The 55,586-nt window shown below is 31.6% G+C and overlaps 1 protein-coding gene and 1 long non-coding RNA gene across 2 annotated transcripts; one reads left to right on the top strand and one right to left on the bottom strand.

The window, feature by feature from the left end:
• Window positions 1–29,685: 29,685 nt before the first annotated feature.
• LOC134237135 (sialate:O-sulfotransferase 2-like) lies at window positions 29,686–51,881 on the top strand. The gene is made up of 8 exons (XM_062719230.1): window positions 29,686–29,715; window positions 33,330–33,480; window positions 42,620–42,739; window positions 43,744–43,871; window positions 46,293–46,443; window positions 49,867–50,046; window positions 51,027–51,142; window positions 51,410–51,881. Exons 1-8 carry the CDS (start codon window positions 29,686–29,688, stop codon window positions 51,545–51,547), a joined length of 1,014 nt encoding a protein of 337 aa, XP_062575214.1. The 3' UTR covers window positions 51,548–51,881.
• On the bottom strand, window positions 38,581–39,455 carry LOC134237137 (uncharacterized). The gene is made up of 2 exons (XR_009985764.1): window positions 39,368–39,455; window positions 38,581–38,805 (listed from the first exon to the last, which is right to left on the bottom strand). It is a non-coding gene; the product is annotated as an uncharacterized LOC134237137 (long non-coding RNA).
• Window positions 51,882–55,586: the final 3,705 nt, after the last annotated feature.

The following is a 55,586-nucleotide window of genomic DNA, read 5'->3' as shown; positions in this document are numbered from 1 at the left end:
CAGCGAGTCATTCAGTTGTATTGTGATAACCCGCATGCTGACCACGCTAACATGAGGCACGTCTACTTTGGAGACCCTCCTCCACCCCTGCATTCCTACCCCTTTAAATGGGTGTTAATGTGTCGTGTAAAATAATATAGTTGATTAGTTCTGACTCGATTTGTTTATACTGTTTTTATGTATTTGCTTCACTACTATCCTTGGCCTTTTTTGTTTTGATGTGCCATCTTTTTGCTAACTTTCGTATATGATGTTTTGATTGTTTTGTCTTACAGATACTTTTTTCTAGTCATTTTTGGGGGATCAGACATTGTCATATTTTACGTAACTGATAATCAAAGCTTGTGAATCTGATCCCCTTCTTGTTTGTTAAATTGTTCACATTTATACCGTCATTTTAATAGATGACATTATTCATCTCTATGAAAGTGTTTTATTTGACTTAAACAAAATTAGCAAAAAAAAGCTGCGGTGAGCTTGCCTTTAAGCATAAGAATACATGAAGTCAATTGAGTGAAATTGAAGACCCAACTCAAGCTAATTGCAACAGAAAATATTCTTTGAAAAATAAAATTTTAATTGTTAAAAAATGAAGTTAAACTTGAATGACTTCTGACACGACTGTCTTCCTTGAATTGCAGAGTTTCAATAACTGAAGGACCTATGTGCGACTCTGATTTTGCTGTGATCTCTATAATTATACCTAAAGTAGGAGAATGTAATTAAGGAATGATTTTAAGTTTTGTGTGAATTATTGGTGTGTGAATCACACAGACTTACCCGTAGAATCTAGGTATATTTTTCATGACGCGCTAGCGCGCTACTGTTTGCAAGTCTGTGTGATTCACACACCAATAATTCAAACTTAACTTAAAAACATTCCTTATACATGTATTTACATTTAACATGTTTGTAAGCACCATAAATATGCTCAATATTTGAATTTCTCGCTGCCTGATATTGTTATTCTGTCACTAACGTCGCTGTAGCCTTAATATATTATATTAATACACTACAAGCTCGCGACTTTTCCCAAGTATTAAGAATAAAAGTAAAGTTTGTGAGACTACAAGGATGCGTCAATCGAAACCATCCAAAAATTTGATGTTTCAATATCTGTAAGATGAAATAAAATTTTTAATATATTTTTGTGTGAAATGCTATTACAATACATAAGTCTGATATTATACAGAAAATATTATGTTCAAATCTGTGTCCATGCACCTTTAAGAATTTTAGCAAAATGTTATTCTTTATCAAAACTGAAATTATTACATAACACCTTATCAATAAAATTTAATCAAAAAGTAACTGCTTGTAAAACTAGTATTGTGTTAAAAAAAATAGTATATTAAAATTACACGAGGCCCATGGGTGACGTCGCTCACCTTGTTGTAAACCAGATTTCCCCCTTGTAAAACCTATTGTGATTCCAAATTATAGCCCAGCCCTACTACCGGGGGTCATGAATTGAACAATTTAGAATCTAGCTTCCACATAAGTTTCAACTTTTCTGGTACAGTGGTTCTTGAGAAGAAGTTTTTTAAAGATTTTTTCTATATATTTCTATGTAAAACTTTGATTCCCTATTGTGGCCGAACCCTACCCCAGGGGTCATGATTTGAACAATTTGAAATCTACACTACTCCAGGATGCTTACACATAAGTTTCAGCTTTATTGGCCCAGTGGTTCTTGAGAAGAAGATTTTTTTAAGACCCTGCGCCACCTTATTTTGTCTTTTCTTCATATCTCCCGTTTGGAGGAGATTCGATCCTTCATTTTAACAATTTCAACTCACCTTTACCAAAGAATGCTTTGTACAAAGTTTGGTTGAAATTGGGCAGTGGTTCTTGAGAAGAAGTCAAAAATGTGAAAAGTTTACAGACGGAAGGACAGATAGCTGGACAGACAGACGGACAGAATGTGATCAGAAAAGCCCTCGGCTCAGATGAGTTAAATACCCACTGCGTTGTTTCGTTCTCTTTATGTTCAGGATATGCACAGGATATACTTTTTTTTATTTCTTTTTGTAATAATAAGGCACTGTTCAGGTTGTTTGGACTATTTCAATAGCGTGCTATTGACTGTGTATTTGTGTATTCAGAACAAGAAGATGCATGCAAGATATGCAATGAACGTTTCAAGTCCAGAACGATCATTCTGCACTCAATGTATTCTATGCATTTTCAGTTTATTCAAAATTTTGATATATCCAGCTTGAGATTTTTTTTTTTTGAGTTTCAGATTAAATATGTAAAATGTCACAAGTTTCCGATAGTTCTCTTTTCATACAGTCTATTCGGTTCAGAAAACTTAAGAATTTTCAAATTTATTGAACGTTTTAATTTATCTTAAATTCAGAAAAAAATTATTAGGATTTCTGTTTTGTTCTTGCAGTAATTATGAGTGCAGCCGTGGCCATTACCGCCAATGCAATGAACCATTATAAAACTTAATATATGTGTCAGTTTCCTTCTTAAGTTGAATTTGATATTGCACCCTGGTAAGCAAGTTTTGTCTTTGATAAAATTACATGTATAGATATCTGTGATTGTGAAAATTTTGTAAAAAATTCGCAGGGGTAATCAAGAAGCATACCTAGTTGTTGAACAAAAAGTGTTTAAAATCCTGAGAGCTTTAAGGTAAAATCAGGAAAAAGGGGCGGGGCACTTAAATTAAGGGCCGAGGGGCCAACATGTTTTAATCGATAACTTTTAAACAGCCAATATTTCACTATACATTACTGAATCAAACATGTTCACCTCAGCGATCTACAAATGTATATTATGATTTTTATACCATATGTTACATGTACATAAATAGAGGCCACGAGGGCCAGAACACTAAATCTTTGACGCTTTAGATCTCGCAAGAAGGAAATATTTTGAAAAATAATTTTGAATAAAATATCTTCACAATAATATTATTAACAATATGCAACCTTTCATATTTTTTTTTTTTATTTGCAAAACATTCCCTTTAAGGAGTTAAAGGGTTTACCCCTAAATATTTCTTTTGCAGCTATCTCAGAAACGAACAACAATGTCTGAATAGTTGTTGAACAAAAAAGTGTTCAAAGTCCTGAAAGCTTTAAGATGATATGAAGAAAAAATGGTTGAACCATCATATAAGGACCACGAGGGGCCAAAAGACGAATTTATAAGTCTTTTAATGTTCAATATATTTTTACATATTATGAAAATAAACTCGTTCTTCTTAACAATCTTTATCATAATTTCTGAATGAAAACCTCAATTTAAATTCTTATCTAATCTCATCAGGAATCAGACGGAAGACCCACTCGTTGCTCGCAACGAGATTGTATCTTGTTATTCTTATTTTACTTAGGAAAAAAATAATATTCACAAGTTAAAAATCAAGCTGCTATGGAAACCAATGTAGTTTTTGACATCTTCCTTATAAAGTTTGCGATCAGAAGTACATAAAGTGACACCTATATGGAGAAAACGAACTGTATTTAAGATCAAAAGTCCATAAAACAATACAAGATAGGAGCAGGGGAAACACAGTACTCCAAAACATAAGAGGTGCCATGGAGGAGTGAGCATCCCCTGCCAACCGGTCGCTCCCGCCGTGTGCTCCTTGTCATGATTGGGAAAATCCGTCGTCAATTTAGCTTTCATTTTATATATATTTATTTATACAGGGAAATGACAACAAAATGTTTGTTTTAACCTTTATTTTGGCGAACATTGGCCGTTGCATAGTAATTTGTGGGATGCCAATTAATACACACAACTTTTGGGCAAACCCACACAAATTCAACAAAATTCATCAACACAAACAAATCGTATGTGCAAAAATGACCACCCAGGGTAAACCGCGGTGGTACTTATTTCAGGTTACTTATTAAAGTGTTATTAGTTATATGCACAATTCAAGCACAAAACAAATTATATCAACATATCAGCAAATATTTTACATATAAAATGGTTCAACACTTCAACCCCCTTCACAGTTCAATGGTGAAAACTTCACAACAATACAAAGTTTATGTAGGCCTCAGTTGCTTTGGTGTGCGCAAACGCCACTCTTCTACAGGTTATGCCACGACATTTCATTAAGACGACTTCCAGTGCAACAGATTCTGTAAAATACAAAGGAAAAGCCAGCACCAAGAACCAAATATGCAATCATTTAAACTCCAAATTATGGGAATGGGTGGGTGGGATATTAAGACAGATGCAAAAAATTTCTTACAAATATTATGAAAAAACTTGACAAAGAAATAATTATTCAACCTACTCTGTATCCAGCAAGTTGATGAAAAGAATGTTGATCCCGAGCTTTCCGACTTATATATACCCAAGGCCGCAGGCCGATCCCGACCAAAAAATTAATACCTTTTCCCGTAAAATAAAGTCATCTGATTATACATGCATAAAATAGATATTATTTATACAGGGAAATGACAACAAAATGTTTGTTTTAACCATTATTTTGGCGAACATTGGCCGTTGCATAGTAATTTGTGGGATGCCAATTAATACGCACAACTTTTGGGCAAACCCACACAAATTCAACAAAATTCATCAACACAAACAAGTCATATGTGCAAAAATGACTACCCAGGGTAAATCGCGGGTGGTTACTTATTTCAGGTTACTTATTTAAGTGTAATTAGTTATATGCACAATTCAAGCACAAAACAAATTATATCAACATATCAGCAAATATTTTACATATAAAATGGTTCAACACTTCAACCCCCTTCACAGTTCAATGGTGAAAAGTTCACAACAATACAAAGTTTATGTAGGCCTCAGATGCTTTGGTGTGCGCAAACGCCACATGACAGCTAACAACCGAAGGAGAGTTTGCAGTCATCCCACACATGGGGGAGCACCCAAGCAACTGACAAAAAAGCCCCCACGGTCCAATGTTCTTTATGTTTTGTTTAAGGATACACATTGCCTTGCTTTTACAGGAAAAATTCTAACCCCCCTTGGATATTATTTAGAAAGAGTTTATTTCCTAGGTCATTGAGGTGTACGCCATCTGGCAACAGAAATTGTGATATGTTTTTCAATAAATCAGGGTACTTTATGTAACAACCCCCCAACTCTAACAATAATGAAGCAGCTACCCTTTTGGCCTTAAGACGGGATCGCGCCATTGCTTTATTGTCCCCCGAGTACCTCCATTTATTTTGTGGCAGCACCTGTGACCAAACAAGTGTAGAATGTGGAAAGCGAGTCTTACCGTATATACTCAATTTCTAATACATTCTCTGATGTTTTACCCTGATTTCAATTAATATTTTAAGAAATGAAGTCGATATTCAACTTTAATTCATAAAAATATACTGCCCTCTAAATATTAAAAATAAAATAAAATTATTAAATATATGTATATAAAATACATTTAATATATGTATAATCTTATAATATATAACTTGTATAATGTATCCATACTTTGTTCAACGATATCTGTTGAAAATGTTTATAGAATACTGACTTGAACTTCGCCATCAAGAAAAATACCTGTCTTTAACGACCCGCCTATAAGTCGGACATAGACTTTTGGACTAAAATTTCACTCCCAAAATACCGACTTAAAAGGCGAAAATATATACGGTAATTTTTTTTTTCTTTCAAATCTCTTATCTTTAGCTTTTTTTTGCCTGAAAATAATTTAATGAGAGCAATTTCATTTTTTAAAAAATAATAAACATGTAAAACGTCTACCTTATAATCATGATTAAGTAAATTAAACTTTAAAAAATGTTGTTTTGTCAAGTATATTCTTGTTGCACAAAGACACTTCAATTCAGAGAAATTAAACCAACAAAATCATCCGAATAAAAATAATGTTCTTAATGTTCTAACTTAATAGAGCTTTCAAGTAAACCGGATGAGAGAGAGAGAGAGGGGGATGGAGGTTAAAATATTTATATTGAATCTATTTATCTAATATTGAGAAATGTGAAACTATTGAAAAAAAGCAAGTTTTCAAAACAAGAAATAATAAATGATTTTTATACATCATTAAACTATATATACGTGTATAGCTATTTATTTTCAAGTCTCCAAATTTAACATAAATGTGACTCTTTGTGTTATGTGTTGTTGTTTTGTTTCATACGGAGTTCAAATGTTTTAAGCATTATCTGCAAATTAATTCCAAAGCCATGGTGAACTAAAAATTGTCTTTCATAAAAGCTCGATCAGCATTGAATGTCTCCAGATCAATTATCATGCTAAAAAATCAATCATCACTGAACCTGTAAGTCATCCCAGTTATCAGTGTGGAATAATATATTGATTAACCTGCCATCAAATTCTGGATAAATATTATTAAATATGCTAAAATATGATTTTATTTGTTTTGGTTGATAAAAAAATCCTTATAAGTGCAGGGTCAGGTTTTATGGGTATGTAAATGCCCACAGAACCCAAAATTCAACTTAATACAACATAAAACTGCAAAATATGCTTTACATTTTTTTTATTTTGGCCGCAGTGCAGGGGATAGGGGTGGGGGTGTCCTTATATATTTCGGTAACATGTAGGCTAAAGTCCGAGGCTTAGCATATCCAAGCTTCTGGCACCAGGCACGTAGCATCGTTTTTGAAAGGGGCGTGGGGGGGCAGCTTAAGAATTTTTTTTTTACTTCCCTGAAAAAGTTGACAAGCAAAAAAAAAAACGTTAATGTTGCACAAAGTCGAAAATCCTATTTCGTGGGGAGGGGGGTAGAGGCCACCTTTTTTAAAATGTCTACATTTAGTACCAATTTTATACTACGTTTTCCGTACATCCCTAATAGTGGGGGGGACCAGACTTTCAATTATCAATTCCTATAGTATAAGTAAGGTTGGGGAAAAAAGTGAAGGACCAGGCCCCCCTGCCCCCACCCTTCCCTGTTGATACGTCCCTGGGCAGGGGACCAGAATGGAATTCATACTCTTTAAAACTAACTCTATAGAATAAAATTAGAAAACAACATTAGAAAAGGGGATTTTTATGTAAAATTAAGTCATAAATAATATGACGATTTTCTAAGATGTTTACATCCCTACAAAAATCTGTTTCAAGGAAATAGATTATACAAAACAGTCATATTCAACTGTGCTGTATATTTAGGCATAAACAATTACATGTTATTAATCTTTACCCCACCCCTTCCCCAACAAAAGCTATACATATGTCACGGGTCTCCCAATCTCAGGGAATAATAATGCAACACAGTTCCTCAATAAAGGTTCATAATTCATTGGATGACAATTTAGGATCGATGATAAAAAGTAATGAATACAAACGAACGTACGAATGAAGGTGACCTGCAATGAAAATTACACACTCGTACAAATTACACACACTTAGTATTTATTTAATTAGAATATATTTAAAATAAGAAAAAAATATTAATTTACTTATACCAGTTACAAAATTACAATTAATTCAAGACGTAAGGAATTTCTTAGTTAAACTGCTACTGGATTTCTCACAGGAGAACATCCAAATCATCGTCAATGTATCGTCAAGACTAAAAAGGAATAGTCCGTGCATAAGTATATATTCCAGGACTCACACATGCGTACAAAACTACCACACCCCATACATACTGGTTCTACCACTCACACCCAGGATAATAATAGACCACAACACAATCACGTGACAACCAAACACTCACATGACACGGAACACCGGACAAACCAGAATACAATACAAACACGATGACAATGAATGACCAGGTATGAATGAATGAACGAAAGGAATTTACTACAGCTATCTTATTTACTACTTTAACTTACTATGCCAGCTGTACTAAATAATTATACTAAATAAAATAAAAACAAGTAATTGTCACCCTGTGACACATATAAACCGTAAATGGCACCTTTGATTTAATTCTATGGGTGTGCTTCTAAAACCATCCATTTCATAAAATAAACAAGATTTTTTAATTATAGGGTATCATTGTATACATGATTAACACGACTGAATTCAAAGCAATTCAGTTCCAGACTCATAGTGCTCATATGATCGCTGTTAAGATTTTGAAAATAGCAATGCTCAGAATTAAAGGTACAAATATAAATGAAGAATAATGGCAGCATTATTTCAAACCTAAATAAAAAAGTGAATCTGCAAGTTGTAGGGTTAATGGTACTGGGTGCACCTAAAATTTCTGAATAAAAAAAAAATAATTTATTTTAAAATCGTGTTCACAAGAATTGTGTCATTTAGATTTTCACCCCCCCCCCCTCTCACCAACATACACAATATCCTACAAATGTTAATCCTGGGTTTATCTATTGTGTAAAACTGATTGCGGATTATAACTCATTCATTTGTTTGTAAAATTTCCACCTTTTGATTGGTTAATATTAAAATATTTTTAATGCTAGAAATTACAAAAGAGATTTATGTATTCTTCATATTTTTTGAAAAAGCAGTGTATTATTGACCCAATGCAGACACAACCTTATAGATTCAGTGAATCAAAATTTCTTTTTTATTTACTGTCTATTGTGTATCGTAATTACATGTTACATGTACCACACTTCACAATTTTTCTGTTTTATATAAAATTTAGAAAGGAAGAACAATCAAATAAATTTTCACTTTCGCATGTAGCATTTAGGTAGCGTATTGTTGTTCCAGATATAATTTTTAAAAAAATTAATTTTCACATATATGGTAACTAAAGATATATCGTTTATGCTGAAATCTTGACCTATCGAGAGCAATGTTTAAATTAGAATAATTTTCAGATGAATTCTACAGGCTTATATCAAATGACTCTTGCATAGATTACCAGTAAATATTTTGTTTGAGAAAATAATTGTTTCAAAAAAAAAAAAAATGTTCAGGTCTCACCCCTGGTGTCATAGAAAAGTGAATGTAAAACAAACACTAACTCATAATACTATACACCGCTGATGAATCCATAATATATATAACTATAAAATAATTATTTATAATTAAAAGCTGACAATGAGATAAAAAATAATGTACATTAAATTCAATTTAATATGATACAACTATTAATCACCGTAGTAAAATTACGGAAGAAAATCATTTAACGTTGACTCTGAAAACGTTTGACGTTGTTGAAAAACATGACGTCATTAATAACCTGTTAAAGTATATATTTGATAAAAATGAAATTTTTTTTTAAAAAAACCTACTTAGAGTAGACATAGGACCATAAAAAGTATAATATTTGACAACTTCTAATCTTAGTCAATCAGAAAATCTGTGAAAAACTCAAAATGCATAAAAATTGCCATAAGGACCTTTTTCACATGGGCGCAATCATTTATTGTTTGCTATCAATTATGAATGGTGTAAAAATTTTGGATTTAATTTTTAAATTGAAAATGAAAAAAAAAGTTATAACTTAATCAATAAAGAGGTTTAGTAAAGCATGGAGTTTGTTTTTCATGAGATTCAGTTGTTAATTCCGCTGCATTTCATTTCCGGAAATATGCAAAGCATTTCCGACATTTTTTGTTTTCATTTCCGACATTTTTTCTTTTCATTTCCTACATAATTTCTTTTTCATTTCCGGAATTTACCTGTGTGGCAATTTAATATTTTCCAAGTAAAAGAAAATGGAATTTTAAAAGTATTTATGCCAAAATGTTATACATATATGCATACATGTAGCACTAAGTCTAGGTAAAAGAGTTTAATGAGCATAAAACTTTTTCACCATATTTAATGTGCACAAAATTAAATGTCAGTGACAGCACCATACTTATGTCCAAGTCACTGATAGATTTACAAAATAGGATTTCAATGATTTATTTATGATTTATTCCTTTAAATTTTTCATAAGTAAAGTTATCAAATTTGTTACTATAGGTACTACTTATGTATTTGAAAAAAAAATGTCGGAAATGAAAACTTAAAAATGTCGGAAATGAAAAGTTGATAATTACCAAAAATTCCGGAAATGAAATGCAGCCGTTAATTCGACTCTCTGAGTGTTAATATCCCCTGTGTATGTTTTGTTAGTTCCAAGCAAATTGTGACGGTTTTGCTACCTGGGGAAAACAAAAGACTCTTAATTGCCTCTAGGTATATACATACATGTATCATACCCTATCGAGATCTGGGGTAAAGATATTTGACTCTTGGAAGTTAGCAAGGGGAGGGGGGGGGGTAGGTTTAACAGCAGACTTAAATTGCTTTATTAGTATTCAAACATTTACTGCAAAATTAAGAAAAACAGGTTATACTACAGAAGTTGATAATTTTTTCTGTGAAATAAAACTCAGATGACAAATATCAAAAAAAAAAAATCACATTGAGGTTAAATTAGGATCGACACCCCCGTCCAAAAATATAGTCCCGTCCAAAGCTAAAGCATTTAGAAGTCAACAGAGTCAATACCTCGAAGTGGGGTCTTGTGACGCGTTTATGAATATGTCTTATTTTTGTTTTTATCGATAATATAAAAATATCATTTATAAAATTTTATAACTTGAACTTTAGCTAAAAGAATATATATGTCCGATCTGGGACACTAATCATAATACGACACTCTCTACAGAGTTATGTCCCTTTCTAGTACGTAAGTTATAGATTTAAAATACTTATGGTCTTTATGTTTACCTGATTTGTTTTTTCATCTAAACAATAATAGCCAATGTAACTTTTAATTTAAGAAACTTTGGACGAAAAAGATTTTTTATGCAAGTTTTATAGAGAAAAATGACAATTTATAGATCATTGATTTAAATTATAGTAAATAATCAAAGAGATCTCCTTAGAACTGTTGGTATATAAAGAAAATACTGTAAGAGTCAGATTATACATCAACAGGGAACATGTTTTAATGTTATCCTAGAAATCAAAATCTCACATATAAATCGTTCCGTGGATGAGCAAATTGAAGAAATAAATGGAATGAAAAAAAATAAGAAAACTGAAAGTTAAAGATATACCAAATGTAAATTCTGTGTGAAAAGTATACACATCTAATTGATTGGCTCCTACCAAAGAATCTTGTATTCAAAGTGTACAAACAATACATTTCAGATGGAGAACTTGTGAAATAACTAAAAAAAGGGATACTTGCTCTGTTGTTTAATATCAAGCATCTCAGGTTTTCTTTCCCTTTTTTTTTTTTTTTTAATATAAATATGTATTGAAATCTTACGAGATTGTACAAACTTAGCTTTGCACATCAACATAAAATACAGAATAAGAGCAATAGCATGTACTTTCTAAATGTAAAATGATAAATTGTAAGAGGACTGAAATTTTCATAGGGAGAATCAATCATCATGTTAATTACTCTGTCAATCGGACTGATGTGTTCTCTTGAATGAGCATAACACTTTTATTTCTCAATGAAATTTTGCCAGTTTGGTATTATTTTGTTTGCAATAGCATGTACTTTCTAAATGTAAAATGATAAATTGTAAGAGGACTAAAATTTTCATAGGGAGAATCCATCACCATATTATACTCTGTCAATCGGACTGGTGTGTTCTCTTGAATGAGCATTACTTTTTTATTTCTCAATGAAATTTTGCCAGTTTGGTATTATTTTGCTTGCAATAGCATGTACTTTCTAACTGTAAAATGATCAATTGTAAGAGGACTAAAATTTTCATAGGGAGAATCCATCATCATGTCATATTACTCCGATAATCATACTTAAGTCTGGTGTGTCTCTTGAATGAGCATAACTTTTTTATTTCACAATGACATTTTGCCAATTTGGTATTATTTTGCTTGAAATAGCATGTATTTTAAATGTAAAATGATAAATTGTAAGAGGACTGATATTTTCATAGGGAGAATCCATCATCATTTTAAACTCTGTCAATTGGACTGGTGTGTTCTCTTGAATGAGCATAACTTTTTTATTCCTCAATGAAATTTTGCCAGTTTGGTATTATTTTGCTTGAAATAGCATGTATTTTCTAAATGTAAAATGATAAATTGTAAGAGGACTGAAATTTTCATAGGGAAAATCCATCATCATGTTATACTACTCAGATAATTGTACTTTAAGTCTGGTGTGTTCTCTTGGATGAGCATAACTTTTTTATTTCACAATGAAATTTTGCCAATTTGGTATTATTTTGCTTGCAATAGCATGTATTTTCTAAAATGTAAAATGATAAATTGAAAGAGTACTGAAATTTTCCTAGGGAGAATCCATCATAATGTTATACTCTGTCAATCGGACTGGTGTGTTCTCTTGAATGAGCATAACTTTTTTATTTCTCAATGAAATTTTGCCAGTTTGGTATTATTTTGCTTGCAGTGGCATGTACTTTTTAAATGTAAAATAATAAATTGTAAGAGGACTGAAATTTTCATAGGGAGAATCAATCATCATGTCATATTACTCCGATAATTGTATTTATGTGTGGTGTGTTCTCTTGATTGAGCATAACTTTTTTATTTCACAATGACATTTTGCCAATTTGGTATTATTTTGCTTGAAATAGCATGTATTTTCTAAATGTAAAATGATAAATTGTAAGAGGACTGATATTTTCATAGGGAGAATCCATCATCATTTTAAACTCTGTCAATTGGACTGGTGTGTTCTCTTGAATGAGCATAACTTTTTTATTCCTCAATGAAATTTTGCCAGTTTGGTATTATTTTGCTTGCAATAGCATGTACTTTGTAATTGTAAAATGATAAATTGTACATGTAAGAGGACTAAAATTTTCATAGGGAGAATCCATCATAATGTAATACCCTGTCAATCGGACTGGTGTGTTTTCTTGAATGAGCATATTAACTTTTTTATTCCTCAATGTAATTTTGCCAGTTTGGTATTTATTTTGCTTGCAATAGCATGTACTTTGTAATTGTAAAATGATAAATTGTAAGAGGACTAAAATTTTCATAGGGAGAATCCATCATAATGTAATACCCTGTCAATCGGACTGTGTGTTCTCTTGAATCAGCATATTAACTTTTTTATTTCTCAATGAAATTTTGCCAGTTTGGTATTATTTTGCTTGCAATGGCATGTACTTTTTAAATGTAAAATGATAAATTGTAAGAGGACTGAAATTTTCATAGGGAGAATCCATCATCATGTTATATTACTCATATAATTGTACTTTAAGTCTGGTGTGTCCTCTTGGATGAGCATAACTTTTTTATTTCACAATGAAATTTTGCCAATTTGGTATTATTTTGCTTGCAATAGCATGTATTTTCTAAATGTAAAATGATAAATTGAAAGAGTACTGAAATTTTCCTAGGGAGAATCCATTATAATGTTATACTCTCTCAATTGGGACTGTGTGTTCTCTTGAATGAGCATAACTTTTTTATTTCTCAATGAAATTTTGCCAGTTTGGTATTATTTTGCTTGCAGTGGCATGTACTTTTTAAATGTAAAATAATAAATTGTAAGAGGACTGAAATTTTCATAGGGAGAATCAATCATCATGTCATATTACTCCGATAATTGTATTTATGTCTGTGTGTTCTCTTGATTGAGCATAATTTTTTTATTCCTCAATGAAATTTTGCCAGTTTGGTACTATTTTGCTTGCAATAGCATGTACTTTCTAACTGTAAAATGATAAATTGTAAGAGGACTTAAATTTTCATAGGGAGAATCAATCATCATGTAATACTCTGTCAATCGGACTGTGTGTTCTCTTGAATGAGCATATTAACTTTTTTATTTCTCAATGAAATTTTGCCAATTTGGTATTATTTTGCTTGCAATGGCATGTACTTTTTATATGTAAATGATAAATTGTAAGAGGACTGAAATTTTCATAGGGAGAATCCATCATCATGTCATATTACTCAGAGAATTGTACTTTAAGTCTGGTGTGTTCTCTTGAATGAGCATAATTTTTTTATTTCACAATGAAATTTTGCCAATTTGGTATTATTTTGCTTGCAATAGCATGTATTTTCTAAATGTAAAGTGATAAATTGAAAGAGTACTGAAATTTTCCTAGGGAGAATCCATCATAATGTTATACTCTGTCAATTCGGACTGGTGTGTTCTCTTGAATGAGCATAACTTTTTTATTCCTCAATGAAATTTTGCCAGTTTGGTATTATTTTGCGTGCAATAGCATATACTTTCTACATGTAAATGTAAAATGATAAATTGTAAGAGGACTAAAATTTTCATAGGGAGAATCCATCATCATGTAATACTCTGTTAATCGGTCTTGTGTGTTCTCTTGAATGAGCATAACTTTTTTATTTCTCAATGAAATTTTGCCAGTTTGGTATTATTTTGCTTGCAGTGGCATGTACTTTTTAAATGTAAAATGATAAATTGTAAGAGGACTGAATTTTTTATAGGGAGAATCCATCATCATGTCATATTACTCCATAATTGTGCTAAAGTCTGGTGTGTTCTCTTGAATGAGCATAACTTTTTTATTCCTCAATGAAATTTTGCCAATTTGGTATTATTTTGCTTGCAATAGCATGTAATTTCTAAATGTAAATTTATAAATTGAAAGAGTACTGAAATTTTCATACGGAGAATCCATCATCATGTTATACTCTGTCAATCGGACTGGTGTGTTCTCTTGAATGAGCATTACTTTTTTATTCCTCAATGAAATTTTGCCAGTTTGGTATTATTTTGCTTGCAATAGCATGTACTTTCTAACTGTAAAATGATAAATTGTAAGAGGACTGAATTTTTCATAGGGAGAATCCATCATCATGTAATACTCTGTCAATCGGACTGGTGTGTTCTCTTGAATGAGCATAACTTTTTTATTTCTCAATGAAATTTTGCCAGTTTGGTATTATTTTGCTTGCAATGGCATGTACTTTTTAAATGAAATGATAAATTGTAAGAGGACTGAAATTTTCATAGGGAGAATCCATCATCATGGTATACTCTGTCAGTCGGACTTGTGTGTTCTCTTGAATGAGCATAACTTTTTTATTTTTCAATTAAATTTTGCCAATTTGGTATTATTTTGCTTGCAATAGCATGTACTTTCTAAATGTAAAATTATAAATTGTAAGAGGACTGAAATTTTCATAGGGAGAATCCATCATCATGCCAAATTTTTCTGTTAATCGTACTGCTGTGTTCTCTTAAATGGCCATAACTTTTTTATTTCTCAATGAAATTTTGCCAATTTGGTATAATTTGCTTGCAATAACATGTACTTTCTAAATGTAAAATGATAAATGGAAAGAGTTAGGACTGAAATTTTCAAAGGGAAAAATTAAAGAGATAAAACAGTTTCCACTCTCCTATAGGATAATATATTCTATAAAACATTACTATAGAGAACTTTTAATCCTATTTGTGACAATTATGGAACTTCTTGTCCCATTTCACAACTTATGGGATAAAAAATCCCATGTAAGGTTAAAAATGGGAATTTTCATTCTATAGGAGAAAAAATCCCACAGAACTCATTTTTCTCCCACAGAATAATGGTGGGATATTGGTTAGGAGAAAAAATCCCACCATAATCCCATGGGATTTCTTGATTCCAGGTGTAATGTCTTTTAAACTGGAAGATATTCAGGTGTAAAGGTTAATCCATGTTGTGCGATTAAAAAAATCCCACTGGATGACATAAATTTTTTCTATGTATCTTTGGAAAAGTGGTTGGCGAAAGTCCGGATAAATGTCGTGTCCGGAGTTAAATGTCGCACTGTTTCAATCTATTCTGTATCCAGCAAGTTGATGAAAAGAATGTTGATCCCGAGCTTTCCGACTTATATACCCAAGGCCGCAGGCAGATCCCGACCAAAAAATTAATACCTTTTCCCGTAAAATAAAGTCATATGATTTTATATGCATAAAATAGATGATAACATTTGTTATTGCCTTGCCATTTACATGTACCTGAGACAACATGCAATTTTAAGTCCAAACAAAACCAATATTACAATAAAAATCCCCATTTATAAAGGCATCTCTCGTCTTTGGATTTAAAATTATGTTGAATTCATTACCGAACTTCCAATATTATCTCATATTCTTTGTTTGTTCGCTCACTCTGTCAATGGAGTTTAAAATGTGTAATCTCAGTATATTGCGCAGAATTAAATCTTGGTCAGGTTTTTGTGGAGCAGAGTGAATCAAAAAACTCTTGAGGTGGGTAGATGTAATTAGTATCATTACATGGAACGTGGAAATCATTTTTTTATTACGACAGGAAGATAAAATCTCAAACAGATTCATATATCTATGCTACCATTTTTCTCAGTATAGTTAAACGATAACTGCAGGCAACATAGATGTATAATGCAGGCGAACTAAAATGCAAAGTTGAGATCTTTTTAATAACAACAGGAAGATTAAAACTCCAAACAGATTCATATATATCTATGCTACTATTTCGTCCGGGATAATTAAACAGTCAATTATATATTTTCTTTTGTTGATGCACTAACAATGCCGATTAATCAGAGCATATCTTAGGAATTAGAAAGACTGTTTTCAATCAATAATTCCCGAGATACTAAACACAGTGATTGCTGTCTATATTTCAAAGTTGATTGCAATCTCAAAAGCCTTTTGTATTGATTGCCGTATTACTTCTTGATAAGAATAAGCAAAAATATTGATTCTTAAATGTTAACTTATATAATGATTTATGTCAGAAGTAAAAATTAATTATTTTGATGTGAAATCCATGAAAAAGTTTCTATAATTTTTCCATTAACCATCTCTTCATTATTTCTAAAGATATATATTTTAATTTTTAAGAGTTCATATTTTTGACCATGTAATCCAAAGTTCGAGGGCATATGGTGTCTGTCCTGTCTGTATGTTTGTCTGTTAATCTGTTTGTATGTTTGTCCGCAAAATGTTGCCCGTTATGTATGATAGATTGGTACTACATGTATGACTTTCATTTTTTCACATATGTATTCCTTTAGACAAGAACCCACTTCGGAAACCACCATATTTGACCTATTGACCTTAGAGTTTGGGAAATTTTTATCAAACTTCAACCTAGGCAATAACTTTTGAACAGTTAGTTCTAAGGCTTTCATTACTCACAGGCGTAGTTCTTGTGACATGTCCTTCCACTTTTTAGAAAGAAGAAAAACCACAGTTATAACTTTTGAATGGTTGATGAAAGGGCTTTCATGCCTCATAGGTGTATTTCGTGTTATAAAACTTCCCATCGGATACCATTATGACTTTATGACCTTGACTATTACCATCCTTTGAAAAACATTCACCTTGTTCATTACTTCTAAAAGGTTGGTGATATGGATTTCATATTTCACAAGTGTATTTCTTGATATAAAACCTTATCTTTGGGCACCATTAATTTTGACCATTGGTATTGACCTTCATATTAAAACTACGTTTTTAAAACTTGAATCTTCGCTATAACATATAAATGTTTAGAGCTAGGATTTTCACATTTCTCAGTAATTCTCCCTGTGACATGACTTTTCTTTCGTTTTAAGCTTTTTTTTATCTTTTGACCTTAGGGTTTAAATTGCAAGTTAGAAACTTTAACCTTTGTCATGAGCTGACAAACGGGGGTATCAGTATTTCATAAACACATCTTGTTCATATATCAAAGACAAAATGTAATGTGCATCATAGCACATCACTAGAATTTTAGAAGCATATTACATCCTAAATAACGGAAAATTGTTCACAACATTCATGCATAATAGTCTAATTTTTTATCTTAAAGTGCATATTTTTTCGACTTCCTGGTTTAAACATGTATTAATAATGTACTTTCTATACAAGTCAGTTTAACTTGTGTTTATTCTAGAGAAAAATAAGTAAATGAAGATACGGGATAAAAAGTCCGTTCTTGTGTGCCTTTACTTAGTGATATTTAATGGTTGGTAAGCCTTTTTATTTATTTTTTATCTAATTTTAAAAAAATCATTTTGAGATAAGAATTCTTAATTTAGCACTCGTTATATATATTGTATTTTTTATACATTTACATGTATGTAGCAAAAAATAAAAAAAATCAAAGTAAAGTCTTTAAATTAGAAAAAGATGTACATTGTAGCTTTAAAAAAATAAAATGCACATCAATGATAAGAAAATGCAAGTCATATTTATTAAAAAGGTATTTCGAATAATTTATTCTAGGGTATATATTATACGTACTTATTCACAGTGGAATCATATAGACCTTCACTGAATGATATGTACAATGTGACAAAATCATATTGAAGACCCGTAAAGAAGTAAAGGTAAAAAATGCCTACAGTAAAACTCGTTTAGTACGAACACGGATATTGCGAATTTACGGATATAGCGAAGTCATCTAGGATCCCCAGCTATATAAATTTAATGATTTTCTTATACGGTTATAACGAATTGCGGATATAGAGAAGTAATTTCTTAGGTCCCAGCGACTTCGTTATAACCGAGTTTTGCTGTATTTAAACTCAATTGTCAAACAAGGGTCAATACATGTTTCTTATAAAATGGTCTTTGAATTCCATGTTAACAACTGTCTACAGTATGGATAACGAATTAATAAAGATCAAAATTCCTGCGATATTGAGTTAAATAGAATTTAAAAAGATTACGTTTGAATTCTTTAACAACAAATGTTAATTATGTTGCTTTAATTGATAGCAGTCACGTGATTTGTATGAACCAGAAGTTGTTGAAAATTGAAGCATTCAAGGAATGTAGTGTTTAAATTGAGACCTGTTACATCTGACATTCCAGCTCAAGAGGTGTAGACAAGGGTCGTTTTCATGGAATTCAATCCCAAGAACGTCTTATAAATGACTGAACTCTAGAAAACGATTTAGAGGCTCATTGTTCAATTAAATGGAGGACAACCTCGTAAAAACATCCTTAATCAATCATAAATTCAAAAATCAACAATAATATAAGTATGTATTAGAAGCATTGTTTTCGTTGTAATATAAAATTTTTGATGTCTAAATAAAACTTTTAATTAAGAATAACTGAAAAAGAACATTAATAATCTATTATTCTTATAACCTGACAAGTGATTTAATATTCCTACATATCCCACTATGTTAGTCTAAGTATTTATTTGATAAATACACATATCTAAAGACATGCACATTATGGTGGCAAATTTCTGCCCCCTACAGGCAAGATAAATTGCAAAGTATTTCAACATGCAATTCAATTATGTCTACATGCATAATACTTATGCTGATATTTAGGTTACCAATCTTTTTAGAGAATCTAATTTTTATTAGTAGTAAACTTACTTACCAAATCTAGTATATCACATCTTATAAACCAGATGCAACATAATTATGCTAACATGCAAGCTCATTATTAATGTGAACATTCAAGATATATATGTCAACTTGCACCCTATTTAATTATGATAACATGCAAAATAAATATGTAGGCATGAAACTTATTTCTGTCAATATGCAAAAACTTTTTATCCACATGTGATTTACGATTTTACATGTAAATACTTTATGTCAACATGATAATTTACTTGTCCTTGTCAACATACATATATATCTCTTAAATTGATCAATGACATGATTATCTCGCATGATATCATAAGATTGCATGTCAACATAATCATTTAGCTTCTAGCTTGTATTATGTTATATTGCGGTGTTATGTGTAACTTTATCAACATCAAAATTGGATTCTCTAAATAGATCGGTAACTTGCATGTCAACATCATTATATAAAATAATAAATCTTGATATAAAAATAAATCGCATGTCTACATAGTTATGCTGTATGTTTAAATTATTTATCTTGCATGTAGGGGACAGAAATTTGCCACCATAAAACATAAAATTAGAACAATACATTTGTCTACATTCCCAGCCTTTGTCAACACGAAATACGAAAGGTTCCAATTTGGCTGTAAACAAACTAACTATATATGAAAATGTTAATTTTGAATCTTTTTTTATGTTTCTCTTCACAAGTTCTACAATATAATCAAACCCTGCTTCATATACATACCTACTAAAATTACACTGATTGATTATTATTTATTTACGACTTTTCTTTATCTATAAAACTCTCAACATTTGTGTACAATATACCAAATTAAAGGTTGTTTCAGATTCCCTATTAATCAAACAAACAAAATGGATGCTGTTTTGCATGTTTTATGTGTCGCTTCTGGCCGCGGTGATCAATTTGCTGAGGCTACCACAGGGCTGCCCCACAATCAGCAACCAATACAACAAATTTGATGACCCAAATCAGGCGGATAATGCACTGGCCTGGGTATGTCACAAGTGCATGAACGTCACCAAAGCAATAGCCAATCAAATTCAATCAATCAATTATTAATCAACCAGACAATCAATCAATTTAAATATAAATCAAGTCAATTACTTGTCAATCAATCAATTAATTCAAATATCAATCAAGTCAATAAACAATGCAATGAGCGTAAGAATATGTGTTGCATTCGTCCAATTGCGTTGAGGTGCGACGGAATACGCCACTTGCAAGGGCCATGACTACTCGTGTATACTACGAGTAATCATGGAACTGCAACCGCAATTAATGGGGTGCCAAGAACCATGGTGACGGCGGCAGTACCTCAACGCAAATGGTCACCGTCGACCAGTGCCTGCTCATTCGCCAATAATAATTTACAGAATAAGTGATTACCAAGTTTGACAAACGGAGTCAAGGACTTGTACGTATAAAACAACTTCTATTTACACTAAACATTGTTGATACTTACCGACACAGTATTTTTCCATTGGTTACTTGTATAAATTACCTAAAAGGCTGTCACTCTTTTTATGGCTTTGAATTGATTAAAACACCTCTTACCAAGTTTCCTTGTGTGACAAAGTAATATAAAACTTAGAAAAAATATAACTATTTTTGCAAGTGTTGCTTGTAGTTGTCTTAAAGGGTTTTGTACTAAAACCCAAATGGCATACCGAAATTGGAAAAGGAAACGATACTTTCGCCTCTTAGCTTAGGGTATTAAGCTACTTTTAACAACTTTTAACATTAACAATTTGTGTCCTAATGCACCCCCCCCCCTTCCCGAACCGATCCCTTTAAATACCTATCAATATAAATTAAGACCCTACTTAGTACTTCACAATTTATGAACCAACTATCCAATAGTAATAGAATACCAGTAAAGAACGTAAAAATATGTGAAGACATGGTAATAAATTTATTATTGTATAAACGATATGCTTTTGAAAGTCAGCGATTCTCAAAATTATAATTACCTAGTGCTCCCCTGTTGCATTCTGATGGGAAATGTATACCGGTAGTAGTTGCTTCCGTAATAGAAGTGAGTGAGATTTGATATTTTATCCTACAAAATTGATGATATATTTTATAAACAATCCAATACTGTATAAACCTGCCCGCAATTTCTGTTAAAATGGGGTTGAATCAAACGTCCCATTCAACCTATAATACAAATCTTAGATTTAAGGTACTGTATATGTATATTGCATATTGTCAAAAGGGCAATTTAGATCAGTTAAAACAAAAGCAAGAATTATTAGTATTTTTAAAAAATTGCCTCGAAGAGAATAGTTTTATATTAGAAAATTGGTACTAGTAGTTTATATCAAGCTTAGACCCTTAACATGAAACCTACTAGTATATTTAGTAATTAAAGAAGATCTTAACTTTAACGAATATGGCCTAAATTGATACATGCCTTTGTTATGTTCACTTGAGATTGTTAAACATATGGAATTTGATATACTGTTATATTAATGCGGAAATTAATGTTTTGCCATCTGCAGGTTTGATTAACTCAAGCTAGGTCATTGTATGCTGACTCACAGTGTGATACACACAATTCTTAGTTTCCTTTATGCTAAAAGGAATCGTATTTATTTTTATAAAAAATTACTTGTGATGTATAATTCATTTCAAGAAAGCATGATTTCTTGTTATTGAATATTTTTATTTTTAAAATTTTTGCCACGAATTTGATAAAACTTGATACAGTTTAGATACAGTTTATTACTAAAATTGAGGTCTGTCCAAAGGCTGCTTTAAAAAACTTATCTGATCAATCATGATACAACATGTACCTTATCAATTTTGTGCTTTAGATATAATCCTATCCAATACAAAATGGCATAATATTATCATTTGAGAGTTTTTATGATTATGAAAAATTAAGAGATTTTGTAATGCAGACTCAACATTAATCTGCTGATTTTTGTGTTTTAGTAAATAACTAAAATATAAACTACTATACATTAAATTTTGACAGTTGAATTTTAATAGTTATGTTTTCTGAAACAGGTTGTAATGTATGACAATAAGCAAGCAAAGGCGTGTCTTTTATGGGCTTTTTAGTTGGTTTATGTTACTTGAGAACTTCCTTAAACAATGCTTCTTATACGATCAGTCCCACATGCAACTAGTTCAGATAAGTTGGTGGGCAATGGACATACTTGAGTGTAACTGACAATGGATTGGTCAATGTACAACAACTTTGAATGATGAAATTAGTTACATATCTGAGAAGATAAATTCTGGAGTAATGTATTCGTAGGTTTGTGAAATTGAATACATTAAAAAAAGTGTTACTGTTGAATACTTAATTTATTTCAGCATAACTCTCATTTATTACTATTAGCATGAAAGGGTGGAATGTGTCCTGATTTATGACCTTAAATTTTTGTAAGAAATAATACACTTTATTTTTAAAAAAAATGCTTAAAAAGTTGTTTTAATTGTCATTCTATTACTAATATTTTCATACATCTTTCCACCACGGTATTTTATTATGACATTCTATTATTTTAATTTTTATTTAATTAAAATCGCTTTCCCCAAATGCAATATTTGTTAATTAAGATCTGTTTAGTTAATGAATTTTCTTTCTCCTGGGCAATCCTTTTTGAGTATAAAATGCTTTAATATAATGTCAGAGTATTATGTACTTGATGGACATTTAAGGGTAGAGAATTTAGTCCTATTAGAGATTGAAATTATTAATATTTCTATTTAAATGCTTATTTACAAGCTTTTAATTAATTTGCGGCCCAGTCACTCCTATGAAAAGTTATCGAAAACTCAATCTGAGCAGGTTGATTTTTTTCTTATCAATTTGTGAATTTTAATTTCATTTTTATAGGACCAGTATGAAGATCGAGACATATGTATCGTGAGATAGTAGTTACAACTTCTTACCCTAATACTTGTACTCATATAATTTGTTCCTTGCTTGTAGCTGAACCCAGCATATCTAGTCTAAGGCATGTGAATGATTGATTATTAATGTTTTACTCTAAGGTTTATGAAGCCAAATTCTACGGCTTTCTTGTGCTAGAGCCTTTGTCATCTCACCCTGAGACAAAATGCTCTTAAAAAAATTAATCAGAAATTTCTTACTCTAAAGTTGTATTCTTTATACAGTCATTGACCAGGTGGACAACAACAACCCATGGTTTCACCATTGAGTATTCTCATTTTGAAACCCCTCTCCCCCCTTTTGTTACGGGAAAAATCAGTTCATATACACCTAAGACCTTTTTTGGTAAAATATTCTCCGTGTATGTCTTTATGCATTTTATTAAAATGTTTCCATAGACTAGCAAACAAATGAAACGATACCGAACTGCAAATGATTCATAACAATGATGATATTAACCAACATCCTTTCAGTACTTTCAGTACTTTGATTACTGCAGAAGTGAAAGTGTTTACGCCGCACTATTTTTGGTCGCTAGGTGGCGCGCGGGAACTAAGGGGTATAGGCGACATCCGCTTTACGTTTGTAAAGAAACACTATCATCATGCTGAAGTACTGCATGTGTCCGGTTGCTGTGAGTTTGGGGGGCACAAACAGATAAACATATGCTTAAAAAATGGAGAATCTCCGTAAAACGTATGGATCCCTTCACCAAACTACTATTGAAACCTGGACCAAACGATGTCGTTTGTCCTCTCATTACAAGTGCACACTATTAGGTCAGTATGCGAAATTTTACAGAAAAAATGTTTATAACACATAATGTTATGTTAAGTCAAAGCCCAATGGCAATTTTAGTGTGAAAAATTGTTACGAAAAATTCCGAGATTCCTCTGACACATATTCGTGTAAACACTCATATTAGAGATCGATGTGTCATAGAAATTTCTAATCGTTTTTTTTTTTAATTAACATGTTGGTGTCATTCATTTTTATAGAGTTTAGAATTAGTGCATGCACAGTCATCATCAAATGTCACTAAGTCCCTGCATAAATTAACTTTGTAACATATATAAGGCATTACTCCAACCCCAGGGGTATTTTATATCTGTATGACAAGTACATGCACTAGTATTATTTTGTTCTTTTATTGGTTTGTCTTTACTTTATGATGCTTTGTGGTTGTGTTTTGTTTTTGTTTCAGATGCCATCAAGAAGACATGCAGCCCATTATGGCATAAACATTTCTGCATGGATAAGTCAAAATTTGTTATTTTTTACTTGTATACATTTTCTTTCAAAGCCTTCCAATTTATTCAATGTATCAAATGCTATTATTTACTATGATAATGAAAGAATTTAATTAAAGTACAAACTTAATATCTCTTAAAATATATATGTATTTTTAAAAGTATAAATATGTAAATTTATCTATATTTGTGTGTCAGTTCTTATTCCTAATAAATATTATATATATATTTAAGATTTCATTATAAATATAATTGAACATCACAAAAAATGGTCAGATTAATCCTTTCAATGATTTTTTTTTTATGATGTTGACATAATCACATTGAAAATATATTTTTGTTTTCAAAGTTACAGATAAACGAGCACACCTTAAGGAGAATGCTGTTCCATCAGCTTTCAAATTTAGGTCTTCATCTAAAGAGCGACGACGTGGAACCTCAGTCTCAAAAAATAAAGCAAGTGTGTCCACTATGACTACACTTACTGAGCACTGTCATGGTGTTCAGCAGGAGGTCACAATTGAGTCTCCCATTAGTAGTGAGGAAAGTGAAAATCGAGTAGAAATGAATTCAGCCCGTGTTGAGAAATGTCGAGAGTATATAATGCAGTCTTCCACATGGTTGCTATTCAATTGAAAAGTTTAGGACAAACTCTAAGGCAATTAACTTTTACACGTGATTTACAGATTTGAGCATTTTGAATTTTTTTTTTTCATTGTCTTGGCCCAGCAGCTTCAGATCTTAAAAATCAACAAACTATAATTTCACCCATTGATCAGCTTTTCTTAACTTTGATCAAACTTCGCCACGCTAGGAAGGGTTTTGAATTAAGTCTTATGTTCGAAATTAGTGAAAAAACTTTATCAAAAGATAGTTATAATGTGAATAAACTTCATGTACTTTCAGCTGAAAGAACTTGATATATGGCCATCTCGAGATATCATTGATAAACATATGCCAGAGGATTTCTCGAAGAAGTTTCCTCCCTCTACCAGAGTGATTCTTGATGCAACCGAAATACCAATTCAAAAGCTGTCAGATTTCATTGCCCAGTCAGTGACATGGTCTGGATACAAGCATCGCAATACTTTAAAAACAATGATTGGTTGTACACCACGAGGTGCAGTTTCCTTTATTAGTGATTCTTTTGGGGGTTCTGCTTCCGACAGACAAATCATTGAGTGTTCTGATATAACAAAGCCAGAATCAAAGGTTTTTACCAAAATATAGTATAATGGCAGACAGAGGCATTATGGTGCAAGATTTGTTTGCACCGATGAATGTGTTTGTTAATACTCCTACAATGCTTTGTTGAGTGAAAATCTCATCTTGAACCAAAAGATGTTCTAAAGGACAGGAGAATTGCATCCAAACAAATACACTTAGAGAGGGTCATTGGCCTTAGTAAAAGATACAAAATTCTAAGTTCTCCACTTCCATCTAGCAAATGTGTTTTCTATCATCAAGAATAGTGTTTGTTTGCTTTTCTCTGTCAAATTTTAGGAAAACAATTGTGGATGGGTATGCCTGATTGATTAAATACTAGTAAATTGAAAAGAATTTTTCCATAATTTATTATTGTAATAATGGTAAGTTTCCTGGTACAAATCAAAAAGTTTTCTGTAGAGTAAAAATTGCAAAATTTACAACCTTGGGACATCATTAAAATTTTTTGTGTTTGATGTACTCCAACCCACATTTTAAAGGTGGGTAGATAGTAAGGTTTTGTTTGGGTTTTTTTTCTCTACAGTATTGGACAAATGATAACTGTCATAAAAATCACAGACTCTGATATATATTGATGTTTTTATTAGATAATGGATGGCTATACATTTTTAGGTCACCTGAGTCACTCAGGTGACCTTTTGCTATCCGTTTACGTCCGTCGTCCGTCGTGTGTCGTGTGTTAACATTTGAACATTTTCAGCTTCTTCTCTGAAACTACTAAACCAATTTCAACCAAATTTGGTATACAGCATCTATGGGTGAAGGGGAACAAAAATTGTGAATTTCATGGTCCCCGCCCCCCTGGGGCCTGAAAGGTGGGGCCAAAACCTCTAAAATTAATGCAATCTTTAAAAATCTTCTCCTTTACTGCTGGACATCAAGCAGGCAAACTGTTGGCATGAATGTAATGAGCATTGAGTCTTCTACCAAAATTGTGAAGTTCATGGCCCCAGAGTCAGGGGTTCTAGTGCTAGGGCGGGGCTATATAGATTATATAGTGAAAATACATTATTTCTTTATAAATCTTCTTCTCTACTTCTGGGTATTAAATAAACTAACTAAGTACATAGTTATGATGAGCAAGAGTGCCTCCTCCAAAATTATGAATTTTATGACCCCAGGGTCAGGGGTTCTGGTGTTTTGGCAGGGCTCTATTATCATATAATGAAAATGCATTAATTCTTTGAAAATCTCTGCTTCTGAGTATTAAGTAAACTAACTAAGCACATCGTTTTGATGAGCAAGAGTGCCTCTTGTAAAATTGTGAATTTTATGGCCCCAGGGTCAGGGGTTCTGGTGTTAGGGCGGGGGTCTATTGATTACATAGTGGAAATGCATTAATTCATTGAAAATCTTCTTCTCTGCTTCTGGGTATTAAGTGAACTAACTAAGCACATCGTTTTGATGAGCAAGAGTGCCTCTTCTAAAATTGTGAATTTTATGGCCCCAGGGTCAGGGGTTCTGGTGTTAGGGCGGGGCCTCTATTGATTATAGTATAAATACATTAATTCTTTGAAAATATTTTCCTTTGCTTCTGAGTTTTATGCCAATGATCCAAGTATATATATTTATGATGCAGAAAGTGCACCTAACAAAGTGTTTTTTTTATTCCCCCTGGGTGGGGGGGGGGGGGTTAACACAGTCTGAAAATAAATTAATGCTTTGAAATCTGCTCTTTGGTATTAATTAACCATTTTATGATAAAATTTGCAAAAGTGGTTCCTTTGGGGTGAGGTGCACAAATGGGTATAAAGTGGAAGTGCATTTGCTCTTTGTTACTCTGATCTACTTCTGGGTATTAAGTAATTAGAGTAAACATGCTAAGTTAATAATTATGATAAGCAATGCTGCCTCTTTCAAAATTGCGAATAAAGTGTGAATTTCATGGCCTATGGTTTAAAGCACGAACCAAATTTAATTGAAAGTTTGAAAGGTGACCTATAAGGCCCGTGGGCCTCTTGTTATTATTTATTGCTATGAAAATTACAATCATAAATCATCCTAAAGAAATTTTACTACAGAGACTGAATAAAAAATCAAAGTGCTGGTAAAAAAAGAAAGATTGGGTAAGGGTGATTGTGAAGGGTTGGTTGAAATACATCAAACAAATTTTTTACTGCTAGCCTTGACATACAAAAAGTTTTATGTAAATTTTCCTTTTCAAGAATCATTTGAAAGTGGGAGCTAGCATTTTCTACATTTTGCCATCTCTTGAAACATGTACATTTTATTCTGATGTCAACATCTTATTTAGTGAAATTACAAACAAGAAGCAACATAAGGTCTAAAGTGTTTCTTGTAAAACATTTCTAACTTTGGCAGCAAACTGAACCTGAAGTAATCATCATCATACTGAATTTTCAAAATCAATATATCACAGAAAGTAAACACAACAAAATGACACATTTTTCTTTTGGAAAGAAAAAGCTGGCCTTGCACTTGATCATAGTATTTATGAGAGTTTTTAAGTGTAACAGTGCCATCAGATAACTCAACAAGGAATGGGAATTTCTTCCCAGGTTTGATTTCCTCATTTCTACCAGTATGAGGACATTTTACTTCAATAATGGCATCATTGTCTATTAACCCATCTGGTGTTGCACCAAGAAATGGAAAATCCATAGATACAAATAGTCCACATCTTTTAACTTTGAGAACAGAAATTTCCTCAAATCTACATATAGCTTTGTTTTCATATTGTCTACCATGCATGATAGGTGAAGTAGAAATTAAATTTCTTTGATATAAACTCGAACAAAGTTTCCGTGTGTCTCTACCGCAAGTCATTTTTGCAATGTCTCCGAACATGGATGCTGTTATCCTCCACTTTCTCTCATCAAACCATTGTTTACTTTTAGCTTGTAGCCTTGTAGTTTTCTCTATAGTCTCTGCTTTTTCTCGAGTTACCTTAAAAGATATGTAAACATTAATTTTATTCAAGATCAATAAGCAATATTGAAATAAAGGTCATCAATTAAAAAAATGCTTACTCACAGTGCTCTGTCTACAATATATTCTGTGAAGGGGAGTTGACGGAAGTCTACTTGCAACCTGAAATAAATAATTATTTATTTATGATAATTCCTAATATAGGCAAGGGATTTTGTATGCAATAAGAGGCTTACCTGAATGTAAAAAAAAATAATTTAATAGTTCTAAATAAATTAAAAATGTGAGAGTCTTTTGGAAATTCTGAAATTTTTAACCCTGAAATCTATAAACAGAAATACATTTTAAAAAATAAATGCTCAGTTATCTCTTTCGTCTTTTGTTTTGATAGAATGTTTTCAGTATTATACAAACCTTCATACATTTTTTTCGGCACATGGAAATTCTGTAAATTTTCTGTGCAGCCGTTCATCACAGAAATCTCCCCCTTTTCGATGAATGTTGCCACCATCAACAAAACTGCTCCAATATGCTTGCATGTCCCATGTGGACCTTTCCCAGCTGGGCACTCGCAGTGTGAATTTAAGGGTTCCCCATGGGTTCTTCCAAGCCTTATTTTAAAATTATATGAAACCTGGAAGACAAAATAGAAGTGTTGAAAAAAATTAAAAATAAAACACTATTTTAAGACTATAGGTATAGGTAACATTCAGAGATTTTTTAAAAATGTTATTGCATGTATAAAACTTAAATTGTATATTATTTATGAGGTTTACATTAGCATAACTAAGTATGAATTGTTAAAACTATTTTCACTCTTTCTATACTGAGAAAGTGAATAAATCATTGTAATACAAATTTAATACTGATCATATTTGAGGTAGCCAATTAATGAAAAAATAAAAACCTGTTGTTTCATAGCTGCACCAACTATCCCAGACAGGTACACATCACCGAAAACACACACACTGCAGGCTAAAATTCTGTTACCCTTCAGAAGATTTTTTCCTTTCTCCTGGCCAGGACCTTGATATCGGATGTCATTTGTTTATCTTCTAATGATCGAGTAAAAAAGATCATATACGTTTTTTTAACACTGGTAATAAAATAACCTTAACTTTGTTTCACCTACAATAATGTTATTAAATTTTCCACTGACCTGCCATTCTGTACAAAAAATAAACTTGATCTGGGTAGTTGATAACTTGGGTAGCAATTGTCTTGTTCTTGTCTTAACTGCTGGAAGCCGCATGTTGGCCAAAACACATCTACTGGTTCGGGTATTACTATAGGGTCTTGCCTAAAATTCTTGTTGCGGTCGTATGCTTCAAGCCTGCATAATTGAGTCAGAAAATATCATTTAAAAGAGTGTAAGCTCAACTAAATCATCTTCATTATTACTAAGAAAACAAAAACAGGGTAAAATGTCTATGATTTTGCGCACGTGCAATATTTGCACATGTCGACTAACTGGCATGCGACGACATTGTTTACATAAGGAGAAGGTTTATTTCGACCTGTAATATTGTTTGTGAGTTATAAGTACGTCAAATTACAAAAAAAATGTTTTTACTTTTCGATTAAATCAATCTTTCTCCCAGTAGTCACAGCACCTCTTTGTGAAAGTTCGCATTTTATACGCGGCACCGTCCACTGTTTGTATTTATCCGCCATGTTAGTTTTTCTATACCCCTTAGAACTCGCGCGCCGCCTGGCGAGTAATGACGACGGCGTAAATCATTCTTATGAATGTTCAATAGTCAATGCCATTTAAAGACTATTAAATTTTGGCAAAATATGTTAAGTACCTTCTTCAGGCTTCATAACATTGGAAAACAAAACTTAAAACGGATTAGTATGCCTGACTTAATATTTCTGCACTTGAACCCCCCCCCCCCCCAACTTAAAGCGAATCGGGGATTGTATACGTTTTACTCCTTAAAATAGTTACTTAAGTTAAACCATCCCTTGACCCCCATATATTTATTATTTCTGTTATCTATAATTCAAATTATACCATATTGTGTAAATTCGACCAATTAGTCGACGTTTGATCTTAACACAAAATCTCTGGCCAAATCCAAAGTAAAATTACACCATCGGCAGGTCTAATTTGGCTTGAAATTACAAACCTTGATAGTTACCCATGAAATCAAACTTATTTTATTTCAAAAATTAAAACATTGCAACAATTCAACTTCACAAAATTTTCCATGACCTTACCGTTTTATCGATTTTTCGAGAAAGGAAGGGAAGGAAACAACTAAATATTATACTAGTATATATAAATTGACCTAGATTATCCGGATTGATAGGTTGGGACTAAGGGTTAATATAATTATCTATCTGAAAGGACTTAAGATATCCGGAATGGAAGGACATAGGGTTACTGAAATAAACTCATTTATCCGAGACCAGGCTCGTATAAGTGGTAATATAAATGTATATTTCTCCTTTTCTTTTTTCAATGTAATACATAGTATTACAATCAGAAAATGATAGTTAAGGTCCTCTTCATTGGCCTCCAATTGTGGACTGATTAAGACACAAACGAAGTGACGATTACTTTGTTTTGCGCTTAAGTCTCATAAGCTTCATTTAGCTACATTTAATTATTATCACCCAAGAAATTTTTTCTGAAGAGGTTTTATTGCAGTCGTGAAATCTGATATTTTTCTTTTAAATGACAAATTTCTTCACTTTATTAAGGAAAAGGAACGAATATAATTTTTTTTCAATACTTGATTTAATTTCTAGAAAAAAAGTATATATCAATTTATTTTACATCATAAAGAAGAAGGTATGGTTTCCATACAAATTTTGCCCTGTGATTTCCTAAAACATGAAACTTGTGTAAAAGTTGAAAACTCATGCTTTTTAAATAATTGAAATTCAATGCAGAAAAATCATACAAGTCATTTTTCTCACATGTGTTTTTAAATGCTTATTATGACGTCATAAACATATGCATTTTCCCGTATTTTCTTAAAAAGTTGCAGAAGACACCAATTTTCAATGGAATTTTCTTTCAGATAACATTGTCCACAGGCATCGCCCACAAAGATCTTGAGATATGTGATTTGTTGTTAAATTTTGCACAAAATATCAAAAAAATAACGTGGGCGACGGCTGTGGACACTTTTTTCTAAAGGAAAATCACCCTTCATATGTGCCATTTTGAGGCTTTTTCTGTTTGAATAGAGAAATGCTTTACATTAATGATGTCAAATTTGCAGAATGGTAAACCTTTATGCCATATTCTTTCCTGATTTATCAGAGTCATTTATTTAACTAATATTTAAGCCAGTTTCAAAACTTTTTGATGTTATTACATTTTTAGGGCGCATCAAAGCTAAAACCATACCTTCTTCTTTTTTATTATCTAGTTAATATTACCAACTGCATACAAAACTCATGGAACTGGTTTGAAGCTCAACAACATTGCATCAATTCTAATGATACCCTGAAAACTGGTGGTGCAATTCTGAACTCTGTCCAGCACTGGACAGGTGTTTACAGGCGATATTCGCAATGGATAAAACTTTTAGGTACTATTTTTGTTACCTTTGAAGCTCAATCTTTTTTAATAATACTTTTTTCCTACAAAAAAAAAAAACATGCAGAGTGACACATGCCACTGTCATTACAATGATGTCGTTTTCCTTGTTTAGGGTGTTATGATTCTAACGTCGTCAATGAACATAAGAAGTAAAACTTTTATTTCAACGTTACATCGGCAGGTTTTTGTCAAGAGATATGTGCATCTGTACATTCAACTAATTTTGGAATTCAGGTATCTTTTACATATGTTATATCATGGACACAGTCAAGATGTTCAATCAAACTACCTGTGTCCCTTTGTAAGGTAGATTTTTTTGTCCGGGTTAAAAAAAATGACCAGAGGATGTCATTTTTCAGTTTTGAACATGGAGACCAAAGGCGTTAAATTTAGACCCTGATCTTTTATAAACAGGGCAGCGTCTTGGAAATTTGATCATAAAACCCGTTCTAAATTCAGCAACACATAGTAATGAGTTTATATTCACAACTATGATTTATTAAATTTACACTAAACATTTATATTTATTTCAATATCAGTCTTTAGATTAACCGGTTATTATCTTCAATTTCGAATTAACAGTCTGTAAAAAGCATGAACCACTTTTAAAAAGGACTCCAATAATATGCAGCCGTGAATTTTGCAATTGGGCAAAATCAATCAATACAGAACTGTCCTAGTTTTACATCACGAAAGCTATAAATCACAATAGACGTACAAATGTAAGAAGAAGTATAAAGGGGTCCTTTAAATCACCATTCTTTTACTTGAACTTTGATATGTATTGTTTTTATACAAATATTTGTAAAGCACTAAATCTAATATAAGAGTTGCTTAAAAATGCTGTGAAATTAAGAAAGTGATGCGGCATAAAACAAAAGAATAGTCAAATTGCATACCGATCAATAACGTTCACACACATGTTAATTCAAAATGATGTCAGTCATATATATTTTTTATTTGATTCTGGTAAAAAAAACTTTGAAATTTAAACGCATAAGTGGATACAGATAAATCATGTAAAACAGCTTCCCTTTCAAAAACAGTTAAAAATCATAATCACCAAGCTGTTGAAAAATGACCTCATGTAAAATTTTCACAACTTTTGGTCTTAAATATTTGCAAATGAAAAATGCAACCAGACTCAGTTTTCAACCTGGGTCAATCTTCTACGTTACACCTGAAATAGTTAAGTTTTCGGAAATATATAGTGCGAACATCCCTTTTTGCAACACACATGTAACTTAATATTTCTAAAATAGTTTTAAATTTACATATAAGAAGAAGTAACATTTCCTTACTTCAATGAACTCTTTGTTTTCCAAAATGATTTAGTCAGGAGAATGTGTCTGCTTTGAAGACCCCGTTTTTGCAGAGACCATCTCATCAGATCAGTGCAACAGATCATGTTATGATGTCGGAGATGAAGGAGCCATTAAATTTTTAGAATGTGGAGGGCCAAATGCATATACTTTATATACTTTAGGTATTTCAAATTCACTTCTAGCATTTCAATTCAGCAATCTAAGAATATTTACAATGTATAATTCTTTTTTATTCAATTTATGAAAGTTTTCTGATATCCATCATCTTTTACAATTTTATTGAAAGATATTATGGTCCACTTTTAATTGTTGAAACATTTTCATAAATGCAAAACCGCCTTTTTAGGTTAATATTAAGAACATTAATAAAAAATGTAAAGTTTGTTCTATCGCGGGTACGTCGAGAAGCATATATGTCATTTTTTTTGGGAAATTTAGACTTATTGAAGAAAATTAAGTTTGATAATCTACCCAAACCGCCGATAAACGTAAACTATTATTATCCATTGCATTCAGATAAAAGAGTATCTAACGCAACGACGTCCACCACCACCACTACATCACGTGACTTCTAGTAATAGCGAAATTGTTCTTAATAAAATAGCTGACAGAGCAACAATACCCCGGAGTTTAATTATTTCTTTGAGTAAATAATGTAGTTGAAAAAAATCTATTTTGCCTAAAAAGTGTTGCTAAAATCCCACTGTCCGATCAGTAAAATAATTATTCAACACATTCGCACAAAACCTTACCCATTGTTTTGAGTTTTTTTTTACATATGAGCCGAGATTTTTCGTAAAACCATGCTAAACTCGGGATTCTAGCAGCACTTTCCAAGTATTTTAGGAGGCAAACTTTCCAGCTGTACAAATCTTATGTTTTGAAATATACAGGTAACTGTTGTTCTGTTGCATTATTTTTGTCACAAATGACAGAGGAGAGGCCGACCGGGATACGTATATAGCTGACAGTCTTTTAAAGAGAATATAATCAATGAAAATAAATTAGCATACCTGTTCTATTAAAAGAACTCCATATAAAAATATTCACGATATTTGCATTTAAATTCCATTTTATGTATCTTTGTACATGCCGTCCAAACCAAATTGTCTTTACACGACATGATCAATTCCCAAGTTACTTAATGTATAACATATGACGTCATCGGTGGTAGATTTTAATCAAAATGACAGATACAGCATTACAAAATAAGAAAATTTTAATTTTGTTAATGTTTACACGTTTTATTCATTTTACAGAGTTAAATTACATCTCTAAGTATACCAATATTTCGAAAACTTGTGTTCTAAAATTGACGTCATCTCGTCTACTTTGACGTCATAATGTAGCACTGATTTAGTCAAGGGAGAATATTTTGTATGCTTCCTTATTCCCCCTGCGATGACCACTGTAACTCTACTTGGCAATAATCATAAGGTTGAAAATGAATAGAAACAATATAGCATGTTAGATATCTGTTATTATTTTCATTTCTCAACTACGTTCGACTCAGTTAAGAAGAGTTCTGGGTTTTTATATGTTTAGCATCATAGTAAAGAGATTACAGAAAAAAACCGCTTAGGGCAGTGCACGTGCTGAAAGCGTTTGCTCGCGGGGAAGTTAATATTTGGGTTTATATTGCGGGTTGGAATTCAACTGCGCGATATGAAGACCGGCTATTTAGATGAGAGCGTAGAATTAGAGGTCCTGTGTCACAGTAGGTTCTAACAAGAGAAAAAAATTGTTATTGCTTAAAGGCTAAAAGTTCCAAGAATAGTAGATCTGCAGATATCCAGGGCCAGCGACAAGTGATTGCGTCTCGGTATGAATAAAAATCGTGAAAGGGACATGAAGCAAACAAAACAAACAGACAAGAATCTAATGGGTCAGATCTACATGAGTTACAATAGCCCTACTGCTCTCTTTCTGCAATTTTTTTACGCTTCATGTTACTATGTAAATTTTTGATTACATATTATGGCCCTACCATGCCCCTTTCATTCATAAATTGAAATATTTCAAATACATACATGTAACATTGAGAGTGTTCCCATAAAAATATGACTATACATTACTTAATTGTTCATGAGTAAATTTTAAAAAATCCTTTATATTTGTATGTCACTTTTGATCTCCCATTGTGTTCCAATCTACCTTGAGGTATTGATTTGAGAAAAAAAAGCTTGAATCTACACTACATTGGTTTCTCCCATAAAAGTACAACTACGATAAAATAATTTGCTTTTTCTTGGAAAAATATTTTAAAGATTCTTACAATATGCTATGTTTTCCAGTATAAAACGTTTATTGTTCATTGTGGTTTCCGTCCTTCCCTCAGTAGTCATGATTTAAAAATTTGAAATTCTAATGCAATTGTTTTGTAAAACACTTTTTCATTGGCTAATGCACTGATGTTTGAAGCAGTAAAACAAGCATTTACGAGCGTGAAAGCTTTTTCATTGTGACGTCATAATAGAGCGACGCAAAAACACAATGCTCTGTGACGTATTTCATGTAACAAAATTCATCAGAATAAGTTGTAAACAACGGCAAAAAATGTATGGATTGCATTAGAATGGGAATAACTTACGCTTACGCGTCGCCGGTAAAACTCAGTTTGCGACCGTTAAATCAGCATTAACGGTCGCAAATACCAAATTAGAAGATAGTTATTCCCTAATTTATATAAAACTGGTGATGCTTTATTTAAATACGACAAATCATTATTTCGCTTTTTTTAGAAGGATAGTTTTAAAGATTTTTTCCCCTGTTCCTCCTGTTGAGACATCTACCTGGCCTTGGGCCCAACATTTTGGAAAAATTATTCTACAAAATACATAGAAGTTCTTAAATAAAATCATTTTTCTCTTCCCCAGTGGTTATTGAGAAGATTTTTCAAGAGTTAGGGTGAATTCACCATGTATCAGACACCCTTATACTTCAACAAGTTCTAGTGATATCGCTACTGACGGAAAATTATCAAAATGGAGTTTGAGATTTAGTATATGATTAAAATATAAATTTTGGACACAATTATATTTTTTTTAATTGAAAAAATATAAAAATAGAGTTTTTTAAAAATAACTCAGAATTCACCATGGATCGGACATTGTTTACCATGCATCGGACAGACGGTATTTGGACTGGGAAAATATCATACCTTTATTAGAGTGCTTTAAATTCTTTGATATGGATATACTTTTACCTTTAATCTAAGAAATAAACTTCAACTGAAATTTAATTGACGATATCGTTGCACAAATGTAGAACGATTCAAGATGCCTCACTTTGCCTTACAAATGCTTTAATATCAATTCTCTGTAATTATCAAACAATATCAATAATGCTTGGCCACGCTACATTTTCAATTTCTATGAAACTTTTTGTGTGTACTCACATTGTCACATCATTAATGGTTTTATATTTTTTTATTTCAAAAAATGTCTCGTTGCCATGGTAACGGCACCTATTGTTTCCCCTGTAAATTCTTCCTAAAATTTGACCAAAAAACGTGATTTTGTAGGTTTTACTGAATAAAAATGAACTTAAAAGAAACAAGAGAATGGGAAAATCTACTTTTGTTTCAAAACTACCATTATTCCTTTCTAACATAACAATATAATTTTTTAAAAACTGTAATTCTACATAATGGCTTAACAACGCTTACCTTTGGGGATTTGGGCATTTTGCCAAATTGAGAAAATTACCATTTTAGACCCTTTTTCAAAGCGATTTTTAATACTTTGCACACTGATTTGAAATTCAGGAAACAGTGCATTGTATAGATGGTACATAAGTTAGTTTAAACACATTAAAATATTTATGGGACACCTAAATATTTTTTTTTTAAAAACTGATGAAAAATCACCCAAAATCTGCAAATTTTCCGTATTTCAAGGAACATATGCACATTTCATTAAGTTCATATAGAAAAGAAATGTTCCTTTCTACCTGTTTTGATGTCATTTACAGTAAAATTAGTCCATCTCTAGGAAAAGTGTCATGTAAAAATATTCACATCCCATTTACAAGAGCATTAATACAGGTAAATATGTTCTTAGATAGGAGAACTGTGAACACCTGCACAAAATGCCCCCCCCCCTTCCGTAAAATTGACAATTTTGAAGTACATGTAGACTATCCAGGGCATGTTTCAAGTTTCCTGAAACTATCCCCTTAGATTGAAACTAATATGAAATAAAATTTTCCCTATCCATTCTCTATTACTATGGAAACAGGAATGCAAGATTTGTTACCATGGAGACAGGAATACCAGATTTTTAACCAAAATGGCTGCGTTTAACGTAACAATATTCCCAAAACTACACTTATTTACTCTTTATAAAACCTGTGTAATGAATTAAATGTGAATGTGAACTAAAATTTTTGGCATCTTAAATTTGCATCTTTATGATGTTGCAAAAATATAATGCATTTTGTAATGCTATGTCAAATAATTGCAAAACCTTGTGGCTTTTACTTTTTCAAGATTTGGTAAAACTTGAAAAATTCTGAAATGAAACTAAAACAAACAGGACATTCATAATTTTTTACTCATTTCACCTTGTTACTTTGTATAATTATTTATTAAATTCATGGGCAACTGCAAACCACAGATACTTTAAATGAAGTCAAAAATTTACCCCCCCCTTCTGATTTTTTCTTTTAAAACTTATGAAACACGGCTTTAAACTTGAGAAAAATTACATTGGTTTAAAAAAATCACATACTCTTGGGGAAGTTATCTTGGATTTAAACATAAATATCAACAATGGAAAACTTTAAACATAGTGTTTGGCATATAATTAATAATTTGGTTTGCAATGGATCTTTTGTATTCTGTAAAGTCAGTTGAAAGAATGCCCCTCCCCCATGAGACACTGTCCCCCACAAGTATCATTTCAAGGAAGTTCTTCCTTTCATTTTACTAGGTTCCTGCCAACATCTCATCACACCAACTATATCAATCTCCTTTTCTTTTTTTCACATGTAAATATAAATTCTGAAAACAAGAGAACCTTTCGCTTTTTTTATTTTTTATATTTGCAACATTTAGAGTACATGCATTCTCAACTACGGTACATATCATTAGATTTACGTGACAAATTCTATTGTTTCTGATGCTCTGAAAATCATGTCTCTGATTTTTCAATTTTAGAGTTTTTGTTGGTCAGGCATGTACCAGTAATGACCTACACTGACATATGCATATAAAACTGATAATTAGTTAATGAGAATTATGCTGAGTTGAGTTTTTTTGGCAAGGTACAGGATAAAGCTTGATAAGTTCTAAAACATATTGTTATACAGCATAAGATTTGAGGATGCCATCACATAATATGATAAACATGTTCCTATTATATTTGAACTTTGACATCTCAAACACTGATATCTTGAAGACAGTGGGTACAAGTATGTTGAAGTAGGTTGGAATTCAGCTTTCACTTGCCTGGTTTCAAACCTAAAATATGGCATCCCTTCTCAACCTGCAATGGTAAATAATTCCTGCACTTTCCAATATACACTGATTTCAAGCAAATTAAATGTGTATGTAATCCTTTAGAAAGTTGTTTTCTTCATTCTAGTATAATAACTCTTCTGTTACTGGACAGGTATTAAATTTTGTTTAAAAAAAAAAGAAATAAGCAAGGTTTAAATTTAGATATAAAACTGAAATATTTTTTAACAATTTAAGGACAGATGATACAAACAAACTTTTGTCAAAGAATTTGAAAATAACAACTGGGGTCATGTTTAAATCAGTAAAATTAATAACTTTCTTCAAGTACTTTTTAATTTTTAATTCATAATTGCATAATAATGGAATTTGAAGTGAAAAATATTTGTATAGATTAATAAGGATAGTTTCAAGAGGGCAGACTTTTGAACATCACAGAAGGTTTACAACTTCTTAATATTCTAGAAATTTATTAATAGCATCATTAATTTGCAATTAAATTATGCCAAAAAATTTATACCAATCCAGGCATCCATTTTTTGTTTGTATCATCTGTCCTTAATTTAATTTCATATTTTAAGAATGGTTACCTTGAAAAGAACAAAATCTAGGCTGTCCACTGTCTTGCAGAATGCACTTGAACTTCAGTCATGGCCTATTTGGTCCTGTTTTGGTTTAATGGTCTTACTTTTTCTTTATTCATCTTATATTGTAAATCCTTTGATGAAAAAATGATGAAAATAATTATTTTCTTAGGAACATGATCAAAAGGAAAATTCATTTCATTCATACACAGACATGTTCATGTGTGTGATCATCTTACCAGTAGTGAATATTTGCCTGAGTATCAAATAATTTGTTTAGAATATTATAAAACATGGTCAGTGTGTATAAAACAAATATCATTATAAATCAGACGTAAATATTCTACATGTACATGTATATAGTTTTATTATACCCTCTGCTTGAAAAGTGGTAGGGTATACTGTAATCGGTATGTCCGTCTAGCTGTACGTCCATTTGTCTGTACGTCCGTCTGTCTGTTAGGTTTTAGGGTACCCATCTCTTATTATCCGCAACTCCTCTTATACCACTGCAATGAGTGAAATTTAATGAACCTTTCACAGAATCTTTATTACTTATTGCCATTGTGCACCTCCTATTTTACTTTTTGATTCGACACATACTTTGGGTTTCCCGGCCACAGTAAAACATGGATTTGTCATCAGTTATAACCATATGGGAGGCAGGGGGTATCATTTAGTGAGCTCATTGCTCACAGTACCTATAGTTAAATTTTGTTTTAACACTAATACATATGTACAAGTGTACATATATATTTTTTACTGTTTGCTATTTGAAAAGATTATTATTATTCACACAAAATTGAACTATAGATTATACAGTACCGGTACTTCACAGACAAATGTTCAAAAGAGTCTATATAAACAAAAATAACTCAATATTTTCAGTGCATTCTTAACCTAGATCTATTTTGTCAATACATATAGTACAGTTTCGGATATATATGATAAATTTAAAGTTTAAAAGATAGAAGCTATTAAGTAAAACAATGACATCAAAACAAACATGCTGTTTTCCTATTTTCTGCTTATGAACCATGACCATATTTTGCTGATATATAGAATACTATTTAAAAAACTTAGCTACTTTATGCTTGTGCTCACACGTTATAAACGTTTGATGCAGTTTTTTTATAGAAACAAACTTGCTGTAGTTAAATATCTTAACAACACAATTCTGTAAAATATGTGCCTAATGCCAATAAAGAATTGAAATAATAGGATAAACAATGAGTTAAAACTGACAGAAGTGGAAATTTATATCATAAAGATAAATAATGTTCACTTAAAAGTCTCTCTCAGCACATCATAAAAAGTAAACCTACTGAATGGCACAGATTTTATACAATCTCTATATAGACATTTATATTTCGGGGGGGGGGGTCAGCTGTATCAGCAAGTGATGTTTGTATGCTTCAAATTCATTTTTATTTATAAAAATAATTAATTCAAACTGTCAAAAGGTATAGTTCGCTTGATTTGATAAGGACTACTGACCACTACCGCCAGTACCGGTAAAACAATTGTGTATTGTAAGTAAATAAGATTAAGAAAATATGCATTTGTTAATCTTGATATTTTTGTAATGCTCAGTATATACATAAATTTACCTTCTGTCTTCATTGTTTAAGATGTCTAGCCTTCTTTTCTTCTTCCAGACTGTAAAACTTTGATGAGATCTTTCGCCAGAAAATGTTCATTGCTGTTTACTAAATACACATTGTACCTCCAAACGTTAAAGAGTAGTTCAAGGGAAGTAATTAGGAAGCAAAAAATGCTTCAAAATGTAGAAAAAAGTAATCTTTACCTTTGAATTCCTTTTACATCTTTGGGTCTCCCACCAATATTTTACATATTTCGATATAATCAAATATCAGCCTTTCATAATTAATTATTACTAAATTTGTAATCAGTGTGCCTTTTTTGTTTTAAGCCTCCAAAAACTTCACTAAACCAATCACATATCTGATATGTTATGATATGTAAAATGTCCATTTACTATTGAGAGATTAAATTAAAACTACAGATATAATTACTTTAATCTGTAGGATTAAATTCAAATAATGAAAACATATTAAGTTATCCCTTTTCATTTCTGGACACAGTTTTTCTTGATAAGTACACGTTTTTCAAAATTAACGAAATTGAGAATTTTGCACCCCGTTTCTATGGCAACCAAGGGTCTATTTCATAAACCCACTTTAGATTTTACAGTTAATGACATAGCTGCTTAAAATTATTATAAAAAAATCAAAATGTTTTTCTATGCGTGGCTAACCAATTTTGATAATTACAGAGAATTGATATTAAAATGCTTGTAATGCGGTAATTCGCGCCTTTTTCTCATGGGTTATCATACTCTGGTTTGTAGAAATAAATTAAGTCATATTCTAGACCTCATATAGGGATAACTTGTATTTTGACCAAAATTTGTTTTTTTTTTTATTTTCTATTTCCGACAGAAACAGATGTCAGTAGGGTTCTGTATGAAAAATGGCAGTGATTACCTTTGCATCGGAAAGTGTCCGATGCATGGTCAATTTGTGTCCGATGAACGGAGAAATGAACATACTAGAAAAAAACCAGCTCTAAAAAGAATTATACAAACATTGAAGAGAAATTTCTTTAAAATTCATTTAAAATTGCAAATCTTTGACAAAATTCACCAAAGTCTGACTCGTTCCGTTCAAATCGAATTTAAAGAACGATAACTCTAAAAACTGCAAAATCATCAATTTTTGTTATTCCCTTTTGATGATGTAAACTATGACATGACTTCAAGGCCATTATCGGGGTATTTTTATCACAACATGATAATAACAATCGGTATCATAAGAAAAATTAAATCTTCATCTTTAAGACAGAAACACATAAATACACGGAACTCTTAAGTCAAAAGAGAGTTTATTGCCTAAAGTTGTCCGAAGCAAAGTATGTGTCCGATGCATGGTGAACTCACCCTATAATAAATAGTTATCTATACTTAATTATATACCCTAAAAAGGAGATGTGAATTTTCATTTGAACGAACATTAATTCCCTTCCGACAAGGGTGCTTTGGAGCAAGTTTGAATGAATTTGGCCAAGTTGTTCCTGCGAAGTTGAATATGTGAACAATTTACACACAACTGACAAACGTCGGGCGCACTTTGATCGGAAGAGTTCACTTGAGCCTCATGCTTAAATGCTTAAGAAAAGTTCTGTGTCAAATAAGGATTTTATAAATGTAAATAATAATATTTCTTTCAAAATTTATAGAAGCCGAAAAAGTGAAAAGAGGGGGATCATGTCTTGCAGTAAGCTGTGGCGGTTCTGTGCAGGAGTTTTCATATTCTTCAAATTGTTCCGAGTCATACTTTGGAGCCTGTGTCTATAAAGGTAACATCCAAGTACACGTACACATCTTATAAAAACAGAGCAAAAAGGATTGAAATAAGAGATACCTTGGCATACACCACTCTCTATTAACACCAGCAAAACTAGCTTGTAAGGTACTTGAATATAAAGAAATCTTATAAAATAGTCACACCATTTCCCAGTCTTTCATAACGTAGCAATTTCTCACATAGGTATGACGGATTTCGGTCATAAGAAACCGAAAACTTGCACCACTGGGACTTCTATGGGAAATGTTTACAGAAATGCATTGAGTTACCAATACCTCGTAGTCAAATAAAAAACACATGTTAGCATATATCTGTCATGTTTTCCATTTAACTGGGATAGAAATCAACATAATATTTACAGCTCAGCTTCGCTAAAATCAATTTTGCCTTCACTTCTAATGTAAAACAAATATCACTCAACGATCCATGGTGGCAATCGATGTTGACAAAAAGTATGTGGATGGCACAATTATTCCACAATACCGATCAAATATTCGGCAATTCTAAAAGAAAAATTATGGATTTAAATTGCATTCTGATTTTCAAGGCAATAAAAATCGTTAAAACCTATACCTGTATAAAATTTTTCTACAGTTAGAGTGATCTGCCCTTTGGTCTAAATTTCAATACATAGAAATTTTCTAAATATAACTCAATTTGTAATGAATTTAAGTATTCTTAACATTTTAAAAGACCTTAATTAATTAAATGAACATGTTAATTACATGTATTTTCTCAGTGGAAGTATACAACAGTGATTTCTGTTCATTGATACAGTGTTGTTTTTCTAACTTTTTCCTTGGGGTATATGCCAGGTACCATGCATTGAAAATCAAAGAGATAAACTCAATGTTTACTCCTTTTTTCGATGTAATTTTCACTATGTCCAAAAATCTTTTCACTGATGTGGAGTGTCTTTCTGTTCGAGAGCAATTAAAGAATTGCATAGCAATAGCCAAATGAACTTTCCATTGATTTCTTTCTTCTCTTTTATAGAGTATCTAGGATGTTTTCAAGACCAGCAAAATCGAACTTTATCTGGAATCAGCCGTAGAGGAGACTTTACATTGACTGTAGGAAGTTGTAGGAAGTTTTGTACAGACTACCAATTTTATGGAGTTGAGGTTCGCATTTTTGCCAACGGGTTTTACAGGAACGTTTAATATCGTTCCTCTGTCATTCCGTCTGTCCGGCTTTCTGTCTCTCACAAAAACGTAAACCTTGGTCATAACTTTTGAATAAAAAGATGACTTTCATATTATAGTCCACTACCGGTGAAACGGGAGGGGACTATCGGTTTCCTCTGCATCTGTCCGTCCGTCCGTCTGTCTGTCCCCGTCTGTCAGTCAGTCTGTCCTACTTGGTTTTCCGCAATTTTTTATAAACGCTTGCAGATATTGAGCTAAATTTTGGTATGTGAGTATATCTTGGTGAGTTACAGATCAAGTTTGAGTTTCGTTTCGCTTCATTGATTTTTGACAGAATTATGGCATTTTTTTTTTCATAATTGTTTAAGATCGGGTTCGTGCTACGCTAAATTCCTATGGTCAACTTGGTAAATACCAAGCGAGAAAAAATGTTGAAAAATGAGTTGAAATAAAGTCTTAATGTGGATTATTTTATTAGGTTAAAGGCATTCACAACCTGAAAATCAAGCAGTTTTACCTTGGTCATATCTTTTGCATATTATACAATGACATCCTGAAGAAAAAGGGGAACCCGGTAATGGACATGTATTGCTTATGCAATACTCTCAGAATGCTTATTTCACTTGAAATTAAAGTAGGATTCTTCTCATATTTCTTGTATATGAAAACATAATAAATTTTTCACAGAATCAAGAAGACAACATCACTAAATGATAGTATCAGTAAGATTAAATTTGACAGTCTTATATTAGACACAAGGTCAGGTGAAGGTTATATCTTCGCCTGGTTATTAAGAATCAAAAAAATACTTAAGCCAATCATACAACCCCTACTGGCATTTCAAAACACTGCATACTTTTTCTTTTTGCATCAAAGATTCTACTACATAGGGCCTATCAGATGATATCAGATTAAAATAAATAATTAAATTGAAATGAATATTTGATAATCCGAATTTCCTCTACTTTTCTTAATTTTTTAAGATATGTTACTTATTTTTATATGATTCTTATATTTAATTTTTTTTTATTTTCACATATAATAAAGTTATCAAATAAAGGTTCAAAATGGTACAAAAACAAAAAGAGTTTTGACCTTTTACTGAGAGAGAAAAAATACTTTTTACTGATTTTTGGTTCAAATCTGTATTAAGATTGGAAGCTTTTAAAAGCTAACGTAGTCCTAGTTTGTTTGAAAAACAATATTTATTTAACATATTTTGAAAAGTTCCTAAAATGAATATTTCAACTTACATCTGTAAATTTCTTCAAGTCTTTGATTGTTTAAAAACTATAATTAAATTCATTATTCTATAATAATTTAGAGAGACAGAAAAGAGGATATTTGCATACGCCTCCATTCCGCCAAAAATATAGTCCATGGTACATGTAGTTTTCAAACACAGTTTACCATTTCTAGTTTAAGTTGTATAATTCTTATTAGGAAAGAAAAACATGGTCTTTTGAATCTCCTTCACCTAAATATATAAGGCATATAATCAAATATACTTTGAATATTTCATCAAGTCAGATACCAGAGAAGAATTCTACCTGAATGTATCATTATTGTTTACAATAAATTCAAGGTCAAGGTCTCGGGGTCAAATATTGTGTATTTAGTAACACTTTAAAAAATATACTATGATTTTTTGATCCCGTAAACGTGACATAAGGTCACGGGGTCAAACATCATAGTATATTTAGTCATACTTTACCAAATACTCTGAGTTTTGACCTCGTGCCCTTGACCTTTTATCTGTTGTAAAAATTAAAAGCAATATGAGCTGCAAGTTTGTCATGTGAAAAATTTGTTTCAAATTTGTAATCAACTATTTCAACGACAAAATAATAGAACATTTATAAACTTTTGTTGTTCATATTTGCTATAGAAAGGCTTTTTATAAGCTTTAATTGAAGGAATATTACATTATTGTCGTCCTGTACAATATTGTCTTCTTATATAATGCTATATTTTCAATTGTAGAGAAATATACCTTCCGAAACAATTAAAAATTTCATTTTGATGTAATTGATCATAAAACTTTAAAATACGTACAAATTAATCATAATAACGCATTAACCAGCAAAATAAATTTCTCAATCAATGCAGCTCATATTGCTTTAAGATTACTTTAAAGCTATACTTTTTACCACTTTACATTCGTGTTTGATCTAATTTAAAAAAAATAATAACTTTGGTGATTAGCTTTGAGATTTGAGAAGATATTCATGTTTGACTCATTTTACCATAAATTATGACATCCCATCCGATAAAACACCGAAAGCGGGGAAATGCAATTCTCTGAACTTCCTTTTTTTTTATTGAGAAATAATACTTTTTTCACTGAGGAGAAATACGTAATCCCACTCAGAACTATGATATTTCTTTTAATTACAGTTTGGTGGAGACTGCTTTTGCGGAAATTTTTTTACATCATTTATTAAAAAGCCTGAAAGAGAATGTAATATAAAATGTAGTGGGAACGAAAGTCAAAGTTGTGGTGGTGCCGACAGGATCAACATCTACAGTAATCTAAACTACGAGACAGGTACTGTGAAATCACTTATTTTCATGGGGAGTTAATTTTCGAGGTTTTCGAGGTATGAAGAGATCCATGAATCTATGTCCATAATGAAATGTTATTTTCACAGATATTACAACTAAAAATTCTTCATCCACAAAATATAATTCCAACAAACTCACATTTTTTCCTTAAACTAAGAAAATTCGAAAATGTGTGATTTTATAGTATTTTTCCAGAATATATGAAAGCATGTGTTTTGCATCCATCCATCATTCCTGCTTAACTGAAGAAGTAGGCAATGTGTAATATTGTTTTATTTGATCAAAGAATATCATAATAATCTTTTTTATCCTCCCATCTCCTATAAATTTTGTTGATGAATTCATGTTTTTATTTCCTTCACTAACAAAAGAATTGAAGAATAAACTAGTTTATCATACAGCAATGCTACCTTACGCTATCTCAATTTTCTTAATAAGTTTTTTCTCTTAAAATCCCTTCTGAATCATGATATAGTTTTAACAATTTTGATCTTTAATGAAATCAGTAATGAATCTCAAAAGTACATTGAAAAAGAACTTTTTGGCCATTCTGTTGCGTACCGAATCAACTAAGACAAATAACCCAGCAAAGTTAAGGTTACAAATGGGAATATCGGCGATTTCTTGAGATAAAAAATAAATGCTTTATTAGGATGGGCTATTCTTTTTAGGACTTCACTAATATCAAAAGAATGTAATGTGGTTTTACTCTACATGTTGGGGACATTTAGATTTTTTATTTAAACTTGTCACGTGATGTCGACGTCACATGATTTTAGCAATTATACTTGCAGTTTAGAGGTCATCTATAAATTCCAATATTGCAAGGGCATAACCAACTTAAAAATCTTTGTTTAATTTATAATCTTTTTCAACACTATATATAGTTTGTGAAAAGTCCTGCGAACCTATATAGATTTCCTTTTTTAAATGCTAAAATTTAATTTGTTGGGCAGCAGGTTGAGTGTTTGCTGGTCAGCTACATTAAATATAGCTATAATTAATTTGTTTGCAAAATTTCATGAGATTCGGAGCACTTTTCAAATATCTTAATGCTTCTTGAGTTAATGTGTAAAAACTTGGCAAGATACATTGAGGGTTTGCCTTTGCAATAAATCGATATATTAGGGCCCTTCCATTACTTTTTCAATGTATCTGCATACAAACACGCGACAGTATCACTTGTCTGGAGAATGTATGGACAATTTATAAATAAAATACTAAAATAGACATCGCATCCAAGTTAACGGCCTTTTTTATTTAATTGCAAATAATATTTTATTTAAGAACAAAAGACATTTTTCATTGTACAAAATGTGACTTCATCAGCCTCCCACTGTGTACAAACTGGGTCATTGTTGCGAGATGACGTCACATTGACAAGTGCATTGCGATCGATGCATCGTTTATATACTGTTGTGTGGGATTTAACAAACGACAAACTACATGTAATAGTAAGTTTGAATGTAGTATACAGCTATCCAGCTGTTTGAAATAGCAAATAATTTCTTTTTATGGTACTTTGAAGACCTTATATTATGTGTGACGTCATAGTAAACATTTCCCCTACAAATTAGGCCCCGCTTCCTTACTTTAACCTTAACTGTGCTGCGAAACTCAATTTGAAGGTAATAATGGTATATTTCTTCAAACACAAGTATTCTGAATATATTGCATAAGCAATACAAGTCCCCTACCGGGGTTCCCTTTTCTCTTTAGAATTTCATTTTATAATATCCTATTTATGATAAAGTACCTATGACAATCTCTTTTAGATTATTAATCTATCGCAGCCTCAGCCAGGAAGGATAACTCCAAAAATTAATATTTTATTTGAATAGATACCAATGCTTATTAGCATGATATGAAATAAGAACTAGTTTGTGGTGTCTTGCAAAAGATTGTAAAGGCTTTTTACCCTATGTATAATAGAATAAATGACGGGAAAAACCACATCAGTATAAAAAAAGACAATTTTTCTGAATGCTTTGATACTTATCCTTTTTAACCTAAAATATATCTTTTGATCAATTTGCAATAAGAAAATCATTGCTGATATTCCAATTCGCTTTTTCTGCAAAAATATTGGAGATTTGACTATTTTCCCCCTATAACATGATTAATTTTAATATTTAACTTTAAAGAAATATTGCGGATAAATTTACATACTTTTGTGGATTCAGAGATATTTTTCTGATTAACGTTTATTTCTGGTAAAATACCAAAATATGAAACAAATGTGACAGAGACTCTGCAGAATTTTTTTTCGAGTTCAAAGTGACATACGAGGGTGTCCAAAATGTTTGTGGACAATGGCTTTTTATTCTAAAAAAAAAATGGTTTATATAAATTTTTTGTATACCAAAATATTTTTTACGAAAATCCAAATCAGATTTCATTTTTATTGATGCAACTTTATATTTTTATTTTTTATATATTAATATTGTTGATTGATAAAACTTCGTGGATACATCTAGAGATATTGAATTTAAGACCACATAAAGAGAGACTTTGATTTTCCAATGAAAGGGTTTTTAGAATGAATTTTGCTACTTGTACAAACCTATGAAACCTATGAAAAAATAGTTCTGCAGTAAAATAACAGGATGCAGTTTGTAGAAACATGATTTAAACTGATTGTTGGAAGACCTGATCTCAAAAAACTACATAGACATTGTCAACTCAAAAACTCAAGCATCGTTTTAAAATCAGATTTGGAGTATTCATTTGAATACAATCAGAAAGATTTTAAATAAAATAATTTTTCAAAAGACTTATGACAAGGTAGGCAAATTTAGGAGTTTAGTTTTTTTCTTGAAAAAGCAATGTGTTCAATGTTATCAGAAATCAAGACCTCTAATTCAGCGTTGGGAATGATTGTTAAAAGTATTAAAGTCTTTTTGAATTATGAGGAACTATTTTATATCGGTAAAACCCCATCAGTGCACATTACATCAGATGAATAGAAAATAAAATAACAGTTCAATTAATTTAACGAGGGAGTTATACATGTATGTAACAATGCTGGATGCTGATTCGATATGTTGGAGTTAATCTATGTGTAGCTTATTGTTTTAATTTTAGTAAAAAATGTTACAGAAAAAAACTTTCTCCTAACATTTCAATAATAATATGCAGCCAGTAATAATTTGACATGTCTTCCCATCATTTGGATCATCTGTAAGTAAAATGGAATACATTCTTTGTGTTTAATAAATTATTTCAATTTTAAAATGAACATTGAAAAAAAAACCTCGACTACCTCAAATATGCGATTACAATTTTTATTGTTGAATATCATGATTGATTGATTTACATTTACCTGAATTGTCTCAGTTTTGATTTTTCCCCCATTTCTTCTTGTCGACTTTTACATAATACTAACACATAAATATCAATCAAACAGAGATAAAAACAAACTGGACATCATCAATGCAGATTTGTAAAACACGGTATCCCTCGTCGTACTTAATTGGAAACGTCTCCTTGACTGACTCTACTTTGGCATGTAAACAATTACAAAGGAAACAGAGAGGTTTTACCTGGCTAAGCATCGCAAAAGAAGTGTATACTGGGTATGATCGAGGTGAGAAAGCTATAACTTTTATTACTATCTTTTTTCTTTTTACTACTGCATGTACACCCTTCCTACTAGTCTTTTTTTTATTTTTTGAATGTTAAACATGACATTGTATTACATATATCCCACTTTTAATTAAAATGTAAATGGCGTTCAACTATTAAATATTTTTTCAGTGCAGGCATACAAATGAATCTTGACAAGATGTATACGTACGAGAGTTGTTCAAAAATTACGCGGACTCTGCTATTATTTTTTCTTACAGACATCATATAGTTATGAAATTTCACAGAAATATGTATTTTTAGATTTCAATAAATTTTGGGCAAAATTTGTGTATTTTAAAAATAATTCTTCTAAAAATATCGCTGTGTTGATATCACTGATGAAGAGGTACGGAGCAAGACAAGAAATATGAAACAAAAGCATGCGGAATCCAAAATTTAAATCATACATTTTCTATAATTCGCGGTATTTTTCGGCAATTTTCTTATATCTTTATATTGTTCTATTACTGTTATTAGATTTCTGACGTGATATTTGAAGTACTAAGAGAAATATAGTGATTTTCTCCGATGCGATTCTTGAGAAAACGAATGTGAAAACGACGTCTCCTGAATTGACGGAGCACCACACTTTTGTTAAATTATGTGTAATGCTCGAGACATCGCCAACATAGATCCAAAATATGCATGATATAACATGTAGTATATAAACCAGGGTATTCCTGGCATTTGCCTATAACTAGCAAATCGGAATTTTAGACCGTTAGACCTCGGCAAAAAGGCTATACAGGAGGACGGGAAGTATATAAGTACTTTGATATTTCTTCGACGTCTTTCTGATATCAAAGAAAACAAAAATGCAACATTGTCGAAATTTTTATCAAGCAAACAATTGTGGATTAAATATTTTCATCATAAATAATATCTAAAACATGCATTTTATTAGTTGCTCCACAGAGACTCAGTTTCAATTTCTGACAGGTGTTGCTGTTGATATCCATGAAAACGAAACGTTTCATCAGTGTCAGAAATGTAACCAGACTACCTGTGAATTTGTTAATTGTTTTGAAAAGCTTGATTATCTAATTTGTGAAAAGGTATTGTAAACATGTTTTTCAGATTTTTTTTTAAATTTCATTCTTTCCTCATTCATAAGAATCTATAACTTATCATTCAAATTTCATTGAAGACATATTAATATAACTTTCATTTCCCACTTTTAGATAACATATATTTTCCGATAAGCAAATGACTTTAGTTAAAATTGAAAAACATATGTATATAGTGTACTCTGGTTTTGCGTGAACTACATTTGGTCATGGATTTATTAATCTATTTCATTTTTGGATCAAATATTTTTTCAGGGCTCAGGTTTTGAAATACCTCAAAGGAGAGTGAAAAGTAAGCTGCTTAATATAGTTTCTGATCTGTTTGTGCAACTATGCTTTAAAGATCTTCAAAGCAAAAAAATGCTTGTTCAATATTTATTACTTCCTTTCTGAAAAATTAATGTTTGGTAAAAGCACGGATATTGGTTGTTAACAATGTACAAGCACAAATATTTGTTGTTAAAAATGATCAACTAAATTAAATCCTACGCGAAATTTTAAATGGGTTTACTTTCAAAACAACGAAATTAAATGCCCACGGAAATACTCTTGATGACAAATCGACGAAATTTTATCCCCACGAAAATTTGTGCTTCTACAGTTTTTAGTCTTCAAGAGTCCATTTTGTAGAATGAAAATGAAATACACGTGTATGTGCTTTTTTGTTTTGGTTGTAAGGTAATGGGAATCGTTTTATAATATCAAAGGGTTTTACCAATTTTGGGTTTTTTTCTTTTTAAAAACAAAACACAATTCATGATTTTTCTTTAGAAGATACTCTTCACTTATTAGATATTAATGCAAAGAGGTTTACTACTAGGACTTCTTTTTAAATGATTTGTGATTCAGGTAGAACAGGATACGTCCATGTTATAAGATACAGTACCAGACCCAACCAGACCCAACCTGACACCCAGGCAGTCCCAAAAAGCAGTCCCCGGGGCTGCTTGGGGACCGCTCTGGGACTGCTCTGGGACCGCTATGGGACTCCTCTCGGACTACTCTGGGATTGTCCCTGGAACTGTTTTCTGGAACTGCTTTGTTCACTCATGTGTGAAAAAGGTTCTGAGTGACATGATAGCTCCGCCCCCTTGTGTATTCTGAATTTGCAGGCTCCTAGCTGTTTTGTTTACTTCCAGCATAGAGGAGTTTAAACTATCAAAAAAGCAAGGATTTCTAATCTTTTAATAAGTAGAGAATGTTATAGTTATTTAATATTTTTATAGACTGTATTTTCTTCACAAAAGTAGTTTAGAATCATTTTTATATAAAATAACGTTGTTCAATAAGGAAGTCAGGAGAGGAGAAGATTTTTATCCCTAAAAATAAAATACAGGTTTATGAGAAAAAAACATCTACATGTAGGCCTAATTTATTATTTAATGTAAAATTATGTAGTCAAAATATGCATTGGCACTATTTAAAAAAAAATCATTACAGTTATATATAAGATTATTTAATTGGAAAAGCTACACGTTTTACAAGTACATGTACCATGCTAAAATGAGTATTCCATGCAACCCTTAAATAACCTAACAATTTATTAAATGACCATGAAATATATTATGCTACCATTCTTCTGTAACATAAATAATGTATATTATTATTTGGAAATTTTATTAATGAATTAGTTTTTAAATTATAAACAGGTTATTAAAAGAGTACATTTATTTTAAAAATAAACGTCTGAAAATATCGGGAATTGTGATTTATTTCTTTATTGTTTTGCTTGTGTTTACCTGGTCGATTAATGTGTGTAAAATGATATCAACACCTGCGGTTTCAATCGCTTTTGGGCAGAAAATCAATCCTGCATAATATTTGTGTATACGTACAAGTGTTATACATCATTGATCGTGCTGGCAAACAATGACCCTAATTTCGATCTATGAAATAAAAAAAATATTAATAAATGAAATGTGTATAAATTTCTTGAAGGATTAATTAATTTTGCACATAATCCGTCGGTTCCATTCTGGTGATTTACAGATGTACACTCAATCGTTTACAAATAAAACACATTAAAAAGTACTATAGGGCTAGAGAAACTAACAGTAATTAAATTCACACTGTAAAAATAATCATGACTGAAAAAAAAATACTTGGCAAAATTAACAAAAAAAAAATTTCAAAAGCCCCAATACTTAAACTAGAGGTAGTGTGAGCAATGAGCTCACTAATGATATCCCCCCCCCCCCCGCCTCCCATATGAATATAATGGAAGTGTCCATGTTTTGCTCTGGAAAATCAAAACTATATGTTAGATCAAAAAGTAAAATAGGAGGTGCACAATGGCAATATGTAATTAGGAATATGTGAAAGTTTCATTAAATTTCCTTCAGTGGTATGAGAGGAGTTGCGGATAAGAGATGGGTACCCCAAAGCGTAACAGACGGACCTACGGACGGACGGAAATACCGATTACTATATACCCTCCCACTTTTCAAGTGGCGGGTATAAAAAATGCCTTTAGAGTATTCTGATGGTATGGAATGATGAGATTTATTTAAAGCTAATTCTGGTGGCAAATAATCAATTTAAGTTTAATTTTCTGTATAAAAATTAAATCTGGGAACCTGTATCAACCACAGAAAATAAAGAAATTGAATTCTTAATATACCAGATAATTGTGATTAAATATTCATGTTCAGTGTATTTCAAACAATTATTTGTGAAAGCCTTCTTCCTTAAATAGACTTTATTTCAAATTGTTTCTATGCACGAATTGTTCATAAATGACCTTCGTATACATGTAAGAATTCCTGGCATACTACTCAGAATCAATTTCAACTGCCTTTTATAGTTCCATTGTTTATCGAAATCTCATTTCTGAGATAGCGCCGCCCATTAAATTAATAAAACTCCGCCCATTGGGACTGCTGGGACTGCTCTCCGGGACCGCTGGGACTGCTGCGGGACTGCTCTGGGACCACTGTGGGACTGCTTTAGCAGTCCCAGAAAACAGTCCCTGGGACTGTTCGTACTGTACTTCATTTCAAAAATATCGCTTTGATTTGGTTGAGTGCATTTTTAGAGTCAACATGTGTACAGACACCATTTAAAAGAAGCCTTTTTTACAAGAGATAAGAAAATTATTCAAAGAATCATAATCTCAACAATGTTTAAAGAAAGACGCGAAATCTACATGTATCTGAAAAAAGCTTTGAAATGATAAAAAATGTAAATGCAAGGACGTGAAAGGTTTGAAAGCACAGAAAATATGTCGCAAATCCGCGACGAAAACGGCACGTTTTTTGCGAAGTCAAGACATGAAGACATGAAGAAGAGATACAGCGTGATAATATTCATCTAGATTACGCATACATGTCAGGTACGCAGTTTATTTTATATTTTGCAAAGTATTGCAAAGTTAGGATTTATTAAAATGACACTTTGTAAGGTTTTTCTGTAGAAACGAGCAATAATATAACTTTTACTGCCTGTTCAGCCTGATCAGGTTTATTTAAGCATGAAAATTTATAAAATTGAGAAATGTTTGTAAATATTTAATGACAGACAACGACGAGATCGTTTATAAAACTGAGATGTACACACATTAATGCGACATATATAATCAAAGTACTCAGAAGTACAGAGAGCCGGGCTCATTAACCCAGTAGAATGAATTTCTTACATGAATTTCTTACATGAATCACGTTTATATTCTGATGAAAAAATTATTTTAAAACTATGAATATAAATGATAAGACACTAACAGTGAGTTTTTCAATCCTAATACCGATTTTGTCAGAATCAGAATTAATCTGGTACCGCAGCTGAATGTAAACAAACAGGCCACTCTGGTTCCTTCTCCTGCTTTTCCTCGTATGTGTAGAGAACTACGAGAACACTGATTATCAAAAATCCTTACGCTAATGAGCTATGTTCTTTGACTTAGGACTGAAGTTTTCAAAGTCATTACTACTAATGTTTATTTATATAGATAAAACTTCGTTTTATTTTTGTTGCTTTTTTTAGCGTTTGTATTATCTCAAAAGCGGTTGGGAGTAAGAAATATCTTTTTGCACATTACTTTAAAATGGCGACTATGGGGTTGACTTGAACAGTAGGACATAAGCCGGTAATTTGCTCTTTGAGCAATAAGCCGGCTAAAAATCATGTTTATCACGCCTTTAATGTTCAATAAATTTTGCAGAGCTACTTCAATTATATAACAGGTAGTGCTGCAACCTGTTCACAAATTACTGGCATGGGTGATTTCTATCTTTTTAAATCTGATTCTGATTCAATATCTGCCTTTGTCTGTTTTGGATATTTTCAGGGGTTTTAATCCAACTTGTGAAGTATTTAACATTACTCATAGTTAAACTGTTAAATGATTGATCAGGCATTACTGTGTCTGAGAGATATACATGTTTGTGTGTAAATGTGATAAACTTAAAAATGGATTGCATCCTTTAAATTCCTGCTT

The sequence above is a fragment of the Saccostrea cucullata genome, unplaced genomic scaffold, assembly GCF_032062105.1.
Source record: "Saccostrea cucullata isolate Sc308-1 unplaced genomic scaffold, CSIRO_AGI_Scuc_v1 ctg3147, whole genome shotgun sequence".
Taxonomy (NCBI): Eukaryota; Metazoa; Mollusca; class Bivalvia; order Ostreida; family Ostreidae; genus Saccostrea; species Saccostrea cuccullata.
This window is presented reverse-complemented; position numbering and strand designations above follow the sequence as displayed.

Coding starts and splice junctions, on each gene's coding strand:
- LOC134237135 (XM_062719230.1), top strand. CDS start 29,686: ATGTTGGCCAAAACACATCTACTGGTTCGG. Junction 29,716..33,329: donor AAACACATCTACTGGTTCGG/GTATTACTATAG, acceptor AAAATGATTTAG/TCAGGAGAATGTGTCTGCTT. Junction 43,872..46,292: donor ACCAATTTTATGGAGTTGAG/GTTCGCATTTTT, acceptor TTTTAATTACAG/TTTGGTGGAGACTGCTTTTG.